Source organism: Lampris incognitus, chromosome 18 (genome assembly GCF_029633865.1).
Source record: "Lampris incognitus isolate fLamInc1 chromosome 18, fLamInc1.hap2, whole genome shotgun sequence".
Classification (NCBI taxonomy): Eukaryota; Metazoa; Chordata; class Actinopteri; order Lampriformes; family Lampridae; genus Lampris; species Lampris incognitus.
The window spans coordinates 36616020-36678542 of record NC_079228.1 but is presented as its reverse complement, the minus strand read 5'-3'; the positions used below and the strand labels follow the sequence as shown (position 1 = coordinate 36678542).

At 45.1% G+C, this 62523-nt stretch overlaps 1 protein-coding gene across 1 annotated transcript; it reads right to left on the bottom strand.

Moving 5' to 3' along the window:
- Nucleotides 1-7266: 7266 nt before the first annotated feature.
- pogza (pogo transposable element derived with ZNF domain a) lies at nucleotides 7267-54794 on the bottom strand. Its single transcript, XM_056298051.1, has 27 exons — nucleotides 54617-54794; nucleotides 51454-51581; nucleotides 50880-50974; nucleotides 48142-48241; nucleotides 47372-47599; nucleotides 42186-42519; nucleotides 33605-33803; nucleotides 33069-33349; nucleotides 29618-29775; nucleotides 29112-29212; nucleotides 28379-28525; nucleotides 27625-27759; nucleotides 25361-25468; nucleotides 25129-25223; nucleotides 24800-24949; nucleotides 23156-23215; nucleotides 21827-21942; nucleotides 21645-21702; nucleotides 13212-13440; nucleotides 12866-12883; nucleotides 12488-12742; nucleotides 10774-10980; nucleotides 10321-10623; nucleotides 9467-9661; nucleotides 9204-9334; nucleotides 7453-7791; nucleotides 7267-7318 (listed from the first exon to the last, which is right to left on the bottom strand). Exons 2-27 carry the CDS (start codon nucleotides 51578-51580, stop codon nucleotides 7267-7269), a joined length of 4221 nt encoding a protein of 1406 aa, XP_056154026.1. The 5' UTR covers nucleotide 51581; nucleotides 54617-54794.
- Between the last annotated feature and the right edge of the window lie 7729 nt (nucleotides 54795-62523).

Here is a 62523-nt window from a genome sequence, read left to right as displayed (position 1 = left end):
CTCCGATACATGTGGAGTCACCAGCCGTTTCTTTTCACCTGACAGTGAGAAGTTTCACCAGGGGGACGCAGCACGCGGGAGGATCACGCTATTCCCCGCCCCCACTGGCGCCCCGACCGACCGACCAGAGGAGGCCCTAGTGCAGCGACCAGGACACATACCCACATCCGCCTTCCCACCTGCAGACACGGCCAATTGTCTGTAGGGACGCCCGACCAAGCCGGAGGCAACACAGGGATTCGAACCGGCGATTCCCGTGTTGGTAGGCAATGGAATAGACCGCTACGCTACCCGGACGCCCACAGGGTTTTTCAAATTTTTTGTTAAGTGTGGGACCAAACCTGGCAGAAGAAATCGATGACCTACAGCCAAAAGAGGTGGGGGGCTATGGTGGATTATGGAGATAGAATTCAAAGCTCCATCTTTCTGAGAGCTGTAGATAGAAGGAAAGGAAATCATTGATATTAACAAGAGTAAGAACCAAATGCCAACTGACTGGAATGGCACTGATATGACTTTAGTTAAGAAAGTCATTGATGGTATTGACTTACATCTGCAACTTGTCTTTCAAAACGGGTACATTTCCATGTAATATGAAAATTGCTAGTTATCCTACTATATAAAGCTGGGGATAGACATCACTTTACCAATCACAGGCCTGTGTCCTTACTTTCTCGGTTCTCTAAGATTTTGGAAAAACTCTATATTGCAAGGTTTGATAATTTTATTGAGAAACATAAATTGTTGTCAGACAGTCAGTATGAGTTCTGATCAAACATATCGACAGCTACGGCATTAATGGAGCTAATAGAAGAAATAACTAGTTGTATTGATAACAAGAAATATGCAGTGGGAGTATTTATAGATAATTAAAAAAAAGCATTTGATACAACTGACCATGAAATATTACTTAATAAAATGATAAGGTATGGTATCAGAAGGGTGGGGCTAAATTGGCTGAAAAGTTATATGGGAAACAGACAATTTGTGCAGACATGTGACTACAAATAAACATACGTGGACATTACTTGTGGAGTCCCACAGGGGTCAGTATTAGGCCCTAAATTATTTGATCTGTATATCAATGACATACACTATATGGCCAAAAGTATTGGAACACCTGGCCATTACACCTACAGGAACTTTTATGACATCCCATTCTACATCCATCGGCATTAATATGGAATTGGTGTCCCCCCACCCCTTCGCAGCTATAACAGCTTCCACTCTTCTGGGAAGGCTTTCCACAAGATTTTGGAGTGGGTCTGCAGGAATTTTTGCCCATTCATCCAGAACATGTGTGAGGTCAGGCACTGATGTTGGACAAGAAGACCTGGCTCACAATCTCCATTCTAGTTCATCCCAAAGGTGTTAGATGGGGTTGAGGTCAGGGCTCTGTGAGGGACTTTCAAGTTCTTCCACACCAAACTCACCCGACCATGTCTTAACGGACCTTGCTTTGTACACTGAGGCAGTCATGCTGGAACAGAAAAGGGCCCTCCCCAAACTGTTCCCACACAGTTGGAAGCATAGAATTGTCCAAAATGTCTTGGTATGCTGACGCATTAAGATTTCCCTTCACTGGAACTAAGGGGCCTAGCCCAATCCCTGAATAACAACCCCATACCATTATCCCTCCTTCACCAAACTTTACAGTTGGCACAATGCAGTCAGGCAGGTAATGTTCTCCTGGCATCTGCCAAACCCAGACTCGTCTATTAGACTGCCAGACAGAGAAGTGTGATTCATCACTCCACAGAACACATTTCCACTGCTCCAGAGTCCAGTGGCCACGTGCTTTACACCACTCCATCCCACGCTTGGCATTGTGCTTGGTGATGTAAAGCTTGCATGCAGCTGCTTGGCCATGGAAACCCATTCCATGAAGCTCCTGGCACACAGTTTTTGTGCGGACGTTAATGCCAGAGGAAGTTTGGAACTCTGCAGTTATTGAGTCAACGGAGTGTTGGCAACTTATGCACTATGCACCTCAGCACTCATTGACCCCGCTGTGGGGCTTTACGTGGTCTGCTACTTCCTGGCTGAGTTGCTGTTGTTCCTAAACGCTTCCACTTTTCAATAATACCACTTACAGTTGACCATGGAATATCCAGCAGGGAAGAAATTTCACGAACTGACTTATTGAAAAGGTGGCATCCTATGACAGCACCATGCTTGAATTCACTGAGCTCTTCAGAATGACCCATTCTTTCACAGATGTTTGTAAATGCAGACTGCATGGCTAGCTGCTTGATTTCATACACCTGTGGCAATGGGTCTGATTGAAACACCTCAATTCAATGATTAAGAGGTGTGTCCCCATACTTTTGTACATATAGTGTAGGTAAGGTACCAAGTCTATTGAAATTCATTTTATTTGCGGATGACACAACCATTTTTTGTTCCGGGGAGAATTAACAGGAGCTTTTTGAGTCGATCACAGCTGAAATGAAAAAGTACAAAATGTGGTTTGACAGAAACAAATTATCATTAAATCTGAACAAAACCAAGTTTGTTATTTGGAAATTGTAAAATAGACACACAAGTAGAAGTAATGATCAACAATATCAACATTGCAAGAGTATATAAAAATAAATTTCTGGGTGTGATACTTGACCATAAAATCTGCTTGAAAACCTCATATAAGATTCGTAAGAACAAAAATGGCAAGGAGCATTGGCGTTCTGGGAAAGGCAAGGCACATTCTGGATCATAAAGTATTGTACATTCTGTATTGTTCACTTGTATTGCCATATTTGAATTACAGTGTGGAGGTATGGGGGAACACCTACAAAAGCAACTTACAATCATTATGTGTACTACAAAAAAGAGCAAAAAGGACAGTAAACAATGCAGGATATAGGGAACATACTAACAAACTGCTTTTAAATTCACAGGCTATGACGTTCATGGACCTGGTAGAATTCAACACTGCACAAACGTTGTTCAAAGCAAGATATAATCTACTTCCTGGCAACATACAACAATTGTTCTCAGATAGAGAGGGGGGTACAATTTAAGGAAAGCACAAGTTTAAATCAATTCAAAAAGAGGTACAAAAAATATTTCAAAGAGGTACAAGGATGAGGAGGAGGTTTTGCTCCTCTCATGACTGCGACACCCATAGTGGATGCTGTTATTGTTTTTTCTTGGAAATCATTGTTATTGTGTAAATTGTGTAAACACAAAATCCATTGCATGTTGTCCGTCTAGGGAGAGAGAGCCCCCTGTGTTGCTCTCCCTGAGGTTTCTTCCTATTTTTTTCTTCCTGATAAAAGGTTTTTTTAGGGAGTTGTTCCTTATCCGATGAGAGGGTCTAAGGACAGGATGTTGTGTTGCTGTTAAGCCCACTGAGCCACTGAGGCAAATTTGTAATTTGTGATATCGGGCTATACAAATAAAATTGACTTGACTTGACTTATTGTTTTCTTTCTTTTTTATTTTTGTTGTTTTATTGTTGTTATTTTTTATTGAGTCATTGTGAGATAGTTATTGAGAATGACATACTCTGATGCGTAAAAAACGAAGTTTATTATCTAGGTTTATTAATTGAGCATTAGAGAGGGGGAAGGAAATAAGTAGTAACTTCCTCCTGCTCTTTTTCGAACATATAATTTTTGTTGGATTCGCTATTGAGAATTCTTGTTGAACTCTTTCTCGTTTTATTTTTATCATTTGTTGTTGTTTTATTTATTATTGGTCATTTTTTCTTTTGTTTTGCATGTTCGAAATAAAGACATTTGAATTTGAACCCAGGAGTGTGGGACAGAGTGATGAGTATTATGCTGGAAATGAAAGGTGTGATGGTGAATATTATCAGCGCATATGCCCCGCAAGTTGGGTGTGAGATGGAAGAGAAAGAAGATTTCTGGAGTGAATTGGATGAAGTGGTGGAGAGGGACCGAGCTGGTAAGGATGTGCACAAGGTTAGGGCGATGACGGATAAGATGGCAATGTGCTGACAAGCGAGGAGTGTGTGTTGAGAGGGTGGAAGGAGTACTTTGAAGGGCTGATGAATGAAGAAAATGAGAGAGAGAGAAGGTTGGATGATGTGGGGATAGTGAATCAGGATGTGTGGTGAATTAGCAAAGAGGAAGTGAGGGCAGCTATGAAGAGGATCAAGAGTGGAAAGGCAGATGGTCCAGATGACAGACCTGTGGAGGCATGGAGATGTTTAGGAGAGATGGCAGTGGAGTTTTTAACTAGATTTTTTAACACAATCTTGGAAAATGAGAGGATGCCTGAGGAGCAGAGAGGAAGCACACTGGTACTAATTTTCAAGAATAAGGGTGATGTACAGAGCTGTAGTAACTGCAGAAGTATAAATAAAGTTAATAAAGTTGATCAGCCACAGCATGAAGTTATGGGAAAGAGTAATAGAAGCTAGGTTAAGAGGAGAGGCGATGATCAGCGAGCAGCAGTATGGTTTCATGCCACAAAAGAGCACCACAGATGCGATGTTTGCTTTGAGAATGTTGATGGAGAAGTATAGAGGAGGCCAGACGGAGTTACATTGTGTCTTTGTGGATTTAGAGAAAGCATATGACAGAGTGCCAAGAGAGGAGGTGTAGTATTGTATGAGGAAGTCGGGAGTTGCAGAGAAGTATGTAGGAGTGGTGCAGGATATGTATGAGGGCAGTGTGACAGTGGTGAGGTGTGTGGTTGGAATGACAGATGGGTTCAAGGAGGTGGGATTACATCAAGGATCGGCTCTGAGCCCTTTCTTGTTTGCAATGGTGATGGACAGGTTGACGGACGAGGTCAGGCAGGAGTTTCCGTAGACTATGATGTTCATGGAGGAAATTGTGATCTGTAGCGAGAGTAGGCTGCAGGTTGAGGAGAGCCTGGAGAGGTGGAGGTATGCACTGAAAAGGAATGAAAGTCAGTAGCAGCAAGACGGAATACATATGCGTGAATGAGAGGGAGGGCAAGGGAATAGTGAGGATGCATCGAGTAGAGTAGGAGTAGAGGTGATGAAGGTGGATGAGTTTAAATACTTGGAGTCAACTCTTCAAAGTACCTGGGAGTGCAGAAGAGAGGTGAAGAAGAGAGTGCAGGCAGGGTGGAGTGGGTAGAGAAGAGTGTCAGGGGTGATTTGTGACAGAAGGGTACCAGCAACGGTTAAAGGGAAGGTTTACAAGATGGTAGTGAGACCAGCTATGTTATATGGTTTGGAGACAGTGGCACTGATGAAAAGACAGGAGGCGGAGCTGGTGGTGGCAGAGTTGAAGATGCTAAGCATCATTGGAAGTGATGAACCCAATTTCCTCTCAGGGATGAATAAAGTATTCTGATTCTGATTCTGATGAAGGACAGGATTAGGAACGAGCATATTTTCTTACCCTTTTGTATCTGTTTAAGTCAGAGTACTGCTGGCATCGTGTGTGGCTGCCGCTTCTCCCTCTTGTTGCCCCCCCATTCCCATCCACCCCTGTATGTCTGTGTTACGTTTATGTTTTGTTTCACCGCCGTGTATTGTAAAGCGACTTTGAGTGTTAGAAAAGCGCTATATAAGTTTGATTTATTATCATTATTATATTGGAGGGACATCTCAGGTTGGATGGTTTGGAGACAAAGCAAGAGAGACAAGATTGAGATGGTTTGGACATGTGTGGAAGAGAGATGCTGGGTATATTGGGAGAAGGATGCTGAATATGGAGCTTTCAGGCAAGAGGAAGGCCAAAGAGGAGGTTTATGGATGTGGTGAGGGAGGACATGTAGGTGGCTGGTGTGACAGAGGAAGATGCAGAGGACAGGAAGAGACAAAAACGGATGATCCGCTGTGGCGACCCCTAATGGGAGCAGCTGAAAGTAGTAGTAGTAGTAGTAGCAGCAGCAGTAGTAATGGTATTTACTATTCATGGCATGCTTTGGCACTGCAAAATATCAAACCGCCTAACACCAGAAGCTGTTGTCTGTGGCTATATACTCTTCAACAGGAGCTTACAAATACATAGCTCCTTTTAATTTGCTTAGCTGCTTTGTATACTACTGCTTCATGAATGTCCTCCACATTTCTGGATGCGTTGTGCTTATTACAATATAGTGTCATGCCACATTGGAGAGATGCCACCACTGCAGTCCCAAATGACGGCGTTCCACTGGGTGCCGCAACATGAGTCTTTATATGTGATCTGATCGCAAAAAACGCTTTTTATCAAACGATGTTTGCTTGCATATCAACAGCTGGTGAATAATGCTGTGTGCCTTTCTGCAGCTCAGGATTTTACTTCTAAGATTTGAAATGAAATTTTACTGTGACATAGCTCAGTAAAGCGCATTCTAACAGTAAAAAGAAACAGGAAAAAAATTCATCAAGTATTAAAGAGGGTTTGTAATCCTAGGATGAGCTCACCATTGTATTGATTCATCATTAGCTGTTGTAGTTAGTTAATGACTGAATATACTGATCAATCATTCGAGTTTTGTGATCAAATCAACATGTCCAAACTGTTTAAATCAAGAGGAAAGACTAAGAATCTATCGGACAAGTTGATTAAACTCACCATTTTCTTTCAATAGCTCCGATAACGACGGGCGCAGCCAAACATCGGTACACAAAAGAGCCACTCATATCTATGGCTCTGTTAGCGACGGGCGTTGGTAAACATCGGGACACAAAGAGCCATGGACATCTACAGCCCTAACAACGACTCCAAGAGGATAAATTCTGAGTCTCATCACCCGCCAGTCAGACTAGCTTGGTCTAGTCAGAAAGGCACGAACTGAGGAAGCCTCTTGGATGAGGGGCGAAATGTCTTCACGGATATATACCAAGTCCAGTTGCGCTTGATTCAACTCCTTTGGATAACCATGACCTGGATGAATGAGAACATTCACAGACATTTTCTTTCTGGTTTTTGCAAAAGATGAAATTACGAACGTTGAGCTGATACTACTAGTATTCATCTCTGAGGTGTCTTGTATTGATGGAAGATACTAGAGAATCTGTTAAATGTTACAACCCCCCCCCCAAAAAAAACAAAAACAAAATAAACTCAAAACAAATCAAATCTCATTTTGTAGTGATCCTTCGGCCCTGGTCATTTAGAAAATCCATGTTGTGATCCAGGACCATTGAGTGGTCACTGGGTTTCCCCAGATGGATCAATAAGCTGGACATCACGATTATCATCTCCTCAGTCAGTAGAAACATGGTCTCCTGTCCTGCTGTCCTGCCAACACCCCGCAGTCACTTCCTGTTTAGTTTATGGCTCCCACTTGGAAGCACATTGATACTTTGCTTAAGGTTGAATTAACCAATGCTCAGCTTTCCGCAGCGCTCAAAACATGGCTCAGCGACTCCATTTCCTCCTTTCTGTGGGAGAATCAAGGAGTTGAAGAGAGGTTTATGCTGTCATGTCACAGAGACAAATGGAAGCAGACGCCTGTGAAGGGAGATCCCTCGTCTGGTTTGAACCTCAAGTCTGTGTCCATCAGTGCAAGGTTTACCTCCGACCTGCTGAGCTGGTCACACTTTCAGGTGAGGGGAGGCAGAGATCTCCTGGCTCCTCATGGAAGCCATAGAAAGATTCCTGGTCACTTTCCTGCTCAAACAGCTGATACACAGCCCCCAGACCACACAGCTCCTGCGGAGAGGTGGAGCTCTCTGCTCTACAGCCTTCCTCCTCTTCCATAACTACTATCCTCTCCATTGGCTTGACCGGCTGTTTGTCAGCCTCCACTGATCCGAGAAGAACCTCAGTCAGGGCCTGGATCATCTGGCCAGGATCTTCTTTATTCAACAGCTGCTTCTCCTCGTGAGGAGGTGTAGAGACCATGTTGAAGGACCTGAGGAGTTTTCATGGCAACAGGGTTTCAAATTAGAACCAAATCAGAACCAGGAAAGCACAGTGGTGCCTCACCAACACACCAACTGGCTGGGGAGAACATCAAGTCTGTCAGCCAACAAGCGGAAACTGATTTAAGACTTTCCAGTGACTTTAATTTGTTTAAGAATTGTTGCCAATAAACCATGGCTCTGTAGCAAAATTTTTTTTTTTATCCATTTTATAAATTTCCACTTGATAAATAAATTTCACACACCAAATTTTACAACATCTAGAGGCTGTGGGTGTGCCCTTGTTTTCACAACAGTTCTTTGATTGACAAGTGGACAGGAAATCACACCACAGTGGGAAATATCAGTAAATTGAAAGCACAGCGCATAACTGTATAACAGTACATTTACTATAATATGTATCTCACTGCACAGCCTTCAGTGTAAACAGAATATTTCTCTCATTGCTGGAAAATAGATTCATTAGTGGGGGATTAAGCCTTTAAACTGGTAATATGAAGAGAACTACATCATCCCTCCTCTTCACTTTTTCTTTTTTTTGACCCCCCCCCCTTTTCTCCCCCAGTTGTACTTGGCCAATTACCCTATTTTCTGAGCCGTCCAGGTCGCTGCTCTACCCGCTCTGCTGATTCGGGGAGGGCTGCAGACTACCACATGCCTCCTCCGATACACGTGGAGTCACCAGCTGCTTCTTTTCACCTGACAGTGAGGAGTTTCACCAGGGGGACGCAGCGCATGCGAGGATCACGCTATTCCCCCCTGTTCCCCCTCCCCCCTGAACAGGCACCCTGACTGACCACAGGAGCTGCTATTGCAGCGACCAGGACACATACCCACATCCAGCTTCCCACCCGCAGACACGGCCAATTGTGTCTGTAGGGACGCCCGACCAAGCGGAGGTAACACGGGCATTTGAACCGGCAGTCCCCGTGTTGGTAGGCAATAGAATAGACCGCTACACTATCCGGATGCCCCTCTTCACTTTCTACCCTTCCTCCAATAAGTTCTATGGGGAATTATCTACTACATTTACAAAATGCATTAATATGATAATCTACTATTTCATATTGACTAGTCATTGTTTTTATTTGTTATATTTACTAGTCATGTTATATTTACTATTCATATTAGAAAATATTTACAATTCATTGTGTATTTACTGACCATGTTATCATATTTACTAGTCATGGGCTTTATAAATCATGTTATGGTATTACAAGTCATGTTATGATATACTACTATACTACATAACGGTGCATTGCATGGGTAGGGTACATTGCATGGGTAGGGTACATGCAACAGGTGAGAGTTTGAAGAGAGGTGTCATGTTAAAGTGGTTGAGGGGATGAAAATGATCAACACAGATGAGAAGGTGTCAGAGGTAAATGAAGGACTAACAGACCTGCTCAGGATGTGAGACATGGAGTTCAACATGGAGGCCACCTCACTCATCCAGCAGGTCAAGGTGAGGGCCAGCTGGTGCAAACCCAAACTCTCCACCCCTCCCTGGGACAGCAGCTGGTTCCAACTGACCTGTATGAAGACAGAGAGAGAACGAGAGAGGTTAAAATTACATACATCAGGTTACTCATCTCCTAAATTTAGTAAGAGACAACTGTTCACTCACACAGAGGGACAGAAAGGCGAACAGACAGGTGGGCTTACCTGGAGAAACGCTCGGATCACTGGTGTGATGCAGACGTCCAGTGGCTGTAGGCGGCAGGAGCAGCCAATGGGGATGACAACTGGTCTGGTGTGGGCGGTGTTTAGTGCAGACAGGAAGTCGGTGTTCAAGTGTCCGCGGTGTGTGTCTATTATCAGCTGGGCTCCTCTCTGGGTGTCCAGACGGGGGCGCCAAACCTTCAGGAGGACAGAGACCAGAGCCAAACTCGGCAAAAATCCACTTCATCTCTTCTCCACAGCACGTTCTTCACCTTCTTATTCAAATCTAATTTTGATATTTTATTTTCTTTGTGTTTTTTTAATCATTGTACTTTTTTGGATTTTTCCTTTTTCTCCCCAATTGTATCCGGCCAATTACCCCGCTTTTCCGAGCCGTCCCGGTCGCTGCTCAACCCCCTCTGCTGATCCGGGGAGGGCTGCAGACTACCACGTCTCCTCCGATACATGTGGAGTCGCCAGCCGCTTCTTTTCACCTGACAGTGAGGAGTTTCACCAGGGAGATGTAGCATTTGGGAGGATCATGCTATTCCCCCCAGTTCCCCCTCCCCCCTGAACAGGTGCCCCGACTGTTCAGAGGAGGCGCTAGTGCAGCGACCAGGACACATACCCACATCCGGCTTCCCTCCCGCAGACACAGCCAATTGTATCTGCGGAGGTAACACGGGGATTCGAACTGGAGATCCCTGTGTTTGTAGGCAACGGAGTAGACCACTACGCTACCCGGACGCCCGCAAAATCCATTTTTTAATTTGATGAAACCAGTCCCAGACTTGGTAATTCTCATGGTTCTCGATTAAACCACAGACCTGTGTAGAAAAACAGAAATGTCAAATAACCTTGTTCAGCCAGAGGTCCAGCCGTTGTTGGTCTGTGAAGCCTTCAGGTCGACCCTCTAGCTGCACATTATCTGGGAAATCCGGAGGTATGTCTGGTGGTTGGCCTCTGAAGAACACCACAGGCCTGAGGAAGGTTCCGTCCGCCAGTCCAGAGAGGACTATGTCAAACAGGGGGGCCTCGGCCGGCTCGCCAAACAACCGGAAGGCTGAGGAGTTCTGTGTGGCGAACTGGTCCATGTTTATGAAGACGGGCAGCTCATCCATGGTGCCGAGTACTCCACGCTCAACTTTCTTATTCTGCAACTGCAGAGGAGGATTTTAATGAAGGATTGGAGAGAAAATCTCTTCATTCACCTGTAATAACCTTCTGGTACAAGTCAGAGGAATTTCTGTGAGTGAGCAAACAAGCGAGCGAGTAAGCGAGTCTTTCTATCTGTCTGGGTAGAGTATTACCTGTTTTTTGAGTAGGCGTGTGAACACGCGTGTGCTCTCATAGACATTGCGGGGTAGAGGTGTCTTCATGGATTTGATACAGCCCTCGAGGCTTAGGCTATGGTGCAACATGAGGTCTACGGCCCACTGGTACCAATCCTCCAGTTGGGAGCTGTTTCCTAGGGTCTCCTTTGCCATCCGGAGGAGGACTTCTTCACTAATGATCAACTGGGGAGAAGGAGAGGGAGAGGGAGAGAGAGAGAGCAAGAGAGCGAGCATAAAAACCTAAGACATTAGCTGTTGGACAGAGTGTGTGTGTGCATGTGTATGTGCTTGTGTGTGCATGTGTATGTGCTATCTCAATTTATTGCCTTTAAGTTGAGTACTTCACAACCTGTACTGCATGGCGGGTCGGTTTCTGTCTCAATGAGTTTGCCAAGCACTGTTCTGCCAATGAGATTCTAGAGTATAGATTATTGACTATTGTAAACTGTTCTTCTCTCACGCATATTTTCTCTCTCCCTGAATGATGTCTTCTCTTTTCTCCTCGTGTGTGTGTGTGAAGGGTGTGATGTGAGTTTCCCCCGTGTATAAACGCAGTCTGTCTGTCCTCCTCCCAGGTCTCCATGGTGACAGTGGTCGCCACCTGGACGCTGTCTGGCATCCCCCTCATCACATCTTCTTTTCACATATCTTATAAATCTGTATAATTTTGTTATCCTGTTTCAATGTTATATCCTTCTCTCACTCTGATGTGTGACTAAGATTTTTTCTTGTCTCCTCCCGTGTGTGAATGGTGTGATGTGAGTCTCTTGTGTGCATGTGTAGTCTGTCGTCCTTCCTGTCAGGTCTACAGGGAGATGATGGATGCGTGACTTGGATCCTGGGCTGTTCCGGTGGCATCTGGACACTGCTTGGCATCCTCCTCATCATATTCTTCATATATCTTACAGTTCCATTATAATTCTGTTATCCTCTTTCAGTGTTGTATTGTGTAATTGTGTAAACACAACATCCATTGCATGTTGTCCATCTTGGGAGCGAGATCCCTCTGTTGCTTTCCCTGAGGTTTCTTCCTATTTTTTTTCTCCCTGTTAAACAGTTTATTTTAATTTACTTATTTCTAGTTTTCCCCTTATCCCATCCGATTAACCCAATGGCATATGGCCGGAACTGTTGTCGAATAACTCCCCTGGCTCACGTTTCCACAGGAAGGAGATAGTCGTAACACCACCTTCCTTCAAACTCGTGTCGGCTGCTCTCGCTATTTTACATGCTGAAGCCTCGCATGGATTGCATTACTTTCAGGCCGCAAAGGAGACGTAGGGAGAATGCTTTCGGTTGCTTGGCTGCAGGCTCCCGGATGGGCCAGAGGGGGCGCTGGAAAACGACGAGTCCCCGAACACTACACCGATCTACACTCACTATCCCCAGGTAAGGGTGGCCTAATGAATGGCTTACCCCGTGGACACTGGCTGTGACCAGTTACGGCGAGTCTGGGATACGAACCTCCCAGCCACATGATGAGCGGATTTCAAGAACGGCGGTTTATTCCACTCGGCCATCAAAGCGGCCATTACCATAGTAGACCACTACCTCTTCACCTGTGTCTCCTTTGTAGAACATCTGGTCTTAATACAAGAGCTTTGTGAAAAACATTCTGTCTACACTTCAGTTTCTTGACACTCCTCACCACAGTGAGCACGCAGAGTCGAAGTACGTGAGGGCGTATTACCTGCTGTTCTCGCTGATTCAGGACCCACTCTGCAATCCGGTCGCTGCTCCAGATCCATGCACTGGTGGCCCGGAACTGGTCGTGGTGCCGGATCCAGCACTGGATCAGAGCCGGTCCTGTCTGGTACTGGTGAGCCGCCTGGGAGAGTCCATTACACAGAGCAAACAGAACCACCCTCAGCTGGTCCACACTCAGCGGCACAGAGGGTCTGGGAACAGAGGGCGGCAGGACTCTCTTCAACAATAACTCTTCATTCTGGACGAGAGAGAAGAGGAGATAGTAGGATAGCAAAGAATAAGAGCAGGGAAATGAGAGAGGAAGTAAAAGAGAGAGAGAAGAGCAGTGATAAAAGAAATGAAACGCAATGATAACTTTTACCACACAAAGAGAATCCGCCTGAACACAAGACAACCAAAAGCCATGATTGTTATAAAGACCTCACAACAAATACACCTGCCCAAAAGAGGAGGAGGAGCAAAAGAAGGGGGATGAGGAAGAGGAGGAGAGAAGACACAGTCAAGTGTGATCACGAGTTGTTTTAATGGAATAAAGTCCAACACAATATAATGAAGGTGCAGGGACTCCATGATACATTCAGACAGGAACACGTCCAGCAGAACACCGTGCTGGACCCCAGACGTGAGACCCGTTCACACCAGAGGAGAGCCCAGCAAAACACAATGGATATCAGTTCAGTGTGTAATAAATAAATATTGCTAAATACCGGGGTCACTGTCTTCACTTGTGCAGGAGTCGAGAAGGGCGCCAGGAACTGGATGGTCATGGCGGGGCAGGAGGAGAGCGGGACGGGGGAGGTGAGGGGCTTGACCGACAGCTGGGTGGAGGAGGATCCAGGGGGGAGGAGGTGGATAGGGATGAAGGCTCCGCCCTGACTCCTGGGACTGGACCCTGGGAGACACATCGACTGCTTTGTAGAGTCTGACAGATGAACGCTGGCCAGAGGAGGAGAGGAGGAACCGAACGGCCAATGAAAAAGAAAAATTGAAATTAAAGAAAAAATAAGTAAACACGTGGAAAAAGGGGAAATAAATTAAATATAACTAAAATCAAACGAATGGAAAACCTTTCACCATGTGTGAATAAATCTCTCTGAAATGAAGATTCAGGGAAGTTGTGGAAGACTGATGTACGAGACAAAAACCACATGAAGAAACACCTTCGGTATCACATCTATGTGTCACATGACTAAATAGTGCAGAATAATATCGTTTTAATTCATTATGGATGTAAAACATTATTACACAGTATTATACATTCATGAAAACCACAATCCTCAAAACCCACTTCTGTGCAAATTACAGACACCTAACCCAAACTCTAACCCTACCCCAACTCTAACCCTAATTCTAACCCTGGTGAGTTTGATCTGTTGGTAAAGGTCTTCAACTAGATTGAAGACCACTTGATTCAACTCGTTTGGATAACCATGACCTGGATGAATGAGAACATTCACAGACGTCTTCAACTAGTTTGTTCTGTTACATCTACAATGACCGGGATTTCAGTCCTACCTAAAACGACCATAGGCGGTCATTTTGACCACCACGGTTTTTAAACTATAATCTGTCAAGATAAAGACCCAATTGAGATATTAATGCATCACATATGTTAGCATGTCTGTTATGAAACTAACCGACACCAAAATTAACATTTTAACAACTTTAATAATATTTTTCAAGCAATTTAAAATGGCCGCCGTCCAACCCCTATAAGTACTGCAACGCCTTGGTGGTAGTCATGGTGCGTCTGTAACCAGACATGTTGGAAATAATCAAAACTCAAGTTTAGACTATTTCTCTCCGCTGGAGGACACTAGTGTGTTTCTAGGACAGAGCAACGAACTTCACGAAGGAAATGATGTGACCAACACACATCATAAATACTGACATGAAGCGCACGATCACGCACAAATGACAAAGTGGTCATTTTGACCGCTCATGGTCGTTTTACGTAGATCTTATCATAACTTTTTTTTGTACAATTGATCTAAAACTCATTTTAAATGCAATTTTATATAATCTTATATGCAATTTTATTTTATATTTTATTTAATTTCATATTTTTAATTTTAATTAATTTTAATTTTATATGCACTTTTAGGAGAATTCAGGGAGCAGCAGGTCTGTATCTTTTTTCTTCCACAAAGTTATTAAACTATGATTTCACAGCTAAGCCTGTTGACTATTTTTGGAATAACAGGTATGAATTAAGAGGGAACTCCTTAAAACTGTTCCAATTAAAGTGTCACTCTGAAAAGAGAAAAAACTTCTTCACAATTCGTGCTGTTAAGAGCATGGAACAAACCTCCAGAGGATGTGGTGCAGCTCCTTCACTTAACTCTTTTAAAAATACATTAGATACATTTTGGTCAACAAAGGACTTTTTATACAATTATAAAGCTGAGTTGTGATTATTGTGAGTATTGTGTGACTGTGATTATTTGTGAGACTAATGTATTTAAGAGACTATTGTGACTTGTGATTATTTGTGAGGTTATTGTGATTTTAATATCTATATTGTGGTTCTTTTTTGTATGCTTGTTTGTTTTGATTTGTCGAGTCTGGTGTACAGGATTTGTATCCTGTACCAGAAAAATTTTCATTAAATTTAATTAAATTTGAAAATCCATCATTCACTTCTTAAAAAATAAACACTACCTGCCTTCTTCTTCTGGCAAAGTCCTACCAAACACCAACCATTCACATCAAATACTACTTAAATCTGTAGGATTTGGAAATTTGTGGATTAGCTTTTGTCTAAAATACGCCAGGGTTAGAAAGTATTAATGAAGAAAAAAATGTTTTGCATGTAAATCATCAAAATTGTAGCTTTAATATGAGAATGTTACAATCATACAATTATCAAAGATTTTAAGAGACATTTTTCTCAATACTGAGCTATTGGTTGGTCACGTGGCCAGTCATGAACAGACGGGTTTATACATAGCAGTAGTGCGTGTGTGTGTGTGTGTGTGTGTGTGTGTGTGTTGGATTGGACAATGTCAAACACGTTTTATAACAAGTTCTCTAAAAAATCTTTTTATAAAGGTTTGTAAAGGTTTCCAAGGTTCCTGGCTATGTTGCTTATAAAATACAACGATTCCCCTCATCAATTTTAAATGACTTTACATTATTAAACTGATTCAGTATGTCAGTCTTTGACCCTGTTTACACTTAGCATTAAAATGTGTCTAGAGTAAATCTCACAGCTATCCGAACAAGAGACTTTACATAAAAATCCAAGTGTAAAACAGATGCAAGACACATTGAAGGGTTTAAATCAGACTGCTAAAAATCAGATAGGTATCTGATTCACTATCTCCGCCAGGCAGTAGCCTGGAGGGGATTATGTGTTTGGTCCCAAGTGTGTGTGTGTGTGTGTTCATGGCTAATCCTGCAAACTACTGGATGTATCAACCTAAAAATTTTTGGGAGCGGTTATGACTGTATGGTAAAGAACCTCTCATAGTTAAGGGACAGAGATGGGGACTCGAGTTTGCGACTTGGACTCGAGTCACACTTAAGTCACACACAGTGACTTGAGACTTGACTTGAGACTAAACTCGGACTCGAGATTTGTGACTCGTGAACAATCTTTATTTTATTTTTTGCCACATTAAGGAAATGTCTGATGAGCTGAATGTCATTCCCTCTCTTATTATCACGTGCAACTTTAAGCATGCACGCAGCCACAGATGACTGTAAGCTGCAGCAACAACACCATGACCATGGCGAGCACACCTGCAGCTTAGTGCTACACGATTAATCTAATGGCAATCCCAATGTCCGCCTGTGCAATTACATAACCGCAAAAGGCTGTGATTTAATTAAATAATAAAATGTGCGTGGGTGAACGTTTTTTGTGTGCAGTCTGCATATCTACACCCATATCTGAGGGATGACCAATCAGTCTCTGTTGAGGCAGTGAAGCATGTGCAGTCTACGGTCACATGACTAGCCAGTGTGCTGTGTACAGACCAGAAAGAGCTGAGCTATGTTTTCTTACCATTTTTTGTGAATGAAAGTTAATCAGCAGAGCAGCCATGCACCTTCAGTCATTTTATATCAGAGGTGGGACCAAGTCATTGTTTTGCAAGTCACAAGTATGTCTCAAGTCTTGGTATTCAAGTCCCAAGTCAAGACAGGCAAGTCCCGAGTCAAGCCCCAAGTCAAGACTGTCAAGTCCCAAGTCCGAAACTTTGAGTTTCAAGTCCTAAACAAGTCATAATGCGCTCTTCCCCAAATGTAATGCCATTTTAACATCAGAATAATAACATAATAAATTTACACATCATGAACGCTTTTAAAATTTGCATTTATTACTTTCAAAATAAAGTTTATAATTTCATGGAAATACATGTCATACAGACACGTTACAAAGACATGTCAAATGCACATTAAAACAAGCGCAACTTAACTTAATTAAAAAAGTAGTGCAAACAAAGAAGCATCACCCCTCCCCAGACTAACCAAATCATATTTTTATCATATCTATAAAAGTTACAATCATTTATTATAAGGCACATCAAAACTGCTACTGACCTTCGAGTAGGCCTACAATTTGAACACTGGCCTGAATGTCTGAGAAATACCATGCAGATCCCAAAGATGGGAGACAAAACCTGATTCATGGAGAGAGAGAGAGAGAGAGAGAGAGAGAGAGAGAGAGAGAGAGAGAGAGAGAGAGAGAGAGAGAGAGAGAGAGAGAGAGAGAGAGAGAGAGCGAGAGAGAGAGAGAAAGAGGGAGAGAGTGTGTGTGTATGAGTGAGTGAGTGAGTGAGAGAGCGAGAGAGAGAGAGAGAGAAAATGTGAAATGCATAGTTTCATTTACCCACAGGGTTGTGTTTTTTCTGTTATCTCAGGGCCCTATGAGGCATTGCAATTGCAAAAGACCAAATTGGCCAAAAGTCTGTCATTTGTGCACGATGGGGCCGCAGTATGATGCCACCATGGCTGAAAACCCGCTCCACCGGAGCACTGCAGGCAGGCACTGCCAAGACGCTGATGGCCACTCGGAACAGTGAAGGAAGAGCCCTCATGTTCATTGCCCAGAACAAGAGGGCGTTCTGTCTTTCAGCTATGTCAAGGTAGTGACTTAGCTGTAGTTTTTGAGTGGTCCCAGCATCCTTCTTCTGCCTCTTATGGTATGCGGCAAACAGCCCTTCCCCTTGCCCAAGGGTAAAGTCCTCTCGCTCTTCCTCATCAACAAGAGGTACAGGTTGCTCAGTCTGATCTGATCCAGCATCTTGCAGGATCAGTTCGGGCAAAACATGTAAGAGCATAGCAGAAACAAAAGAGCCCTTATTACTATTACTAGAGTGTTGGTGATGAGAGTTATTAGAGGGTTTTACTACTATTAGAGTGTTGGTGGTTAAACTGAAAATATTATTGTTGTAGTCAATTAGTTCAAATTATGAGAAAAGAAGAAGTTACATTAAACTCAATAATATTTACCTTTCACTCTTTGTGCCACCTCCGCCTTGTCCTCACGATTGACCAGCACATGGTGCACCACCCAACAGAGAAAAGGCTGGATCCAAGGCAGCTGCTTTGAGGTAGACTGGATCTGAAAAGGGGGCAGTAATTCCATCTTGCATCCTGGCCATCTTCACACTGATGAAGATTCCAAGAAATATTTTGTTCAGGGATGCCTGGAGACTTCTGACCAGGCTGCTCAGGAAATGGATTGAGGCTTCAGCTTCTCAAGGTGGTGATTCAGGGGCAGGATAGATTGAACAACAGAACTGATTGTGACTATCTTCTCCCCCTGTGTCAAATCTGTTACTTCTCCAAACAGCTTCAGCATGTCCACCACCTCCTTCAAGATTCCACTCCTGTGCTGTGAACGACAACTCCTTGTGCCCAGCCTTTTTTAGAACAAGACAGAGCTTTAGATAATCACATTGGAGAACTGCCTTCGCTTGTCTCAGTGTTGAGTTCCATCTTGTGTTGACAGCAGCAGGGATGCCTCTTTCCCCAAATTCAGCCTCAAACACATCTTTGAACGTTGTGTTTGTGTGCAGCAGTGAGCTGAGTTTTGACAACTTTGAAAGAGAAGGAGTCATCACTCTTGTTTCTTTCAAACCATCTCCCAAAGCAGCTGGAGTGTGTAGGCAAAACACTGAAAGTGCTGTTTTTTTTCCATAGCAGCATCTACTGTTTGCTGATCTTCCAGGGTTAGGTCATTCCAGAGCTCTGGGTCATCAAATATGATCGCCGTCATGCACTTCATCTTCTTGTTCAGTGGGGAAGCACACTGAGAATGCGTTCCGCATGTTGGCAGCACTGTCACTAATAATATAGTCCATTTTATCTTTAATGTTGTACTCATCACATATGGCCTCAAATTGCTCACAGATTCTTTCGGCTGTGCGTGAGCCTTTGAAGCCATCGCAGGCCAAGAGATTGGACTTCAGCTGTATCCTCTGTGCGTCTTTCTTCATATAGTGCACAGTGACACCAAGGAACCCCCTAATCCAGGGGTGTCAAACTCCAGGCCTCGAGGGCCACAGTGTCTGCAGGTATTTGTTGCAACCGTGCACTACACCACCTGATTTCACTAATTAGCTCACCTCCTGGATCAAGGAGGGAAAGGAACTAGTTTAAACAGGTGGTGTAGTGCATGGTTGCAACAAATACCTGCAGACACTGCGGCCCTGGAGGCCTGGAGTTTGACACCCCTGCTCTTTCGGCTGGATCAAATGTCCGCTTTGACAGAAACATGGTCGGTGTTGCTCAATTGAGTTTTTAGCTTTGAACGTCTCTCTGCAGTGAGGTTCTCTGCTTTTGATGTCAATGTTCTACGACACACTGGGGCTGTACTTATTGTCAACTACTGTCAGAAAATGCCGAAAACTCTTGTTTTCCACAATAGACAGGGGCAAGTTGCAACCAAATCGGACTATATTGCTTTGGTGATAGCTTTCTGCTGTGGATGATTCATACTATACTGCCCTACACAGTTCTCCATGAACTGTGAGATTGAAGGCTGTTGTGGTTCATTTGTGATGCTTTTGTTCATCTGGTATTCTTCAAATCTGTAAGAGGTAAGCATATTAAACAGATGTCAGAATATGCCTTATAGCCCAACATGAATTGTAGATGAAACTATTCTTTATTACTCTCATATTATTAATTTAATTATCAACTTGTTGGCAAAACATAATCTAATTTCTATCAATCTTAATAATATTCAGAATCAGAGTTACTCTTACAACTAGATAAATTTGGGCAAGAGCTGCTTGAGAAAACCAGTTCAGGAGCATATTTAAAAAATGAATAATGCTCTCCATATCCATTTTAAAGGTCGGATAACAATAACCAGCATTGTCTTCCTACTTGGATCAATAATTATATTTACCTTCTGCCTGTCCTGTATATACAGCACATGATCCATATCAGACCCTGGTCCAACTAACTAGTCTACCTGAACCCTTTATCAATTTTGGGGTATAAAAAAAAATTGTATTCCAAAGCATGGTAGGGCCAAATTCGAGTGTGAGTACATATTTCCCCTTTCTTTGCTCACAACTCTATCCATCTCTGCGTGTGTTATGTCAATGTTTTCTAGGAGCAGCAGTAACGTTAGGCTACTGCTGGCCACCATCAATGACCAATAGCGAGCTAACGTTAGACATAGCTGATTGTTTATTGATTTTATACAAGATTATGATTAACAACTGCCTAGCCAGCCGTGCATAAATATTAAATGCAATGATCACGTTACTGCTCTGACTGTGTCAATGGCTCACTGATTTAACTAAGTCAGCTAGCTTGCAACGTTTACTTAGCTGTTAAGCTAAGTAAAGCCTTGACTTACCATTCTTTGTGCAGCTTCAAATGACGAACGAAGTTTCAAGTTGTTGTATCTCCGTCCATTATTTTTGACCCACATGTTTTGCATACTGCAATTCGTTTCTTATTCATAACCGTGTAGTTTTTATATGCAAACGAAATGATTTTTGGCATAATTTTTTTGGTAGGCTATCATCCAACACTGGCTCCGGCATCTTCTGTGAATTGTCACATTTTTAGTTCTTCGTAGTTCGCACAACGTGATTGGATGTTTCAAACAAACTGGATCTGGGAAATGAAGTGTCGATTCGCTGGAAATGAATAGTTGATTCAGGAAATGAAGGGAAATGAATTGATTCACAGCACATTTTTAAAATAACAATTTTTAATCGTTGGCTTGGGGGACGCAATCAAGTCTTTTCAAGTCAAAAACCTACAGTCCAAGTGAAGTCACGAGTCATTGGTGTTGAAGTCAAAGTCGAGTTGCAAGTCTTTTTAGATTTTGTCAAGTCGAGTCTAAAGTAATCAAAATTGTGAATCGAGTCTGACTCGAGTCCCAAGTCATGGAACTCGTGTCCACACCTCTGCTTCTCACTGTTGCGTTATTGCTTTGGAATGAATCAAAGTCAATCAGCAGAGCAGCCATTTGCCTTCATCATTTTATATCATGAAAACCGTGACGGTTAAACACATCTGAAGTCTTTTAATAAGGGCACTGAAACTATGATAGCCTGATCTCTGTCATTTCATATCAGACTTAGTCGCATTTGTGTGATGGTCTGCCCAGGAGGCTGCGCATCCACAGGCAAAAGGTTTTTATTAGGTATATTTTTTAGCTTGAGTGCTGCATTTTAACTATTCCCCCTCACATTTCCCATTCAATCGATTTGGGCGCTGTGCAAAACTCTTATGGCAGGAAAAACAATGGGTTTTATTTCTGCGTTTGTGTATTTTCTCTTCTCCCGGTAGGCGAAAAAAGGGTTCGTCACTAAGTCCAAGCACCAGAGAAGGGGATACGTACACCTAGCAGAGTTCTGCACTCTACTGAGTGCACTCCTCTAGTTCAAGATGCATTTTTATGCCAAGTGTAAAACAGGGTATTTCTGACATTTATCCAGATAGCTCATCCAAGACTTTTGGCTATATGTAACTTTACCCCTAAACTTTCCAGGTTTGACAAGCTGATTAGAAACTCCAGGACTTCTAGTGAGTGGACATTTGCCTGAGAAAACATCCTGTGACCAAACTTAAGATCTGACCCATTTATCGGAGGCTTCGTTTAGCTAAGAAAAAAACAAAACAAAACATCTTAACTTTCCAAAATCCCTTAAAATTGTAGTTACCTGTGTTTTGTGCGGCTTGATTTTTTTACTCCAGGCAAAGGAACACCAACAGCCAGCTCTGGAAAAACAACTTCTATTAACAACCAACATCTACAGGTCGGCTTACATCTGTTTGTCCTCTGTGTGACAGTCTGGACAAGGGCACCACAGTAATGGGTGTCTACGTGTGTGTGTGTTCGTACCTGGCTGTGTGAGGGTACAGACATAGTGATGTGGATGTTCTGTAAGGTGCTTGGCCATCATGTCTCCTGTAGTGGTGGAGAATCCACACGAGACACATCTCGTCCTTCCTGACAAACTGATGCAACAAGAACACAGTCTGTGAAACAGCATCAACACACTTGACTGATCAAAAACTGACTCACCATGTGTGGCTTTTACAACAATCCCGTGAATTTGATGTAGAGGGAGAAATAATCTATCATAGTTCAGCTTAGCCATATTGTACACTGTCAATAGCTCTATAAAATTATGTGAGAGAGATTTGACACGTTTCTACAATTCATGCCATTTTTCAAACCGTGCTGTTCAGTGGTACCGCTGATGTATAGCATTCTGCTAGAAATCATTTTCATTTCAAAGTCCACTAACATGATCCATTTATTTTCATCAATCATCAAAAAATAATTTTTACCCAGCTGATACATCCGAAGCCAGATTTAATCACTCTCTTTTTGGATTTTTCCCCCTTTTTCTCCCCAATTGTATCCGGCCAATCACCCCACTCTCTGAGCCGTCCCGGTCGCTGCTTCACCCCCTCTGCCAATCCGGGGAGGGCTGCAGACTACCACATGCCTCCTCCCATACATGTGGCCAGTTGACAGCCACTTTTTTTCACCTGACAATGAGGAGTTTTGCCAGGGGGACGTAGCGCATGAAAGGATCACGCTATTCCCCCCAGTTCCCCCTCCCCTTGAACCCGACTGACCAGAGGAGGCGCTAGTGCAGCGACCAGGACACATACCCACATCCGGCTTCCCTCCTGCAGACATGGCCAATTGTGTCTGTAGGGACACCCGACCAAGCCGGAGGTAACACAGGGACTCGAACCAGCAATCCCTGTGTTGGTAGGCAACGGACCAGACCGCTACGCCACCTGGACGCCCCCGATTTAATCATTCTTTATGAGCACAAGTCAAAACATTTTGCTGTTGTCTTTCACATAGAGGTCAGCATTAGGGTATAAATTACTCATAGTCCCTAATGGCGGAGTGGTGTGGTCACACCTTTCTCCAAGCAGTCCAGCTAGTTGCATCAGCGCCAGAGAGAGAACAGAACCACGTAGCTCCCTCAAAAACATTGGACTCAGATGACGTCTTGTCTTTAACTTTGTGGTTTGCTATCTTGTTGTGTTTTAATAAACAGGCTGTTAAACCCTCAGTGAAGAACCTTTTTCCCTGAGCTGCAGAATTTTGTCTGTTCCACAGCCTTTCCATATCCCTTTATCTCAATTGCAAATGCAAAGCGAAAAGCTTTTTTACCACACAAATGGGTATTTCCATGACTATTACCTCGGAAATGACTGGTACATGACCTTGTATTTGCTGTTGGTCCTTCGGCTCACATGGCTGCTGTTGAAAGAAGACCAGATGCAAGTCACCAGTTATACATTTAAATAATAATAATAATAACTTTTATACATATTGTAATTTTCTAAAACAATGTTACAAAGTGCTTTACAAAGAAATAAAACCAGACAAGGCAAAAATAAGAATAAGATCAAATGAGGAAGAGTAAAAATGAAAATTATGTATAACAAAGACGAGATTTATAAGAAGCTAGAGACTTAGTTTGTCTGAATTCAACAGGAAGAGAGTTCCACGGTGTGGGGGCTCTGACAACAAAAGCCTGATCACCCTTTGTGACAAACCACAACCTGGGAATAACCAGCAGGGCTCCATCTGTGGATCTTAATGGTTGAAAGGGCAAATGGAAATGTATGTAGAGCAAGAGCGTTTAAAGGCCTTAAAAGTGAGCAATAAAATTTTAAAATCAATTCAAAATCTAAGAGGGAGCCAGTGTAGGGAGGCAAGCACAGGAGTGATATGGTCATGGCTCTTTGTCCTGGTCACCACTGGGTGGCATGGTGGCCCAGTGGTTAGCGCTGTCGCTTCACAGCAAGAAGGTCCTGGGTTCAAACCCCGGGGTTGTCCAACCTTGGGGGTCATCCCAGGTTGTCCTGTGTAGAGTTTGCATGTTTTCTCTGGGTACTCCAGTTTCCCCCACCATCAAAAGAAGCATGAATGTTAGGGGTTATACTCCTGTCTGTGACCCTGACCAAGGCAATGGGAAAAGAACTGGAGTTGGTCCCTGGGCGCTGTACCATGGTGGCAGCCCACTGCTCCTAGCTACACAGATCACAGCTAGGATGAGTTAATGAGTCTAGCAGCAGCATTTTGTACAAACTGCAGGCGGTGGAGGGAGCCCTTGCTGATACCAGAGTAAAGTGTGATGCAATAATCAAGCCGAGAATAGACAAAAGCATGTACAACTTTTTGTACATCAGCAATTGATAAAAATGACCTAATCTTAGAGATTACCTTGAGCTGGAGAAAGCATGACTGAACAACATGTTTGATTTGAATTCAAAACTGTGGTTAGCATTGAATATTACCCCAAGATTCCTAGCAGCCTGCTTAAGACTATTTGACAGCCCACCCTTACAAACAATACAGTGGGCATAATGACCAAAAACAATGATCATTTCATATGTAAACTGCCGTGACCATTAACTAGAGTTACATATGAAACCGGCCGGTGTTTTTGGTCATTATGCCACCGTATTGTTTATAAGGGTGGGGATACCTGCAGTCAGGTAATACTGAAGAGGTCACCTACATGAGTGATGAAACGTTTCTCTTGATAAACGTTGTGATCGGATGAAGTGATTCAACTGTCTGTGATTTCCTTACTTGGATTATTGAGCATGCATAAGACATATAGGGTTGTCTTTGTTTATGTGATTTTTTTTATGCTGCCAGTTTCTTCCCAGAAAGTTGAATCAGTTTCTTTTTTTAATACTTTCACCTCAGATTATGGACACTTGTCACATAGTTTTCATACAAATGTCATGACATAAGGTGTGATGATGTGGTGTGTGTGTGTGTTTGTGTGTGGTTGCCACGGTGACAGCGTGCCCTGTAACAGACATCTACCTGATCATGTGATTGGCATAGGCCCTGGAGCAGCAGGTGATGTATCTGCACATGGAGCAGCTGACCAGTGTAGGGAAGTGAACGCTGAAGTTTGGGACAGAACATAGACACTCTACACAGATGGTCTGGGGCGCCTTTCTCTGTACGATACTGAGAGTGAGACAGAGACAGAGACAGAGACAACACAACAAACAATAAAAACTACTTCTTTGGGTAAAAACTGAACTTAATAAGCAGGTTTAGACTTCTATAAAATGATAATTAATTATTACTACTACTACAAGTCAAGGTTAGACAACAGGGGTGTCAGGCTCAGAGAGAGAGAGTACCTGTGTGTACTGAGGGTAGACAGCAGGGGTGACAGGCTCTCCACAGGTTTCTTGAGGGTGTCCAGGGGGGGCGTGCTTGGGGGAACCTCTGTCATCTTGAGCACAGAAGAATAGAATGAGAGAAAGAGAAGCAGAGTGAAATGGGGGAGGGTGAGAAAGGGAGAGAGAGATCTTGATGGTGAAGGTGGACAGACAGAAAGACAAAGTTTGAGGGAAACAGACAGTTTCCTACCTGGTTGGAGGTATCAGTGGAACAGACCTTGGAAGCTGGTTGGAAACTGCTGTTTATTTCCTCTCCCACAGCCTGATCACCTACCACAGAGTAAGTCCTGACTGTCACCTGGAGGGAGAGAAGATGTTACATCCTGGTCATTTCAAATAACACTGTATCCATGGAAACACTGTCATTTCAACCTTCATCGCCAATGCAACCATTTTCATCATGTAACCAAACCAGGTTAGTAAGAAGGGCGAACAAACGTTGAGTGTGGTTGATGAACACACGTCAGCTGTGTGCCACTGACAATGTACCAACACATCAACTCCGTGGAATCCAACATGAACCCAATGAAGAACTCTTGACACGCTTGTAGGGCTGTCAATGAATATTCCAAATTGGAATATATAACCGAATTGTAAAAAAAAGAAGAAAAAGATTCGAGTGTGAAAATTGATATTCATTTGTGAAAGAAAAACACTATCGTGGCTGTCTTGCCTCACAAATTCTTGCGAGGGCCTTGGCCACTGCACTGAATACGCTGCATGATGGACAGGAGTCACACAACGTCACATTCACTGAATGAAAATGAAATTTAGGGGGGGTGTCCGGGTAGCGTAGCGGTCTCTTCCGTTGCCTACCAATACGAGGATCGCCGGTTCAAATCCACGTGTTGCCTCCGGCTTGGTTGGGCATCCCTACAGACACATTTGGCCGTGTCTGCAAGTGGGAAGTCGGATGTAGGTATGTGCCCTGGTCGCTGCACTAGTGCCTCCTCTGGTCAGTCGGGGTGCCTGCTCGGGGGGGGGGAACTGGGGGGAATAGCGTGATCCTCCCACGCGCTACGTCCCCCTGGTGAAGCTCCTCACTGTCAGGTGAAAAGAAGCGGCTGACATGTGGTAGTCTGCAGCCCTCCCCAGATCAGCAGAGGGGGTGGAGCAGCAATCAGGAACAATTTATTTGTCATTTCATATTGTGTACTATGTACACAAAAGAAACAAAATTCCGTTTCCCCCAGCCCACAGCAGTGCAACACAAAAACACATATCCAAAAACAACAACACCACCAAAAACATACAAAAACAGAGAAAAAAAAAAAACTGCCAACAACACAGTCCACCCAGTGCGACACGATCCAAAAACAACCAACCAGGGCGGCTCAGAAAATAGGTTAATTGGCCAAGTACAATTGGGGAGAAAAAGGGGGAGGAATCAAAAAGAAAAAGAAAAAAAGATGACAGCATTGACAACCCAACTCAGCTGCAGAGATTGATTTTCACTCTGAACAATCTAAAAAAGCCATGTAGAAATACATCGGGACTGAAACCTCGAGATAAAGTCGTGTGCAAGCTTTACCATTCCAACACTAGTAACCTGAGGGCACATCTCGAAAATATGCACCCAAATGAGCATGGCCCGATGTCCAGAACTCCACCCAAACAGCCACGTCTCGACTCATATTTTACACTGTCTGCCACAAGCTCGCTATCTGCAGCATGACAAGAGGCTCGCACGAGCAAACTTACTTCATTCTTATAAAAGGACATGAGGCCGATCGGAGTTGGGACCTTTAATTCCTTTTGCACAAAACTCTTGTTCAGCAAAGATAGAAAATACCATCAAATTGTTTATTTAAACCAGTATGAATATTAACTAATGTGTATAAAAGTGAGGCTGCTGAATAACACATCTATTACGAATCATTCATCTCGCTTTGAGACAGCACGTTCTCATTTCTCACTCAAGCACCCAGATTATTTTACTTATCTTATACATGTTTGCATTGAAAGAAATATACCTATGCAAGTAGTTATGTCTCTCGTGGTATTGGTTTGCCCTCTTATGGACATAATGTGCAAAAATATATTCAAATGGGTTCGAACCTGTGTGTTTTTTTTAGAAGGGATAATCTAACGTCACTTTTTGGCCAGTTTTGACAGCCCTACACACAAACAGTTTGATCCTAAATAAACCAGTTAAAATCACCTGCATGGAAAAACAGTCAAACACACACACAGATCAGCTGACAAAAAGGTAGACATAGACAGACAGACAGGCAAAACTAAGGACAAAAAGAATGACGAATGGACAGACAGACCAAGAAATAAGAGATGGATACTGGACGAGAAGTCACTTGGACAGACACACAGCCTGAAATACATACACAGACACAAACACTAAAAACTAGAGACAGTATACAGACAGACAGACAGACAGACAGAGATAGACAGACAGGCAAACAGAAAGATAGGTAGATAAAGACAGACAGACAAATTTACCTTAGTGCCAGGCTTGAGTCCGTTGAGTTGTGGGGGTCGGACGTGGGTCTTGTGGTGCAATGCTCGGTGCTCAACGCGTTCTTTAGAGTGCAGGAATTGAAGACGACACTTGTCACAGCCAAACACATACTTCCTCTAAAACCACACACATACACAACAAGTTCAAGTAGATGGACATCTGTTTACAGCCCCCCCTTTCAGTGCTACTTACAGACAGTAGTCTCGCTCTCTGAGTAAAGTCACGAGCACTCAAACATCAACTCTCTCTCTCATTTGTTGTTATTAGGTCGTGGTGGTTGAGTTTTGGGTTTAGTTTGGTGGCAGCTGGGCCCTATGCCCACTGTCAGTAGTTGTGCAGAGCTGGAGAAGCTGACACGCGGTTAACAAGTTACCGAGGGTCGGCTGTTGGGTGGAGGAGGCCAGCTATGCTGTTGGAGAGGTTGTAGGCTTTGAAAGTGTAACGTCTGCTTCTCGCACCAACAAAGCTATTGTAATTTTTCTAGACCATGTGACCAAAGTTGAAAAAGTTGTCAAAAATGGCATAGTGATTCTTTCACCCCTGTTCTCACATCCTAAACCACTCCTTCACACCCTTGTCCATATTGCCCCAAAATATGCGGCTCCAGGATCGGCCTATACACCCACCTGAAGACCAATAAGGACCCATAAGGAGGACAGTCATACTCGGCCTTGAGTGACTGCCGATGATGATAATGATGATGATGATGATGTGCGTGCGTGTGTGTATGAGCACCTGGTGTTTGGTGATGTGGTCCTGATAGGCTGAGCTGCTGCGTAGTAACTTGAGGCAGTATGGACAGAGCAGGAAGCAGGTGTCAGCATGAGCCTCTTTAAAGTGGGACAACACTGCTGAGTAGAACGACGACCGATAGTCACACACCTGGAGGAGGAGAGGGAGATGCATGATTGTACAAGCGCACACGCATGCACACACACACACACACACTCAACCTGCATTAACCCCAAAACACAGCACTTACTTGTTACACCTCTAATCATCCATCCACCCATCCATTATCTGAGCCGCTTATCCTGCTCTCAGGGTCGCGGGGATGCTGGAGCCTATCCCAGCAGTCATTGGAAGACACCCTGGACAGGCCGCCAGGCCATCACAGGGCCGACCACACCCACCCACACACCCACACATTCATACCTAAGGGCAATTTAGTACGGCCGATTCACCTGACCTACAGGTCTTTGGACTGTGGGAGGAAACCGGAGCTCCCGGAGAAAACCCACGCAGACACGGGGGAGAACATGCAAACTCCACACAGAGGACGACCCCCAAGGTTGGACTACCCCAGGGCTCCAACCCAGAACCTTCTTGCTTTGAGGCGACCATGCTAACCACTGCGCCACCGTGCCGCCCACCTCTAATCATCATCTGAGAAAAGTAGTTTATAAGCAGAGAGGTGTCCTAGCTCCTCCCGCCTGGAGACACACCCTCACGAGAGGAGGATTAATACCTTGCAGATGTACGGCATCTCTCCGGGCTTGTGGGTATGCTTCATGTGCTGCAGGAAGGCTGCTTCATTCTTAAAGGCCAATTCACAGATCTGACACTTAGCTAGAGCAAAGAAGTAGTGAGAAACAGACGCAGAAAGAACAAGCGAGAAACACAGAGTGAAGGATAGGGAGCCAAGCAGAGACATAAAGGAATAGAACAAAGAATAAAGCCATACAGAGATGGAGACAAAGACAGACAGAGAGATTAGCATTACGTTACCAGCTGCAGTCTACTTGGGCTTACAGGGATTTCTGAGGTCCATAGTACCACTTCAAGGTGACAGTGTGTTAAGGGAGGTCAATAATGGTTTTCACTGCTCTGCCACCACACAGCGTGTCTACAAACACCTGGAAACCTCTCTACATACAACATGTACAAGTTTTCACACTGTCCTAAAATAATCTGTCCTCCCCTTGTGCCCACATCTATGCCATCACGGTGAATACATCTATGTGGTGTACGGACCCGTTGACTCGCACTGGCTGTGTACAGCCTCCAGGTGGCACTGCAGCCTGAAGGGGGAATTGAATTGTCTGTAGCAATGCAGACAAGAAACGTGTCTGTCCATCTCCTCTTGCTGTTGACTCATCTCCCTTGCATGCTGTTTCATGTGAGCCATCAGCCTGGTTGAGAGAGAGAGAGAGAGAGAGAGCGACAGAGAATGAAAAAATAACATCAAGAGACTGTAATAATAGGCAAGGCAAGGCAATTCTGTGAATAAACTTTGAACTTGAACTTACACATTTAGCATAATGGCATAGCATTACATAATGCATTGTCTCCACAATCACAATACGGAGCTGTCCAACAGTCTTTTGTAAACAGTTTCTTTGTGTATGTACTGTAAATGTGTATGTGAGTGGGCTTCTGTAAGGGCAGCGATCCGCCTACATCCTAGTGCCCATGTTCTCCCAATGCCGCCTCAAAGTCACAAGTTGTCTTTGTGGTGGCCATGACAGGTGGCCACTACGCGAGTAGACGGCATGGCCTGTTGTGCCATGGGTTTCCCCGGTGCCGAGCACCGTCCTCGCACTGGTGTACTTGGCGTGTGAGGAGGTTCCACCTCACTTGGTTCGCCCTGACCTGAGACAGTCCTTGGAATACACACGGACCCAGCAGAAGGAATCTATGATGTCACATGAGATACCAGCACATCCATGGCAAACGGTGAGCATGGCTATCTACTTATATGCCGGCAAAGACTTTCTCATCCTTGTAGACCATTACTCAGATTACTGGGAAATGGACCAGCTGCCAGATCAGCCGACACGCTCATCACGCGCTGCAAAGCCCAGTTTGCGCATCATGGACAGCCAGACAGAGGGATCACTGATAACGGCCCGCAGTTTGCTTGTGAGCAATTCAGGTTTGCAGCGAGCTGGGGTTTTACCCATGTCACATCCTCACCCCGACATCCAAAATCGAATTGTAAGGCCGAGTCGGCCGTGAAAATAGTAAAGTGCCTCTGCGAGCTAGCAAAACTGGATGGTACAGATGCACGGATGGCCATCCCCCACTGGCGCAACACACCCACAGAGGGGTTAGACAGCAGCCCAGCCCAACGCTTAATGTCACATAGGCTCAAAACTTCTCTGCCAGTCGCGGACAGCTTGCTTCTACCACATGTAGTGGTCGAAGTGACAGAGAAGTTGCGGTGGAAACGGTGGACGGCAAAATCAACCAACGACAGCTCTGCTAGGGACCTCCTAGCGTTGAATGTGGGAGATCATATAAGAATGAGGCCTCTACCTGGTGATCCCAATCACTGCTGGGATAGGCTCCAGCATCTCCCGCGACCCTGAGAGCAGGATAAGCGGTTCGGATAATGGATGGATGGATGAAGCATTAGATTTTATTTTTTCACTTTCTTCATTCAAACTGCTACAAAACTTCAAATGTCTCTGCATGAATGTGTTTTTCATAATAAAGAGAAACATTCTCCTTCAATTCCTGTTGCATTTAGTCACTTTGGAAATTGTACGAGAGCAGTAAAGATGTATAGAATAAAGTCGAAATGAGTAGAAGAGTGTAGAACAGACTGGTCCAAAACATTTCTACACCAATAACCACCTTCTTTCCCTCTCCTTTTTTCCACTCCACTCGGGCATTCTGACATTTGACCTTCTTCCTACTAGTTGTTTGCATTGTTTATTTAATATTCATTTATTTTTCTTATTTACAATTTCATTTAGAAGACGCTTTTATCCAAATTGACGTACATGCGAGAGTTAATACAACACCAGCAAGGATCTAGTCAGGGGGCGACGACGCAAGAAAGTGGCAAAAAAACTAGGTTCAAGTCTGATAGGACAGAGATGTCAACAGGCAGTGCACAAGGGCAATGCATAGGGTGCATAGAAGCCAATTGTTTTTTTTTTGTTTTTTTTTAATACCATCAGGTGTGGAGGTGTTCAAGAAAGAGCTTGGTCTTTAGCTTCTTTTTAAAGATGGAGAAGGACTCAGAGAATCGAATGGAGTCTGGCAACTCGTTGCACCACCGGAGAACTACAGAAGAGAAGAGTCTGGCTAATGACTCGGGGCCCCATTGTGGCGGAAGTGCCAGGCGCCTTTCATTGGCAGAGCGTAGTGAGCGGGACTGAGTGTAGACCTGAATGAGGGAATCGAGAACCCGTTTCCCCCAGCCCACAGCAGCGCAACACAAGACAAAAACATCCAAAAACTACAAGAACTGCAAGAACACATATATCCAAACTAAACAAAAAAAAAAAAATCACTGTCCATTGGTCAGGCGCCCCTACAGACACAATTGGCCATATCTGCAGGTGGGAAGCCGGATGTGGGTATGTGTCCTGGTTGCAGCACTAGCGCCTCCTCTGGTCGGTCGGGGCGCCTGATCCTTCCATGCGCTATGCCCCCCTAGCAAAACTCCTCACTGTCAGGTGAAAAGAAGCAGCTGGTGACTCCACATGTATCGGAGAGACATGTGATAGTCTGCAGCCCTCCCCGAATCAGCAGAGGGGGGCAGTAGTGACGGGGACGGCTCGGAAGAGTGGGATAATTGGCCCAGTACAATTGGGGAGAAAAGGGGGGGGGGGTTCCGCTGTCCAAGGAAACGAACGGCAGCCAGGATGACTGTTGGAACTGCTGGTCTGTATGGGCTAGCAGTTAGCCTAGCCCACCCCGTTTCCGCGTCCTGTCAGACCGCCCTTGGTGTTTCTTCCTCGGGTACAGCTCCAGGCAGCGGCTGTGGCCCCTGGGCCCACCGGACGAAGCAGACCAAGCTCTCCCAACCGATCCAGCGCCAGCCGCCCCAGTCAGCCCCCCCCTGCACGCCACAAAACGACACCAAAAACACCACAGTCAACACCAGGCGAGGCTGCCGCCAGACCGCCCCTGGTGCCATCGGAACCACCAGTCCGCACAGGCCAACCCAGCCCACCCCACCTCCGCGCCCGCCAGACCTCCCTCGGTGTTACCTCTTCGGGTGCAGCTCCGGGCAAGGCTGCGGTCCCCGGGCCCACAGGACGCAGCAGACCAAGCCCTCCCAGCCGATCCAGCACCAACTCCCCCAGCCACCAAACGAAGACAAAACCCAAATGCAGACGTGGACAAAGGCACTGCACGGATGGCACTGGGCGAGGCCGCCGCAAACATGGATTCACGCCACCATCTTCCCACACCGGAAGCGGAGTTCAGGTAGGTGGGAGCCTTTTTTGTTGCTGTTTTGTAAGCGAGCATTACGGTTTTGAATTTGATGTAGGCAGCAACTGGGAGCCAGTGGAGGGATATGAACAGCGGAGTGACATGTGCTGTTTTGGGTTGGTTGAAGACCAGACGTGCCGCCACATTCTGGATCATCTGCAGAGGTTTGAAAGTGCATGCAGAGAGACCTGCCAGTAAGGAGTTGCAGTAGTTTATGACCTAGGAATCCTGGCATTGTGTGTGAGCATCTTACTTGATGTTGTTTCGTAGCGCCTTGTGACAGTGGATACAGTGGTATGGACTGGTTAATTTTTTCCGCCGCCATAATAACTTTGTCATGTTCCGCTGTTTGTCAGTGCCATAGTAGAAGTCTTCCACCAGGATGACAATGTTGCTCTTGGGGAGTTCTTGGGGAGGCTCTGAATGATGCTGATTGGGGCTGAAAGTGATGGGGGCAGATTGGCTGTCTGGAGAGAGTTGTGTTTGACTGGTGCCCTGATCAGGATAGTTGAATCCCCCTCTCTCTCTCTTAGACTGAAAGAAAGAAAGATGCCATGATTTACTCCATATATTAAGACAATTTGAAGCCAACTTAAAAAAAATTTCCACAAGCTGGTTTTAAAACAAAATCATTCTTTGTGCACAGGGCACAAACACTACAACATTTAATATATTCAAGAGAAGAATGCAGAGACAACAAGGGTAATTTACTCCTGGTGAAATATGGAAATTATTTTCCATCGCCCTTTATTGCAAAATTATTTTATTTCCATGAATTTCTTTTTTTACCTTGGAGGCTTTGGGCCAGGATAACCAGCTCTCTTTGGAGAACTTAACGGTGTGCGGCTCCTTTTTAGCCAGTTTACTCTTGGAGGAGGTTCTGCACATGGTCCTGCTTGTGTAATTCCACCTCATGCGTTTCAGACTGTTGGCGATCTCAGTGCTGCAGCGCTGTTGGTGGAAGGACCAAGCAGAGACAGTTAGCCCCCTGGTGACAGAGTGGTCTAAGGTATGTTCACTGAAACATTTACAGTTAAAACAGTAATGAGATTCAGTTCCTGGGTCATTAAACATGTTTGATCTCAATGATTCAGCGATCTAAATCACTAAAACAAATCATCCATCCTTCCATTATCCAAACCGCTTATCCTGCTCTCAGGGTCGCGGGGATGCTGGAACCTATCCCAGCAGTCATTGGGCAGCAGGCGAGGAGAAACCCTGGACTGGCTGCCAGTACAGATGTATTAGACCTGGATACGGCGCTGCACAGCCTTAGAGCCAATTTTTTCCAGTCACTCGCGGTATTGCAGCAAAAAAAATCCCCTGTGGTTCAAAAAAGCATTTTCCCCATAGACCACCATTGTAAAAGAAACGCCTGTAAAACTGTTGACAGGACACTTGCAGCTATAATCATGTTCAATTATTACTGTTTGTATCATATATTTTTGAGCCAGGGGGTTTTAATCGTTTTAAAAAATTTCCAAAGCCCAGAAAATTTTTCTATTCTGCATGACGTCACAGCTGTGTACGACCACTCTACGTGTGGTCATGTTGTGTCTCGGGAACGAGGATCTTTGCTAGGCTAAACAAACGCTGTTCAGATGAACAAAAATCAAAGGTAAAGGTGAATATATGACACAAAGCTGAGCCTTCTCTTTCACACGTCAAGATATTTTGAGTTTGTGGTCACTTGTTAGACTTTGTTTTGAACGTAATTGGTCTTTTTAGTCTGCTAATGTAGCATTCATGAGCCCGCAGCGCCGGATCCTGAACACGGTTCGCTCATTCTCATAGCCTAGAGGCACGATGGGAGTAACACTACTGCGCATATTCAGTGAGCTGCATGTACCTGGAAGTAACCCAGAAGCCAGAAACTTTTTCGGCGTATGTGCCAGGCGAGCAATTCTCATAGGAATCAACAGGCGCCATTTTTAGATCTGGTATCCTCTACTATAATACATCCATGGCTGCCAGTCCATCACAGGAGGTCCCAGCCCCCCCCCCCCCCCCACACACACACACATTCACACCTAGGGACAATTAGGACGGCCGATTCACCTGACCTACTAAAATAACTGCTCATGATATATACTAGTCATATCATATTTACTAGTCATTTTGTGATATTTACTAGTTATATCATGCTTTGAGAAAGCCAAAATATAACATAGTGTGGGAGTGCAGGAATGAGGAGACGGAGAGATCGAGTCGAGTCAATTCCGTTTACTCGCCACACATAACAACACCGATACAGCACAATCTCTCGTGGCAACCAGCTAACCGCTAGGCTGCTGAAAACATGGCTCCACTTCTGGAAAACTCTAAGCAGTGCCTACGTCAGCACTCTGAGCGTCTGCCTTAAAGGAGCAGCAGCCCCTGGTGATTCTATCGTCAATTGTGTATCACCACAATAGCACCTTTAATGTAACATGCTATTATTTGTATGGAAGTGAAGACTTGAAGTCCACCCCACTGACAGCAGATGGAATCAATGTGACTCTGCCCTCTGATGGTGTACATTTAAAGTTGGGTGAATGGGTACAAACTTTATCTTACTCCAATCTTTTTTGCCAACTTTCATGAAGTCATAAAACATTAATCGCTAAATAAGGAAGGTAAGAGATATATTCGACAATTCATTTACTGGATCTAAAAGCAAATAAAAGCTGAATATTCTCCGCTGGCATCAACTCAGCAGCCATACTTACACACATGAAACCTCGAAGCTCGTTGATCATTTTGAACTGGTTTCGGCAGAATGGACAGGTAGAGGGTCTTGTAGGTCCTAGTTGCCCTGTGGTGGTGGAAAATAGAGGTTGGGGGTAGAATGGAAAAAAGTATGTAAGGAAATTGAGAGAATGGCTTTTTGTACATGGTGGTAACCCCAGCATATTCAAGATGGCTGTCTTGAATTCCCTACCAGTCAAGAGCTGTGTCCAGAATCACAACTTTGTTCATTCATTAACTATTCCCTACACTCAGTAGGGTACTCTATGGGGAGTAATAAATGGAAATTTCTTGAACATTGATGAATTATCATTTTGCATCTTTTTCTTGGCCCGTCACACCGTAGCACGAGCAGCAGAGCGGAGAAGAAGCATTGCGGTATCTTTAGCATACAGTAGTATACATGTGATAGACACTACGGTTTTGGTTGCACTGTGAGAATTTTTGAGGCCATTATGTAATACGTAAGTTTTACAGTTAGAATTCGGACACAACAGGGGGCGCCCGGGTAGCGTAGCGGTCTATTCCACTGCCTACCAACACGGGGATCTTCGGTTTGAATCCCCGTGTTACCTCCGGCTTGGTCGGGCATCCCTACAGACACAATTGTCCATGTCTGCAGGAGGGAACCCGGATGTGGGTATGTGTCCGGGTCACTGCACCAGCGCCTCCTCTGGTCGGTTGGGGCGGCTGATCAGGGGGAGGGGGAACTCGGGAGAATAGAGTGATCCTCCTACGTGCTATGCCCCCCTGGTAAAACTCCTCGCTGTTAGGTGAACAGAAGCAGCTGGCGATGTGGTAGTCTGCAGCCCTCCCCGGATCGGCAGAGGGGGTGGAGCAGCGACCGGGACGGCTCGAAAGAGTGGGGTAATTGGCCAGGTACAATTGGGGAGAAAATTGGGGGGGAGGAGAGAGAGAATTCAGACACAAAAGAAATGGAGGAACGTGAATACAGTGCACTGTATAAAGGGTATCTGCAGACTTTGTAAATACAAATTTTATGATTTTTAAGGCCTTTTTAATACCTCTAAATGGAAAAATAATACCATTTCCATGGGGGGGGAGACAAACTAGAATGTATACAGTGTTGTTCAGTTTTATTGACTGAATATAAAAGCAATTTTTTTGTGCAAATTAGCTGACAACAGCCTTCTTGTTAATTAAATAAAATAAAACTATGACGGTAGACAAGTCCCAGTCAAATGGAAAACAATAGTATTGTGGAGGATGAAAGAAAGGAGACGAGACCACTTCTCCTTTTGACCACACAGCCGTGGGGTCGTTTATTTCCTCCAACTCAAATTAAGTCCGTAGTTCATTCTGCTAAACCTCAGCGTCGTGTCTACCCACAATAACCTTTGCTAACCCCCGCCCACTGTCTTAAAGGGTCCATCTCTGGCCCGCATGGTGAATATGTAACCTGCAAGTAGGTCACTACACAGGCCCCCCCAGAATTCACCATGACAAAAAAAAAAAAAAAAATAAAATCAACGAGGCGGGGGACGAATAATGCGGCCAAAACGGCCCCTCTTGACAGGTGGTGGGGCAGGGGGGCGTCGACGCCGAGGGCACTGGGCCAGTTGAACCGGCCTGTCCAAGTCCAGGCGAGCTGGCTTGAGGCGGTCCACTGAAACCCACTCCTGCTTACCACCGTCATCCACAACAAAGTCTTAGCCCCCACTCCCAGGACACGGAAGGGGCCATCGTAGGGGGGCCGCAGGGGGGTACGGTGGGCGTCATGCCGGATGAAGACCTACCCAGCCGACTGCAGGTCCTTGGGGATGTAAGACTGAGGGAGGCTGTGCCGCGAAGTTGGGACTGGAGTGAAAACGCCGGCAGCGTCCTGGAACACAGCCCGTTGGCGGGCAACAGACCAGGGTGCCGTGCCGTCTGGGAGAAATTCCCCTGGGACCCGCAGTGGCTGGCCGTAAACCAGCTCAGCCGATGAGGACTGGAGGTCTTCCTTAGGGGTGGTCCGCAGGCCAAAAATGACCCACGGGAGCCGGTCGGCCCAGATAGTCTGTGAGGCTGGCCTGAAGAGCGGCCTTCATAGAACGATGAAACCGCTCACATAAACTGTTGCCCTGTGGGTTGTACGCCGTGGTGCGATGCAGCTTCACCCCTAGGCTTTCAGCGACTGCAGTCCAGAGCTCGGATGTGAACTGTGGGCCCCGGTCAGAAGTGAGGTCAGATGGCGTGCCAAACTGGGCTACCCAGGACCCGATGAACGCCTGGGCCACCTCAGCAGATGTGGTGGTTGACAACGGAATAGCCTCTGGCCACCTAGTGGTCCTGTCCACCATGGTAAGGAGATGAGTGAAACCACGGGAGGAGGGAAGGGGTCCTACTAGGTCCACATTGACGTGGTTGAAACGCCTCCCAGGCACTAGGAACAGCGCCAGGGGTGCCTTGGTGTGGAGGTGTGGCGGTGAGCCTTGGAGCGATGACACGCCATGCAGGTGCCCACCCAGTCATTGACATCCTTCCTGAGGCCATGAGGCCCCCACCAACTTCGTTGACGCCTTCACTCCTGGGTGTGAAAGGCCATGGATGGCGTCGAAAACCCGTCGCCGCCAGCCCGTGGGCATCATGGGCCGGGGTTGACCCATGGAGATGTCACAGAGGAGCGTGGCCCCAGCATCGGCGAACACCACATCCTTCAACTGCAGCCCAGTGTCAGCAGTCCAGTAAGCCTGCACTTCTGTGTCAGCAGCCTGGTCTTCAGCCATGGCTGTGTAGTCGAGTCCCAAGTGGACGGCTCTCAACATCGCCTGAGAGAGGCAGTCGACGATGAGGTTGTCCTTGCCGGCGACGTGCAGAATGTCAGCGGTGAACTCGGAGATGTAAGAGAGCTGGCGCTGTTGGTGCCCAGACCACAGCTCGGTGGCTTTGGCCATGACGAATGTCAGTGGCTTGTGGTCCACAAACACAGAGAACCGGCGGCCAGCAGGAACCGGAAGCGGCGGATGGCGAGAAACAGGCCAAGAAGCTCCCGGTCGAAGGTACTGTATTTCCTCTCACTGCTGCGCAGCTGAAAAAAAGCAAGCGGTTGCCAGGCTCCGCCCACCCACTGCTCATACACTCCCCCATGGCGTAATCTGAGGCATCCGTGATGAGTGCTACTGGGGCAGTTGGTGATGGGTGTGCCAACAAGGTGGCTTCAGCCAGCACAGCCTTAGCGTCCTCAAACGCCCGGTTTCTCTCTTCCGACCAGTCCACTGGGCCCTTGGGGTCCTTACCCTTCAGAGCCTCATACAGGGGGCGCATGAGATGAGCCGCCCGAGGAATGAACCAGTTGTAAAAGTTCACCATGCTCAGGAACTCCTGCAGGGATTTCACCGTGTTCGGGCGTGGGAACCTGGCGACAGCGTTCACCTGGTCGGGGAGGGGGGTTGCTCTGTCCTTTGTAACCCGGTGCCCGAGGAAATCAATGGTTGGAAGGCCCAACTGGCACTTTGCCGGGTTGAAGATGAGCCCATGCTGGCTGAGCCGTTCGAACAACTGCCGGAGGTAGACCAGGTGCTCTGCTGCAGACGTACTGGCCACGAGAATGTCGTCCAGGTAAACAAACAGGAACGGCATATCTCGCAGTACAGAGTCCATGAGCCGCTGAAAGGTCTGTGCAGCCCCCTTGAGCCCAAATGGCATCCTCAGGAACTCGAACAGCCCGAACAGCGTGATTACTGCCGTCTTCGGTACATCCTGTTGGCGGACCGGCACCTGGTGGTATCCGCGCACAAGGTCCACCTTGGAGAAGATGACCGCCCCTGCCAAGTTCACAGAGAAGTCCTGGATGTGCGGGACGGGGTAGCGGTCTGGCGTCGTGGCGTTGCTGAGACGGCGGTAATCACCACATGGGTGCCCGCCACCATTCGCCTTCGTGACCATATGCAGGGGGGAGGCCCATGGACTGTCGGAGCGGTGCACGATGCCGAGGCGCTCCATGTTGGCAAACTCCTACTTCGCAATGGCGAGCTTGGCTGGGTTGAGGCGCCGTGCACAGGCGTAGACTGGGGGGCCTGTGGTGGTGATGTAGTGTTCCACTCCATGCTTGGTGACTGCTGATGAGAAGATGGGCGTTGTGAGGTCCGGAAACTCAGCGAGCAGACGCTGAAATTCATCCCCTGTGGTAATCATGTTGGACAAGCCGATGGGACCTGCCTCCCCAAGCGTATATGGGTAGGAGCAGAAGGAGACGGCGTCAATCGAGCGGCGGTTTTTAACGTCTACCAACAGCCCATAAACGCACAGAAAATCCGCACCCAGGAGGGCAATGGACACCTTCGCCATTACAAAGTCCCAGCTGAACCGTCAACCTCCAAAAACCAACTCCACATACCTCGTGCCATAGGTGCGTACAGGGGTGCCGTTAGCAGCATCCATAGGGGGGCCGAATCCACCCGCTCCACCTCTGCTAGCTCAAAAGCCTGCAGCAAGTGTCTTTTAATCGTACCGTACTTATCCACGGGCGGCGGGGCTTGCAAGCGGCCCAATATCTGTGACGCTGTAAATGTTCCGAGTGCCACCACGACATAGTAGTACTTGGTCTCATCCACGGTGATGTTCCTAGTAGCGAACTGGGCTTCAATGTGAGCGAACCATGCTGCCGCAGCCGTTTCCCAGAAGTCGGGCAGTTTGAGCGTCACGGCGTCAGCCACTGCCGCTCAACTGGTAGCTTCGTTTGCCATGGCTCACGTCGGGGTCACCAAGGTGGAGGATGAAAGAAAGGAGTTGAGTCCATTTCTCCTTTTGACCACATAGCCGTGGGGTCGTTTATTTCCTCCAACTCAAACTAAGTCAGTAGTTCATTCTGCTAAACCTCAGCCTCGTGTCTACCCACAATACCCTTTGCTAACCCCCACCCACTGTCTTAAAGGGACCGTCTCTGGCCCACATGGTGAATATGTAACCTGCAAGTAGGTCACTACAGTATCAAATATGCACAAGAGGGCACAATAGAGACGGGTCCGAAGTTGACAATCTAAACCAAACCTAAGTTTATTTCCTTTTCAGACCCTCTCTGACATAAACGATCCAAAGTTTCTTTGACCCCCGTTTGTCAATGGACGTGATGTCTCATGATGAGTCACAGCTCATCAGCTGTCTTATCAATTTGACCATCCAGCACTAGAAACTGCTCTCATTTCCTTTGCTCGTCTCGTCGGAGTTTGATTTTGTTTTCAGCATTGCCATTTCCGTCCCTGCAGTCTTCTCTGCTAATTCCGTGAAGTTTCTGCTTTCTTTAGGAGACTTAGTACCCGAAGTATTGCTGCTTTCAAAATGGCTGTCAGAGAAAAACTGCGGTCTAAGCATCGGCTTTGTGTCGATGCAGCTGCCTACTGGGGATCGGGGTTCGCACCTCGGTCTTGTCAGATCTGACTATGGCCGGACTCGATGAAGCAGCAATAATTGGCAACGCTGTCTTCGGGAGGGGGGCGGAGTTGGCTTGTGCTCGTCACATGAATGCGTCTGTGCGTGTCGGAAAAAGCAGTGGTTTGGCCTGGATTCGCCTTGTCACGAAAGTGGTGAGGCATCTCCTTCGAGACTGCCGGCTGGGGAGATGCAGTTGGTGAACGCATGCAGTACGAGGACGGGTGTTTGGACTAAAATAGGGAGCGATTGGCCACTAAATTGGGAGAAAAGGGGAAAAAAAAAAATCAGAAATAAATTTATATATAAAAAAAAAAAAAAAACCCAGCTGAATGCTGTCTGCTGACTGCTCAGCTGAGCAGTGGTAGTTACAGCGCCTGTAGCTCGGGCATGTGCATTAACAGGAGACAAATTACCTCCAACGTTACTACAAGCAGCCAAGCTAGCAACGGGCTCAACATATGACCCGATGGCCAGAGTGCTTTCTCGAGTGCTAGCATCGCGCTTGTGCTTTTTGGATTTCATGAGAAGCCAGTGCTTAACAACCCACTGTCACCAGTTTGTATGTGTTGCAATAAAGCTCATATCATGCCTCATAAGATTTGCTTGATTGTTTAAGCCAACCACGATATTTGTCATCCTCCCACCATTTCCGACTGAATTTACATTTACCCATTTTCTTTATGCTTGCTGCCTCCTGCTGCCTGGTAGCTACTGTCTCCCAGTCCCACTGCCCCTGGCGGTTTAGTGTATGCCATTTAGTGCAAATGCATTGTACATTGCCTGCAACAACTGTCAGGCTACAGTGGAATACTATAAAATAAAAACAAAACCTGAATGAAAAAATAGATACATGCTCATTTGTTCTGCCCCAGAATAAATTTAATACCTCCCTACCTAAAATTACAGATATTTTAGACCTTGAATTAAAAAATAAGAAATTCAAGACATTTTAAGACCCCCCTCCCTTTTTCTCCCTAATTGTACTTGGCCAATTACCCTACTCTTCACATCCGGCTTCCCACCCGCAGACATGCCAATTGTGTCTGTAGGGACGCCAGACCAAGCCGGAGGTAACACAGGGATTCGAACTGCCGATCACTGTGTTGGTAGGCAACGAAATAGACCGCTATGCTACCCGGGCACCCCATTTTAAGACTTTTTAAGGATCTGCGGGGACCCTGTATATAGCAAATAGGGAGCGATTCTGGACAGGATTAAACTACACAGACCAAACACAAGGACGTAACAATCACATTCCAGACATTAAGACCTTGACTTGGGGTTGTGTGTGTATTTATATATCCTATGAAAATAGTGAATATGCTGATATTGAACAGATTCATTAAAATCAAATAAGTCCACTATACCTCCGTGTGGGAGCTTGGGAACTGTGGTAGATGTCTTACTGCGGCTACCGGGTGGAGAAAGGAGGTATGGAGAGGTTATGGCCATGCCCGGCTGGCTGATGAGGTTCTGGGCCTGGGCCAGACTCTGGAGCCTAAGCGCCGAAGGCGGTGGGCTGGATACAAGCTCAGCAGTCTGGGGAGTGAAGTTTACATTGTGGCCGCTCAAAACCTTCTCCGCTGCAGCACCAGATACCACTCCTGGATGTGTGAGCGAGAGCAAACAGATAAAGGAGGGGGAGGAAGAGAAGGATGAAGAAAACAGTTAAGTTGAACAATGGTACAGTGTCCATTCTATGTGGTCGACTTCTCACTGTGGGACCATTTTACCTTCGCTCTTGCTATACTTAATTATTGTAAAAAGCCAGTATTAATGCCTTTTGCCACCAAAGGGGGGGGGGGGCAATTTCCCTGTTTATCATGAACTGTAAGGTTCATATTACATGAAGCAATTCTCCCCCTACTATCGTTGCAAAAACAAAAGTGTGTGATGTCATGTTATGCAACTTCACAATTATGGAGCAACCTTATTGCAGTTTAAATCACATTCAATGACAAATCGGAATGAACTGTATATACTGCTCATCAAAGGTTTGGGGACACTTTGCCTTTTTAAAATTTCCTTGTAGGGTCCGCGGTGGTGTAGCGGTCTAAGCATCGGCTTTATGTCGATGCAGTTGCCCATTGGGGAACAGGGTTCGCGCCTCGGTCTCATCAGATCCAACTATGACCGGACTCCATGAAGCAGCAATAATTGGCAGCGCTGTCTTCGGGAGGGGGACGGAGTCGGCTTGTGTTCGTCACATGAATGCGTCTCTGTGTGTGTCGGAAAAAACAGTGGTTCGGCCTGGAGTCGCCTCGCCACTTCCGTGACAAGGCTTCTCCTTCGAGACTGCCGGCCGGAGAGATGCAGTTGACGAACGCATACAGTACGAGGGTGGGTGTTTGAATTAAAATAGGGAGCGATTGGCCACTAAATTGGGAGAAATTTTTTTTCCTTATAACGTTGGATTTTCTGTTACTTTTCACTTACGTAAAAATGCCTGCAATGGCTGTTACTTGCTTGTTTTTCGTACGTGACTGAGAACAAGTAAATCACAATGACAGAAAGGTTCATCAGTTCAACAACGTTTAGAAGGAGAAACATTTCATCACTCATCCAAATGACCTCACCAGTCTCAACTGACTGCAGGTATCCCCACCCTTGTAAACAGCTCCGCTGCATAACAACTGAAACCAACGATCGGTTTCATATGCAAATAGGCGTACCCACCAACTACTTTCAATGGCCATGTGTACTATTCACAGACGATTGGGGACTAGTTGCATCCACAGCATTGTAAGATGGTGACAGACGTACTCTTAGCCCCCCCCCGGTTCAGGGATGGTCTCACATAGATGGCCCCTTTGACTCCCCATTCAAACCAGCGTTCCTCCTTGTCAAGGATGTGCACATCCTCATCCCTGAAAGAGTGGCCACTGGCCTGTAGATGGTGTAGACTGTGAAGTCCTGGCCTGACGTGTTAGCTCTCCTGTGTTGTGCCATCCTCTTGGCCAGTGTCTGTTTAGTTTCCCCAACGTACAAGTCACAGCAATCCTCTCAACACTTAACAGCGTACATACACTATATTGCTTTGTTTATGCTGGGGAACCCAAGGTGTTTTGGGGTTTTAAAGCAACCGAGACGCGGTGTTTGGAAAATACTTGTTTCAACTTTTCCAACACTCCCGCCACATATGGAATCACTACTGGTTTACGCTTAGGTAGCTGTTCTTCTCACTTCGATCGGCTGATGCGTCTTTCTGGCTTTGACAAATGCCCAGATAGGATAACCACTTAACCAGGGCCTGTTTAATGTGGGATTTATCCCCTTCCCCAGCTGCTGTCAGTGGGGATGTTGCCGGCTTAGTGGTACAGCATCCTGATGATTCCTAGTTTGTGCTCCAGTGGTTGACGAGAGTTGAACCTTAGGTACTGATCAGTATGTGTTGGTTTATGGTAAACAACAATCAAATGTCCCCCATCACCAATTGAAATTTCACATTCTAAGAAGGCTAACCTGTCATTTTTCAAATCCTCCTCGGTGAACTTGATGTGGTTGTCCACCAAGTTAATGTGGTCAGTGAAATATTGTACGTCCTCAGATTTAATTTCAACCCAGGTGTCATCCACAAATCTGAACCAATGGCTAGGTGGTGTCCCTGGATCGGACATCAGAGCCCTCTTTTCCACTTCCTCCATATAATAAAATAATAATAGCAATAATAATAATAATAATAACTATTTATGTAGCACTTTTCTAAAACAATGATACCAAGTGCTTTACAAAGAAATAAAAGCAGATGAGGCAAAAATAAGACCAAGATCAAATAAGAGTAAAAATTTAAAAAAAGTATAAATAAATAAAAACATATATCAAACATTTGTAAAAGCTTTCATAAAAAGAAAAGCTTTAAGATGAGATTTAAAAGAAGCTAGAAACTCGGTTTGTCTTAGTTCAACAGGAAGAACGTTCCATAGTATGGCGGCTCAAACAGCAAAAGCCTGATCACCCTTTTTGACAAACCAAGACCTGGGAATAACCAGCAGGGCTCCATCTGCGAATCTTAATGGTCGAAAGGGCAACTGGAAATGTATGCAGGAGCAAGACCATTAATACATTTTAAATTCTTTTTGAATAATACATTTTTCTAAAATCAATTCGAAATATAACAGGGAGCCAGTGTAGGGAGGCAAGCACAGCAGAGACATATATGGTCATGCCTCCTGGTCCCGGTAATGAGCTGAGCAGCGGCATTTTGTACTAACTGCAGACGGTGGAGGAAGCCCTTGCTGACACCAGAATAAAGTGCATTACAATAGTCAAGCTGAAAATGGATAAAAGAATGTACAACTTTTTGCAGATCGGCAATTGATAAAAGTGACCTAATTTTGGAGATTAGCTTGAGCTAGAAAAAGCATGACTGAACAAAATGTTTGATTTGATTATCAAAACCGAGGTTAGCATCGAATATTACCCCAAGATTCCAAGCAAAACCATTTAAAGTCTTAAAAGTGAGCAATAAAGTTTTAAAATCAATTCGAAGTATAACAGGGAGCCAGTATAGAGAGGAAAGCACAGGAGTGATATGGGCATGCCTCTTTGTCCCGGTAATGAGCCAAGCAGCGGCGTCTTGTACTAACTGCAGATGATGGAGGGAGACCTTGCTGATACCAGAATAAAGTGTATTACAATAGTCAACCCGAGAATAGATATAAGCATGTACAACTTTTTGCAGATCAGCAATTGATAAAAATGACAAAATTCTAGCGGTTAGGTTTAGCTGGAGAAAGCATGACTGAACTTGTTTATTTGATTATCAAAACTGAGGTTAGCATCGAATATTACCCCAAGATTCCTAGCAGCCTGCTTAAGACTACCTGACAGAACATCAAGATTAGTAACAAAAGGGCCAGGATTTAATGTCAGAGGCAAGTTGTGAGATTTGCTAGGGTGCTAGGATCTGAGCGTTTTAGTGGCATGTATAACTGAGTGTCGTCAGCTTAAAAATGGTAGAGCACATTTTGATTTTGAATGATCTAGCCAAGGGGCAGCATGTTTAAAGAAAGGAGAGGGGGACCAAGAACAGACCCTTGAGGTACACTGTAACTCAACTGAGCCATTGAGGAGGTAGTTACCCGGAACAACAGAAAAAGCACTGTTGGTGGGGTAAGAGCGTAATAAGCTTAGAGCTGAGCCCTTGATGCCAACCGTAGTCTCTAAGCGATGTAAGAGGATGTTGTGATCGACTGTTGTCTTGGTATTATTAAGTGCTCTACAACCAGACTGGAAACTATTAAAACCACTATTAGTGTTCATAAAAGATATCAATTGAGAAGAAAGTACTCTTTCCAGAACCTTAGATAAAAAAGACAATTTGGAGACTGGTCTGTAGTTACTTAGTGACTGGGGATCTAAATTAGGTTTGTTCAGCAATGGGTGAACAATGGCACGCTTTAAACTGTCTGGAAAAGAACCAGAGACCAGAGAATTATTAAGAATTTGCAGAATTACAGGGCTGATAGTTGAAAATACCTCCTTGATGTCTAAGATGCAAGAGGAGGAGTTCATAGCATTAAGTAAGTTTGCCCAATTAATAACACACGATCTTGCAAAATGGGGAGCATATCGAACTGTGAAGACCGTATCGAACGATTCGGAATTCGATCCAGTATTATCCCCCCCTAGCAGACAGCTATCTATACTGTTAGACAAAAGAGTGGCGCCGTCCCCAGTAGGGTGAATGCTGTCCGCTATCAGCAGTTAAGAAGCCAGTTATCAACAAAGCCAAATCCCTGCTCATTACAGTAACAAGCCCACCAGTGGGGCGTCCCGGTGGCATGGCGGTCTATTCCATTGCCTCCCAACATGGGGGTCGCCAGTTCAAATTCTCGTGTTACCTGCAGCTCGGTCGGGTGTCCCTACACACACAATTGGCTGTGTATGTGGGTGGGAAGCCGGATGTGCGTATGTGTCCTGGTCACTGCACTAGTGCCTATCACCTGTCGGGGTGCCTGTTTGGGGGGGGACAGCGTAATCCTCCCACACACTACATCCCCTTGGTGAAAGTCCTGTGTCAGGTGAAAAGAAGCAGCTGGCGACTCCACATGCATCAGAGGAGGCATTTGGTAGTCAGTCTGCAGCCCTCACCGGATCGGCAAAAGGGTTGGAGCAGTGACAGGGAACAGCTCGGAAGGGTAGGGTAATTGGCCAGGTACAATTGGGGAGAAAGGGGGGGGGCAAGCCAGCCAGCAGTTCATCAAGGTCAGCCTACTGTACATCTCATCATTACCCCTGGTAAGGAACCAGAGACAGTTAATCAAATCCAGCACATCTTTCTGGCCAACTCAAGTGTCCTGATTAGGCTGGCATAGTGGACTTTTCAGACTTAACTTAGTGGATGGTTTTCAGAGCAGTCTTACCTACTGAGAAATCTAAAAGTGTAGATTTCAGAGTAGCATGGAGAAGTGAACACTGTATAGACAAACATCTCTGGTTCTGGACTGTATTTACCAGTGATGATTGGGATAAGGTCTTCTTTGGGTACAGGTGGCGGTACAGGGCAGATAGGTGGTGAGGGAGACCTGGGCTCGTGAAGAGGAACTTTCAGAGTGGCCATGGTGTTAACTGCATGCACACCAACGTGGTTGGAGATCTTGAGGGTAACAGGAATCTGGAGGCTGCTAAAGCCGCTTGCCGAGCCCGCCGGCTGCGTGAGTAACCTCAGCTTGGTCCCTTCCCCTGAAAAAGGAACAGGGAAGTCAGAATGTTTGGGTTACTGAACTTCAATTCAATACCTTAATGTAATGTTATCACAGTTCTGCAGTGTTGTTAATGCTGCACTGTTGAATTTTGCATCGCACAATCCTCAAATTCTGCCCTGTGCAGACTGTTGCACTGTTTTTATGATGTCTGAAACGCCACTATCTGTTGCAATACGACTGAATTCCTATTGTACCTTTTGTGATGTCAGGGTTTACTACTCTGTCCACTAGATTTTAACTGTCTCACCCGGTGACTCATGACAAACACATTTCTACTTATCTACTCTGACTAAAATGACAATAATAAGACTTGACTTAAAGCTCAACACAATTCAAGAACTCTGAAAATAACTGTCTGAAGATAACTGATAACCGAGATATTCCCTCTTGCTTGTTCTGCATTCAAACCATTTTTTGTTGATCAAAATGACAGATAAAATAAACAGGTATTGCTAAGAGAGGGCTTTTGCTGTAGCCTAAAATTAAGACTCCATAAAGCTTTAAGTTGTCTACACTGACCTCCCGGTAGCATGTTTACTGGTTGTCCGTTTAGTCTGAATCCAAGAGGAGCCCGTGGAGAATTTGGGGTCCAGGGCCATTGGAGAGGGGTCTCTGATGCCTGATTAACATACAAGACAAACAAAAAAAACCAGTGTCACGTGTACATAAAACGGTGAGTCAGAGATAACTTTCTGTTAAAAAAAAAAAAGCTATAAAAACCAAACTCCATCCCTAACAACCACTGAAATTATTCCTTCACGACATGAGATTGAAATGAATGGATTTAAAATATTCTTATAGGAATACGTCATCTTGAACCAGTGGGAATTTAAAAAGGTCGACCTTCCAAAAAACACAGGCACAGTAATTCAACAATCCTACCCCCAGATGCGCAAGGAACCATGGGGTTACCACCGTACCTAAATTTCATACTACTACTTTTGGCTGCTCCCGTTAGGGGTCGCCACAGCGAATCATACATTTCCATTTCTTCCTGTCCTCTGCATTTTCCTGTATCACACCAGCCACCTGCATGCCTTCCCTGACCACATCCATAAACCTCTTTGGCCTTCCTCTTTTCCTCTTCCCTGGCAGCTCCATATTCAGCATCCTTCTCCCAATATACCCAGCATCTCCAAACCATCTTGCCTCTCTTGCTTTGTCTCCAAACTGTCCAACCTGAGCTGTCCCTCTAATATAATCATTCCTAATTCTGTCCTTCTTCATCATTCCCAATGAAAATCTTATCATCTTCAACTCTGCAGCCTCCAGCTCCACCTCCTGTCTTTTCATCAGTGCCACTGTCTCCAAACTATATCTTGTAAACTTTCCCTTTAACTCTTGCTGGTACCCTTCTGTCGCAAATCACTCCTGACACTCTTCTCCACTCACTCCACCCTGACTGTATGCTCTTCTTCACCTCTCTTCTGCACTCCCCGTTACTTTGGACAATTGACCCCAAGTATTTAAACTCATACGCCTTCGTCACCTCTACTCCTTGCATCCTCACCATTCCATTGTCCTCCCTCTCATTCACACATATGTATTCCGTCTTGTTCCAACTGACTTTCATTCCTCTTCTCTCCAGTGCATACCTCCACCTCTCCAGGCTCTCCTCAACCTGCACCCTACTCTCGCTACAGATCACGTCATCCGCAAACATCACAGTCCACGGAGACGCCTGCCTGAGCTCGTCTGCAACTTGTCCATCACCATTGCAAACAAGAAAGGGCTCAGAGCCAATCCTTAACGTAACCCCACCTCCACCTTGAACCCATCTGTCATTCCAACAGTATACTTTACCATTGTCACACACCCTTATACATATCCTGCACCACTCCTACAGACTCCTCTGCAACTCCCGACTTCCTCGGCAGCATTCTACTTAGCTCTCCAGGTTTGACTATTGCAATGCACTTCCCTCTGGTCTACCAGTCTTTGCGATCCAAATGCTGCAAATATCCAGAATGACGGGTTTTCAAACCGTCTATATGTGCACACACATCTAATTTCTCTTTGCATCCTTACACTGGCCCCCAGTATATAAAATCTTGCTCCTGACTTTAGTATATGCAGTTTAAGAAGTGCACACCTGTTTGTTGATGTGTAACTGTGTTGATCAAGCTAATAAATTAAACTAATCAAACCATAAACTAAATTAAATCACACAAACAAATCATATCCATCAATTAGATGTAAGCGGATGGGTCTTTTCAGAAGTGACATTCATTTACTTACCCCTCAGCATGTCGACAGGCTGCTATTTCTAAATACACAACTTCATGCTTGTTGTTTGTTAACCTAGGCTATTCTGTCTCCCTTGTATTTTATCTAGACATGTCTGTATTTAAATGTACACAATAGTCATCATTTTTACAACTTAAACATTAAATGATTAATCAAATGGACAGATATTAAATCTGTCAGACCGAAATAGAAATCTATCCGACAGATATTTACACTGATTTTTTTCTTCATATTTTTATTATTCTGAACGTGTTCATCCACAAGAAAAATCAGTTTTCCTTAGGTAAAGCAGCTGACTCTGTGGCTCTCAAACTAGAAGCCTTACAAACGCTGGTTAGGCCCTTAAAACACTGATGACAAGTTTGCTCATTTGAGCAGACGCTGATGCAGACATGTAGGGTTGTGGACAAAACATACAGGGCAGTACAGCAAGTGGAAAGACCACCTTTCATCCGTACCGAAAGGGTTCAAGCCCCATTGTAAACGACACCCACCCTCCAAACGTGCCCAAGAGCCAGGCACTAAGGTCCCTTTCACACTTGAAAGTCCAAACCAAGGTCTGAACCAGAGTCTGGTTCTGGTGCTTTCACATCTGTTATTTTATAGTCATTAGGTTCAGGACTTTTGCTTTCATACCAGGGGACCTTGACTTGAACTTTTGGCTCGTTGTTGCCGCCAGGTGCGCTTGCTGTTGCCAGGTGCGCTCGTTGTTGCCAGGCGCGCTCGCTGTTGCTAGGTGTTACTGTTTGTGTTTGTTTTATCACTTCCTATGATTGAGCTGAAAGTCCGAACCTTTGATTTCACATTAGACATTCATGAACCTTGGTCTGAACCGAGACTACCTCCTGAGCTTGGACCAAAGACCGAGTCTTTGATCCCTGTACCCTGGTCCAAGAGGTTTCACACCTGGCAATCTGGTTCGGACTTTTCTGGAAAGTCTGAAAGTCCGGACTAAACAACATAAGTGTGAAAGGGCCCTAAATGTCACCTGTGTATGTGTGTCTGATTACCGATTGGGTTGGGAGAATGTCTGTGGGAATGGGGACAGCCACGGAGCTTTCCAGGGATTCATCCTCCTTCACAGGGCTGCAGGGAGTCTCGACCACTGCAGAACAAAACAAAGTCACTTGACAAACAGAGAAAGGGCAGCTCAAGTCTCATGCTATGCAGGGAGCTATGCAGGGATATTGTGACAACAAAACAGAAGCATGCCTTAGTAGTCAGTACAGTTGTCTAACAAAGTAGGCTGGATATTCCTCCAGTTCTCAAACCTTTTGTAAACCACTGGACAAATCACTGGCATTTTGCTTAACTATTTCTACTTATCTGGTGTTTTTTGGCAGTGTAAGGCAATATCTGCTGTCTATCCTGAACACATACAAACCAACTCCTCACAACTTTGGTCACAACATCCCCCCCCCCCAAAAAAACAGCATCTACTGATACGATTCAAAGATCCCAGTGAATCACAGCTTATCTGTGTCTACCTTGCATATTGCCATTTTTCTCAGAAACACACTTTGAGTGTGTGTGTGTGTGTGTGTGTGTGTGTGTGTGCGCGCACACATGTGTGCATACACTTACTTTTGCTAAGTGAGTACTTCTCCTCCTCTCCTGAAACTTCCTCAATGGACGGCCACCACAGCTCGTCCTCATCACATTCCATCAGCAGATCTTCAATTCCTGCCGGACTGTCATAGGACATCTCCATCCTATAAAAATAAACCTGTCACTGGAAACCTCCAATTGTAAAAACAGTCATCACTGCAAATTTTGCCTCTAAACATACTAGTCAGCTAAGACTTTCCAGTACAACCACAATCGTCAATGAAGATTTTTTGATTCAGAGATGTAATTATAACGCTCTTCACTGAGCCTACACAAAGTGACACAAGGTACTCCTCTTGTTTCTGGAAACATTGTACAGGTTAGGTTTTAATCATTGTGGACTTGGGAATTGCTGTGTTTAGCTATATTTTTGTGTTGTTGTCCTGTGTTGCATTTTTTTTCATTTTTATTTTATTTTATTATTATTATGGACCTACCTATTTGTCTGAATAAAGTAAGATTTGAACTGAATTGTAGTCAGTTTGAAACTTTGTCATGTTTTCATACAAAGTAGTTTTGGTATACAACCATACAAAAAAGTGAGCAGCCACTAGGTCTTGGCAATACTGACAAAATCAAATATAACAACATTTTTGACCAAATACCTAGATATTGACAATGTTACAATATTTGGGAGGTTACAATTGGTGTTTTTATAAGATATTTACAAACAAGAGGTTTTTTGAGAAATAGTCATTAGTAATGTGGATCTGATGACCAAACAGGTAGAGGCATTCGTTGTTTATTTCACGAAAACAGTCTGAAGTTCAGAAAATTGTCTTAATTTACAATGCAGCTTTCAAGACCAGGGAATGACAACATTTAAGTTATATCACCATATTACCAGTACCAAAATCCCAAGCGATAACCAGTCTCACATCACAATATTGATATTTATACACTGCCAAACTCTACAGCCAGTTCTTTCCATAGCCAGCACAACTGAGCAGACATTATAGCTCTTGCCCATAGCTGGCTAGCTTCACTCACTGCTAATGCTTCCCTCACTGCTAATGCTGCACTAGCATGCTACCTTGCAGTGTAAGTCTAACTAACATGCCACCTTGCTACTAACATTGCCCATGCAGCAATGTAAAGTTCCTCTCACTCACAACCGCTCTCTCTCTCTAGTTATGCTGCACTTTTATCAGTGTAAAGTTCTAACTAGCATGCTACCTTGTAGTGTGACGGTCTAGCTAGCATGCTACCTTGTAGTGTAGAGGTCTAGCTAGCATGCTACCTTGCAGTGTAAAAGTCTAACTACCATGCTGCCTTGCTGTTCAAGTTGCACATGCAGCAATTTAAAATTCCAACACGTAACCTCTCTCTCTCTGCTAATGTTGCACATTTAACAGTGTAAAGGTCTAGCCAGCATACTACCTCACAACTTATGCTGCACATGCAGCAGACGATTTCTAGTAATTTCTCCACCTCCAGCATTCAGTTGTGGCGGTACCTGGATTTGGTCTCAGTCTAGTTAGAGATGTGGTGGAATGATGTTAAGCTGATACCTGACAAAAGCCACAAGGAGGCAGAATAGTGCTAAACCTGGTCACCAGTGTTCTCGGCATTTACTGATAAACCACTTCGAACCGAGATCATTTCAACAGTATGCATTCAACATGAAAGGATGATGTAATGAAGCCACCACCCAAACCACATAACTGTCATCTATACCAAAATGTATAACTACAAACAAATTGGAGTTGTATGTGAACTTAAATGACCACTAAGCCTCAGTACTCATCAGAAAGTTTCAGGTAACCTGTGGTGAAAAGAATTAAGCCGATTTCATAGTACTAAATTTGTCCAAGTCATTTATTTACAGGCAGTAGAATGGCAGCGCTAACGGAAGGTCTTAATGGAACATTAACAACAAGAATCTTGAAAATATTCCTCACAGCATAACGCCACCAAACCTCTCAGGCTATAATAATCAATATCAGTCCACATTTTCTGTTTAGTGCACAGAATTAATAAGCTCACTACTGGACTGCTATTCCATATGATACAATATCAACCACAAAAACCATAAGGATACAATACCAATACTACATAAACTAAAATGTACAATTTGGCTGCTATGCTGCTCCTAAAGCCAAGAGTTGCTACTTTAAGTTTTAGGTGAAAAAAGAAAGAAGTCATGACTTTGCTTTGACTAAAGCAGTGTCACTGAGTGTTACTAAATGATCTACTTCATTTTTATCACTCAGAGTATCTGTTGTTTGGCATTACAAGTGTGCATGTGGAAGCTACTTATCTGCATTCTACAAAAATTAAAAGATGAACCCAACACACAAATTACAAGATGGGCTCATAAGAAAGGGTTGGTTTTACCTAATCATAAATAACATGAAACAACCAAAAAGCTTGAAGTTAAAAGATTAAAATAAAGTTAATATAATGAATAGTATTTAAAACACTACTTTTCACCCGCGTTTAATTACGTGTAATTCTAGGGGATTAGTTTGACAATCTTAAATTACTGCTCGGGTTAGCTAGCAGGATTAGCTCAATAACTTCAGGCTGAGTGGGAAATCAGTGAGGGTTCTACCCCCAAAAAAGTTGAAAAAATAAACATAAAACTTAAATCATACACACAGTGGCACAATCAAAAAACGTTCCAAATGATAATTTGCACTGACAAGGGGGAAAAAAAGCAAATAAACGTGCCAGTTAGAGAAATAGCAGCTTGTTAGCAAGCTAAGCTAGGCTAAACAGGAGTTACATGGCAGTTGCACAGTTAGCACGCTAAGCTAAAGAGCTAGCCTTTCATACGGAGGTAAATGACGCTGCGTGCCCCTTGTGTTGCACCAAAACGAGACAAACGCTTGAAAACAAAACGGACTCGCATTCACTTGCGATCAAATTTACCCACGGGTGAGCTTGCACCCGGCAACATATAAAATCCGAAGAGAGAGCAAGCTGCCCTGCAGCAAGGGCTATGACGCATGGTCGCCCCTCCGCGCACACACCCCTCTCCTCCCTCCAGTCTCCCTCCCCAGCAACAGCACCACAGCAGCAGCAGGGGTTAGCCTTTAGCTTACTGCTACTACACCGCAGCTAACGCGCTAGCTTCCCAGCTAGCTCCGGGTGCTCTTGGTTAAGCTGAGAAGACCAACACCAGTCGCGCTCTTACCTCGACCCACTTTCTTGTCAATGTCAACTATTAAAGAATTGCTGACTCGGTGGTTTTCTTTTTCCTTTTCTTCTGTCTTTTTTTCACTCGCCGAACGGCATTTAGCGGCACTGTGCTGGAAAACAACAACGCCCACGCCGGACCCCGCTAGCGTGAGTTCGACTTTAAGTAAGGTCTGTGTCCCCCCCCCCCGGGTTGTCCGCGCGGCTCCTCGCGGCGGCTGGCCCCGCCTCGGCTGAGGAGACGGCGGGTTTAAGTCACTGCGCAACGTTACTACGTCTTTCAATAACTTTTACTAAAAAAAAACAAAAAACGACGATGCCCCAATTCACTCCGCGAGTTCGGAAAAAATAAACAACCCCCAAAACACGACGGAGTTAAAGACTGAAAACTGACTCAGATAAAGCCGGAGATGAACGCTGAAAACGTAAGAGTTGACGAGTAGCGCACCAACAACCGGCTAACGACGGTTAGCATGTTAGCCGCCTAGCCGGGGCCAACTCCCCGAGACTGCCATTCGCTTTGACGTGCGGCGATATTTACCGTTAAATTCCGACATTGTACACGATGTGATAGGTGAAGTTGGCTTTCTCGCTCACTGTCAAGTCAATTAAACCAGGTCTGGAGAAAAGGGAAGTAACAAAAAAAAGCTGCTTTCCCAGGCTAACGATTAGCGCCTCTTATTAAGCTAGCGTTGCGGCTCTGCCGTCCGCCATGTGAGCAAAGACACAACGTAGAAGTGGGCGATAGTGATGTATTTATTTGCGCCAATTTGTCTTTTTGTTGGATAACGTATCATGTCACCCCCCCCCTTTTATCTATTTTATTACTACGCAGGGCATGCGGTGGAGCTGCTTTCCCAGGCTAACGATTAGCGCCTCTTATTGAGCTAGCGTTGCGGCTCTGCCGTCCGCCATGTGAGCAAAGACCCAACATAGCAGTGGGCGATAGTGAAGTATTTATTTGCGCCAATTTGTCTTTTTGTTGGATAACGTATCATGTCACCCCCCTTTTTATCTATTTTATTACCACGCAGGGCATGCGGAGGAGCTGCTTTCCCAGGCTAATTGTTAGCGCCTCTTATTAAGCTAGCGTTGCGGCTCTGCCGTCCGCCATGTGAGCAAAGACCCAACATAGAAGTGGGCGATAGTGAAGTATTTATTTGCGCCAATTTGTCTTTTTGTTGGATAACGTATCATGTCACCCCCCCCTTTATCGATTTTATTACCACGCAGGGCATGCGGTGGAGCTGCTTTCCCAGGCTAATGATTAGCGCCTCTTATTAAGCTAGCGTTGCGGCTCTGCCGTCCGCCATGTGAGCAAAGACCCAACGTAGAAGTGGGCGATAGTGAAGTATTTATTTGCGCCAATTTGTCTTTTTGTTGGATAACGTATCATGTCACACCCCCTTTTATCTATTTTATCTATTTATTACCACGCAGGCATGCGTTGGAGCTACTTTGCTAGTTATATATATATATAACTATATATAACTATATATATATATATATATATATATATATAAAAGATAAGCTAAAGATTAATAATGTTTGTTTCTTTAGTCAGAGACACTTTACTAGCGGACTTGTCAGCTAATGCGTTTTGAATATAGTAAAGGGACACCGGAGAAAATGTCTCAAATCATGCCGAGTTAGCTAAACAGCTAAATGTTAGCTTGGCAAATAAACCTTAGCTGGCATGCTGACTTGAGGGGTGTTCCGAAAAGTGAGACGTATGAGGTTATCGGGACGTTAACACGAAATTCGCTGAAATCCAGAATTTTCTGTTTCGAACACAGACGTCTAAGTAAGTCCAGATCAGTTTACCGTGACAGCTAATGCTCTGAAGCTAACCTGCAGCCTGGCAAGTTTACTAAAGTTAAACTACCCCTCCAGACACGTTTTAACGTTTAAAAATCGTCAAAAAAAAAAAAAGTGTATACGGCATGTAGTTGCGACAGTGTGGGGAAGCCACGTAAAACAACGTAAAGCAGGTAGTGGCGGGATTAGTAAATGAGTGAGCTGTAAGGGCGCTGATGATAGTCAGTAAAGCTTTTCAGTGAGTGCCACAGGGAAAAGAGTGGACATTGTTCGTTTCATAATAAACCAACAGAGTTTTTATTATATGGTGTCATAAGTGACTATGAGTCCAAGATGGCAAAGTTTAACCGCTTTGAAAGACCGGCAGAATGGGCTGACCGGAAGAAAGGCTTCATGCGCTATCGGACGGCTACAAAGCTGGATGAAGAGGATGAAGGTGTACAAGTAAACGCTCTCGTTTACGCATTAGGCGGTGAGGCAGAAAATATTTCCAGTTCTTTCACCTAAGGAGGACAGAGACTTTGCAATACTTATGGGCAGGGGTGGGTAGTAACGTGTTACAAGTAAGGCACATGAGTAAAAAAAAAATTTTTTTTTAAGGAATGAGTACTTGTTCCTTTTTAAAAACTGTACTTCTACTCTTTACTCGAGTATATTTTAGAGCCAGTAATCGACTTTTTACTTCACTACGTTTGCCATTTATACCCTTGTTACAAGTAGTCTGCTCAAAATGCGGGGATTGAGTGTCAGGGAGGGGGAAGAGCAGCTGTACTGCAGATGCCAAGTTGCCAAACAAGCACCATCCGATGATGACGGAGCAACTAGAACAAGAGGCAGCTTCCAGCAACAATCCTTGGCCACATCTGGCCATATTTTCCATACCAAAATATAAAAAAGCAACAGTTACATGAACTGCTTGCTGCGCCTCCCAGAAAAACACTTGAGATCTCTGCTTTTAAAAACTCATCTTCTAACCTCCGCAAGGCCAGCACATCTAAGTAAGTTTCACATATTGTGGAAATGTAGTTAGCTAGCTAATGGTAGCTAAGTTAATTTTTTATGTCTCATCTCATCATCAGCCGCTTCTCTGGGGTCGGGTCGCGGTGGCAGCAAGCTAAGTAGGGCACTACAGACGTCCCTCTCCCCAGCAATGCTCTCCAGCTCCTCCTGGGGGATCCTAAGGCGTTCCCAGGCCAGATTGGACATGTAGTCCCTCCAGCGACTTCTGGGTCTACCCCGGGATCTCCTCCCAGTTGGACGTGCCCGGAAAACCTTCAAAGGAAGGCGCCCAGGAGGCATCTTAATCAGATGCCCGAACCACCTCAACTGGCTCCTCTCGACACGAAGGAGCAGCGGCTCTACTGCGAGCTCCCTCTGGATGTCCAAGCTCCTCGCCCTATCTTTAAGGCTGAGCCCAGACACCCTATGGAGGAAACTCATTTCAGCCGCTTGTATCCGCGATCTCACCATTTCGGTCATTTGCCAAACCTCACGACCATAGGTCAGGGTTGGAACGAAGATTGACTGGTAAATTGAGAGCTTTGCTTTCCAGCTCAGCTCCCTCTTCACCACAACAGTCCGATACAATGTCCGCATTACTGTCAATGCTGCACCAATCCGCCTGTCAATCTCCCGCTCCATCCTACCCTCACTTGTGATCAAGACCCTGAGATACTTGAATGCCTTCACTTGAGGCAACAACTCATCCCCAACCTGGAGGGAACAAACCACCATTTTCCGGTAGAGAACCATGGCCTCAGACTTGTAGGTGCTGACTCTCATCCCTGCCATTTCACACTCAGCTGCAAACCACCCCAGTGCGCGCTGGAGGTTGCGTTTTGATGACGCCAACAAAACCACATCATCTGCAAAGAGCAGAGATTCAATTCTGAGGTTCCCAAAACGGACACACTCCTCGCCTTGGCTGTGCCTTGAGGTCCTGTCCATGAATATCACAAACAGAATCGGAGACAAGGGACAACCTTGGCAGAGTCTGACACCCACCGAAAACGTGTTTGACTTTGTGCCAAGAATGCGGACACAGCGCTCACTTTGGTTATACAAGGACCGGATGGCTTGTAGCAACTGACTCAGTACCTCATACTCCTCTGTGGGATGATGTCCTTCACTGTCCACTATATGGCCTAAGTACTCCACTCTGTTCTCCATGAACTTTCGCTTGGCCCACTTCACTCGAACGCCATACTTCTCCAGACAACTCAGGACTTCATCCAGTTTACGCATGTGTTCTTCTCTCTCTTTTTTTTATACATTCATTTCTGATTTCTCCCAATTTAGTGGCCAATCGATCCCTATTTTAGTTCAAACACCCACCCCCGTATTGCATGTGTTCGCCAACTGCATCTCTCCGGCCGGCAGTCTCGAAGGAGACGTCTCCCCACTTTCGTGACAAGATGAATCCAGGCCAAACCACTGCTTTTTCTGACACACACAGAGATGCATTCATGTGACGAACACTAGCTGACTCCGCCCCCTCCCAAAGACAGCATTGCCAATTATTGCTGCTTCATCAAGTCCGGCCATAATCGGATCTGATGAGACAGGGGCGCGAACCCCTGTCCCCAGTACGCAACTGCATCGACACAAAACCGATGCTTAGACCGCTACACCACCGCGGACCCGCAGGTGTTCTTCTCTTGACCCCACTGTGATCAGGATGTCATCCAGGAAGCAGGTCATATGGTCTAGTCCCTGTAGGATCTGGTCCATCATACCTTGGAAGATATGACGGTGCGCTGGAGACGCCATATGAGAGGCAGTGGTAGACATACAGTCCGCGATATGTGTTCACTGTGAGGTACTTTTCCGAGTCTTTATCCAGTTTGATTTGTTGATACGCGTGTGACAAGTCCATTTTTGTGAACAACTGGCCTCCAGCCAATGTTGCGAACAAATCCTCAGCATTAGGCAGTTGGTACGTCTCCTCTGCCACACTTTGGTTCACCGTCACCTTGTAGTCGCCACAGATTCCGATGGATTTATCTGATTTTGGCATATTGACAATGGGTGAGGTCCACTCACTTCTGTCCACTTTCATTATGATGCCTATGCCCTCTAGTCTATCCAACTCTTTCTCCACTGACTCTTTCAGTGCGTATGGTACGGGTCTGGCTTGCCTGAAGATGGGCTAGGTGTGTGGCCTTACCTTGATGGATGCCTTGAACTCCCAGATAGTGCTGGGGCCCTCCTCGAACACAGCCTTGTGTTTCTGTAGTACGGCCTCCACGTCAGCATCACTGGCACCTCCTGTGGCTTCGACAGAGAATATGTTGCTCCAGTTTAGCGTGAAACTGTGCATAACACTTGTACATTTGGCATGTGCAAAAAAACAATATATGCTGATTTGGGTTAGTGCGATACACAGACTATTTATCTCGTGTAATAGATATTACACTTATTTTTACACTTACGCATACATTCTATGTGGATTGTGCTGCAAATGTGTGTCTATTTGTATTTGTATTTTGACTATTTATATATATATATATATATATATATATATATATATATATATTGTTAGTGCTCAACTAATGAGGAGCAGGATATCAACACGGACACAGGAAAAAAGATTTTAATCTTTTTTTCCTGTATCCGTGTTTTAAAATTATATTAAAGACTTTGTATTACAAACTTTCCTGTATCCATGTTGATGTATATTTGTACCACTGGGGAGTTGCACTTAATTTCGTTGTACAGCTGTGCAATGACAAATAAAGACATTCATTCATTCATTGATTTTGTTCAGCCAGTTTCAGCCGAGCAGGGTTGATTGAGCTTTCACAATCACCAGTGGTAACTCTGCTGTTCATTGTTCAAATTTAGCCTGCACAGTCACTTGCCCTAACAGTGGCATCCTTTCCCTTGAAAACGTGGAGAGTTGCATGTGGCACGATTCAAGGGTCAGGTGGGACAGTGTCTCTTCGCAGACTATCTCTGACACTAAAGTCACCGCAGCTCCGGTGTCTAACTGCATGTCAACTTCCTTCCCTTCCAAACTCACCTCTACAGTAATGCCATGTTTCCCATGGGAAGCTGTATATGCAGTGTATACTCCAAACAGTTCTTTTTAATTATTGGGTTCATCTTCTCTTGCTTCCTGCACATACTGTGTTCTCTTGTTTCTGCACATTTTTGCAATATGGCCTACCTTGGAGCAGTCATGGCGTCTCTCTTTCTTAAAACTGCATACCTGCATGCTGTGCTTACCCCCACATCGGTTGCATGGCTACTGCTGTTTGCTGTCATCACTCCCCTGAGCTTGTTGGTAGATTTTCTTTTCACTGTGCGAGCCTTGATGTTTTTTCCGTTCCCCGTTGTTTGTTTTCTGATAATGCACTTCATTTACATTACCGAGTTCCTTCAGTTTCCCTGAGAATTCCATCGCTACTTCACTTGAAGGTTAGCGCTGGGTCTGACAGGTTTCTTTGAATTGCCTCAGTCTTTAAGCCACTAACTAACAAAACGGTCACGGAGTAAATCATCAAGGTGTGTGCCGAAATCACAATGAGTCGCCAGCTGCTTCAGTGCTACATAACCAGAAATCGACTCACCCTTTTGCTGGTTCTTTTTCTGGAAACTAAACCTTTCGGCGATCACCACGTACTTTGGTTTATAATGGTCACTCAGGGCCTTGCTTAGCGCATCATAAGTTTGTGTGCTCGGCCTATCAGGACTCACCAAATTTTTCAGAAGTCGGTGGGCATGCGCTCCAATCACTGACAGGAACATACTGACTATTCTGCCCTTACTAGAATATAGCTGATTTCTAGCTTGGCAGATAGCTAACAGGGTTCCTCAATAAACATCCAGGAGTCAACAGGTAAGTTTAGATGTTTACTTTCAGAAGCACTGTGAAACTGCAATACAGAGATAAAACATAAATGAATAAAATGTTACAATTTATAATGTATTTGACTCTTTCTTTATATCAACAAACGCTGAGTCATTAATTATTATGCACAACACAAATATACACAAACGTGCTGAAGGATTAGCCACTACAGCTAACTAGCGATTAGCTTAATGCTAAGTTAACATTAAAAGTGCCATAGACAGGCTAACGCGTTAGCATCGCTCGCGTTTTTAAGTTCACCACACATCTATTAACTGTTTCAGAAGACCATAACAGGTAAGTTTAGCATAAATAGGTAAGTATTACTTACAGGTATTGCTCTTCAGGGTTCAGCAGAGAAAAAATGGAACAAATGAGGAGTAAAAAAACAGCAGTTTGCTTCAAGGCTTTCTTCAGCGTAAAGGAAACTACGGCAAGTCCACATGAACAAACAGCGCAGCGCATAAAGGGCCAGCACACGGACCTTTGGAAAAGGTCCACTGTTCCAGACTTTCCAGGTAACATTCAAACTCTTCCTTTCCCTCGTTGAACTCCGCTAATGCGCCGGTCTGGAACGTCGCCATCTTGCCAGCTTCACCACTCACGAAGCCGTAGGTTAGCTCGCTAGCTAGCTCTCGTTAGCATACATACTTTTGTTAGCCGTTTCTTAACGCTACAAAGTTCTTTTTTTGTGATCTACTTATCGCAAAGTTGGTCGCTTCGGGGGCGTCCGGGTAGCGTAGCGGTCTATTCCGTTGCCTACCAACACGGGATCACCGGGTGGAATCCCTGCGTTACTCCGGCTTGGGCGCGTCACCTACACCGTGTCCGATGGGGGTATTTGTTCCGGTTGGGCTGGCGCCTCCTCTGGTCGGTCGGGTCGGAAAAAGCGGGAAAATCGGAAAAAAAATGGTTGCTTTGGGAAAGTGTTTCCGGGTTGACAGAGTGAGCTACGACGATGATTGGTTGGGGCAGCGCCATGTCGCCCGGGCTGTAGGTTTTGCATAAAGAAAATAAAAGACACGTGTTCGTGTAGTCAGTGAGAGATATTGTCCGTCTCTACTTTCCCGAAATTCTACTATATATATATAGATAGATATCTATCTATATATATATAGATATATACACATATGTGTGTGTGTGTGTGTGTGTGTATATATAGCGTTTTTTTTCCGGAAACTGTCAATGGGCGGCACAGTGGCGCAGTGGTTAGCGCGGTCGCCTCACAGCAAGAA

Bases quoted from the DNA above. Each gene is read 5' to 3' on its own strand.
- pogza (XM_056298051.1), bottom strand. From the start codon at position 51,580: ATGGAGATGTCCTATGACAGTCCGGCAGGAATTGAAGATCTGCTGATG. The intron at 27,760-28,378 runs GTGCTCATACAC...GTGTGGTTTTAG, and splicing joins ACCACATCACCAAACACCAG to AGGAAGTATGTGTTTGGCTG. The intron at 21,703-21,826 runs GTACGAACACAC...TTGTTTTTCCAG, and splicing joins CTGTACCCTCACACAGCCAG to AGCTGGCTGTTGGTGTTCCT.